Source organism: Tamandua tetradactyla, chromosome 3 (assembly GCF_023851605.1).
Source record: "Tamandua tetradactyla isolate mTamTet1 chromosome 3, mTamTet1.pri, whole genome shotgun sequence".
In the NCBI taxonomy this organism is placed as follows: Eukaryota; Metazoa; Chordata; class Mammalia; order Pilosa; family Myrmecophagidae; genus Tamandua; species Tamandua tetradactyla.
This window is the reverse complement of record NC_135329.1, coordinates 191,063,221-191,134,760: the sequence shown is the minus strand read 5'-3', so window position 1 is coordinate 191,134,760 and position 71,540 is coordinate 191,063,221. Positions and strand designations below refer to the sequence as shown.

General features: G+C 39.2%; 1 long non-coding RNA gene across 1 annotated transcript; it reads left to right on the top strand.

The window, feature by feature from the left end:
• Nucleotides 1–30,412: 30,412 nt before the first annotated feature.
• LOC143676539 (uncharacterized) lies at nucleotides 30,413–40,437 on the top strand. The gene is made up of 3 exons (XR_013172158.1): nucleotides 30,413–30,624; nucleotides 37,752–37,862; nucleotides 40,347–40,437. It is a non-coding gene; the product is annotated as an uncharacterized LOC143676539 (long non-coding RNA).
• Nucleotides 40,438–71,540: the final 31,103 nt, after the last annotated feature.

The following is a 71,540-nucleotide window of genomic DNA, read 5'->3' as shown; positions in this document are numbered from 1 at the left end:
TTAAATACTCTTCAAATTTTGAACAAAACAGCTTTGATTGTTGAATCTAGTTCCTTTATCAATTAATAATTGAAAAATCACTTTCCTTTTGTAGGTACACGCTAGTTTCTTCATCCCCTTCAGTTTGGCTGGTGTGTCTCTGCAGTTATTAGTTTTAGTCTTTGCTTTCACGTAGACAGTACATTCTGGACTTCTTCATTTATAAGTCTAGCCACTCAGAAAGTACCTCTGTTAAAATTTACAAAAATCATGAAAAGGTCAAAGGAAGTATTCAAGTTCTATCTCACCTCCAAACAGGGGTGGGAGGAAGAGCTTTTGTAATGATACTTGAGGTGTCCTCATGTGCTCCAGTAACCAGAAATAAATGACTGTCTGTTGTCCATGTGGTTGTACTGTTGGGATTGTTCCGTGAGTGGCCAGACATGGGTATGGTCCAAGAACCAGGGAAATCAAACTGCTGTGGCCCAGCTGGGACCCTTCTGTTTTCTGCAGTTATGTGACTGGGCAGCGTCATGGCAGAAGAGTGAAGGCTTATTTCAAGTCCCTGAAATGATATGAGGCTTTTTTCCTGTTTCCTAAGCCAATTTTTTGAAGATATTGGTAGCCGCCACTTACAGATGGGTTGGGTTCCAACAGTTTATTTCACAGTCAGTTGTTTTGAACTTGAAAATAACTTTGCTATCAAAGATAATAAAAGAAAAGTAACAAAAGGCCAGCACATAGACATCTACTTAGATTCAAATCTAGATGAAAGAATGTACATTTGCAATGAAAAGCAGCAGGCAAATCAAATAGTGTAGCTTAGAAATGAAGATGGTGTTTGCAAATCCATAAGTATAACTAGAAATACTCAAATTAATAAAAACAATTTTCTATTTATATTACATGGTTTTGACAATGGTATTTTTAATTGGATGAAGATAAGAGGAAAGTTGAAGGGTTGTGGAGATTATCAAGGGGAATTCTAAGGATTTTTTTGAGGCTTTAGAAGCTAAGGAGTAACTTCATTTCAAAACTTTACATTGATACCTGTCCCTTGAAGTTTCATTTTCTCACTCACAAAGAAGGACTGAGGAGAAAAATAAGGAGTGTCTTAGGTTGAGTTTCCTAGAATTCAGACTCTGAGAATCTTAACCCCTGTGAACAAGTGAAGGAAGCAGGGCTTGAGAAAGAGGGAAATTGGGCTGAGATGGCATCTTAGTTGGCCAAGGCTGCTGTGATGAATACTATACAATGGGTTGGCTTAAACAGTGAGCATTTATTGTCTTACAGTTTTGGAGACTAGAAGTCCAACATCAAGGCCATACATTGTAGCATTGTGGAGCTGGCTTGCATGTAACCCTGGGCATTCCTTGGCTTGCATCTCTGCCTTCATCACGTGGCTGTCTGTCTTATTCTCTGGCTTCTTCTAACTGACTGTGTCCAAATTTCCTCTGCTTCTAAGCACTCCAGACTCATGGATTATGGCCTTCCCTCTCAATTTGGCCTCATCTGATTAGGACTTCAACATGAGTTTGGGGAGACATGATTCAATGTACCCCAGAAGCAGTCATAACAAAAGATGGAACCGATGCCTTGGGAAACTCTGGAGCAGGCGTGGCCTTCACAGCTGAAGGCGTGGCCCTTCTGGCTTGAGCCAGGGGCTGAGAGTTTTATCTCCCCATGGACCATCCCCTGGACATAGACCACCACCAGGGAGAGAATGTGATTTTGGACAAGCCAGCTCTCCCGCTGAGAGGAATCTACATGACCATCACTGGCCACCAACACTCCCAGCCACTGGGAGGATTGGTCCTCAGTCCTGAAATCACAGAATTCACTCCAGAGTTTGCCAGAAAACTTAGCTGCTGATGGGAATATGCTGAATCAAGGGCGATAGGGAGGGATAGCAGCCTGTGCCCTGCTATTGAATATAGGGGACTATGGATAAAGTTAGATTCCTGACTTTTCTTGGATTGGGCAATACAGAGCAGATTTTTATTTTAAGAAGATTAGAAAGCCTGGAGTCTGAAGGAGTGGACAAGAAGAAGATTTTGCATCTTTCTACAAAATAGTGTTGTTTGGTAGGCAATTATTTTTGGTACTAAAATGAAATTAATTGTATTTTTATTTTTATAGTATATTATATATAACTTTATTTCAGGCATTTGTGATATGTTTGGAGGCAACTGGACCCATTGTGTGTTGAAAAACGGATTAGGAATTTTTGGATTCTCTTGTAGAGGGTACAAAAGAAGTAAAAAGAATGGCCCTTGCTTCTTTTGACAGGAAACAAAAAGAACAGAGGGCCGTGAACATTACATTTTTCCTTCTATAGCTAGAGGGACAAATAGCCCCAGCCTTCCACAGCGAGTTAGTGAGCTATTTCACACAAATCCCTAGAAATCTCAGGTTTTTAAGTATTGTGTTCCCGTTTACATAGTCCTTGAGGTATTTTGGAATGTGTGCATCACAGAGATTTTAGAGGCATTCTGTAGCCCATATTGTCCACGCTACGCTTGCTTATCTTTTGGGTTATCAATACGTAATCAACCAATGGCCTCTTCTGGAATCCAGGTTTATGTTTGTTTAAGAAATAATTGCTTGACCTGGTTGACTCTAGTTTTTATTTCTTTGTTCTAATAGGGGAGAAAAAAAAAAAGAAAAGAAAAACCCACTTGCATGTTTTGTTTAATTTTTGTCTTAGCTTTTATTCCTGACGAGTAGCATATTTGCTGCCTAGGAAATGACCTACCTCCTCTGCAAATCAGTGTTTGGTGGAAATGGTGAAGAGAAAACATGTCTGGGGCCCGGAAAGGGTCTGTTTCTTTTTATCTGTTCCACTCTTCATGCGCTCCACAGAATCACTAGAAGGAACCAGCACCAGCCTCTTTCCAATTTGCTGTACTGATTATGCTCTTAGCAGATGTTTATATTTTCATTCCTGGTGATATGGTTGGGTATTCTTGATAAACATAAGATGTGGGAAAAGTTTATCTCTGGGCCTTCCATCCCTCTTATATAAACCTTTCTCTTCTTCTTAGCCACCTCTTCAGACTCCAGGCTTGCTACTTTCTTAGAGCTATGACTTTCTCCTTTACCATTCCTTTTAGACCCAACCCCTAGAATTTGGCCCAGACTCTATTCTTGACTTTCCTTCACCTCTACCTGTAGAAACTTGCTCTGTTTGGGTTTCATTACCTTATGGCTTAGTTAGAAGACTGGGCAGTCTCATAAATCAATCCATGCCATGCTATTAATTGTTGATAAATATCAATAAAAAATAAGCATCCTTTTGCAAATATCCCATTTCCATTTTATCTGGATGGGATCTTTAATGCCTGAACTCTGCCTTCCCAATCTGACCTGTGCTAGGGAAAAATCCTCAGGATAAGCACAAAACATATACTTGAAACTTCAAATTTACTTGAAAATTTTGTGGGGAATTTCCCATGTTATTTTCCTTATTAAAGCAAAATCAGATATGTATTACAGTAAAAATCAAAATTCCCCATATCTTAAAACTAACATGAGACCACAAGAAATTTATAGCTTTGGTAAACTACCCTGGGCTTAGTCTCTAGATACCCTGGGATTTGTTTTCACTTCCTTCTCCCATCAGGGATTCTTGGATGAAAAGCTTTGAGAAGCAATAACTAAAGCCAAAGTAGTTTTCACCGGTTAGAATTCTAGGCATTTTAGGTCAGTGGGGAAGATTTTTTTTTTCTTGCTTTTCAGCACTTCTCTGATCACTTGCCCAGATATGGGATGTATTTTGTGGGTCATGTGGGCCGGAGCACATTTTTTCAGGCTTGAACATTTCTTGAATCTCTGTTCAAAGTTGTGCTTGGGTTTATCTGTGCTTTTGCCCAAGTGCCCTTGTTGGTGATCTAGAGATTTGAGTGACAGCATTTGGTTTGCAATTTGGAGTAAAATAAAACTCTTTAAGTGCTTCTTTATGAAGGATTAAAAACAATTGTCAAATTATTTACTTACTATAAACGAGTGAAGGTCAAACACAGTAACGGACCTTCAGGGATCTTTGGCATGGGTTTAAACTTTTAGATATGCACATTTGTTTTAGTTTATAATAATGTGTATTCTTTAAAGAGAAACAGCAATGAGGAACTCACAAATTAATAGAATTTTACTTTTTTTAAAGCAGAGAATTCCCCAGAGAGGAATTACTGCAGGCATGTACAATAGTTCAAATTATTCCTACTTTGTTGCTTTAATGCCCATTGTGCCCAGATATGACTTCATAAATCATGTGTTTTCTTTATAAAAGGGATCAAATTAATAGTGAAGTCAAAACATTACAAAGTCATTTCCTTTGGAGAAAAATTTCCATTTCTATATTGTTTTAAACAAATAACTAAATGCAAGTGTTGATTAAAATATGCTTATTGTCTTTTGCCAGAGTTGTTGGGGGGAAAAAAGTATATTTTGTCTCTCTGAAAAGCAGGACAGTAAACATTTTCCTAAAGATTAGATGGTTTTTGGAAAAACCCTTACCCCAGAGTGGTTTTCCCATTTTCATGTTATTTCATGAAGTGTATTTGGAGAGATTTATGATTCCAATTTAAAGGATATTCTGGGAGGGACAACAGCTAAAATCATTTATCACTTAAACTTTAGTGCTAACAAAGTTTAGCTTTTAGCCACCTCTGACAGTTAAAAGCTATTGTTAAGAATATCTATTGTCAAGTCAAAAGAACGATATTATCACAACATTAAAGAAATGAAAACAAAACTCTAATAAAGAACTTATGATTGTACTACTTTAATATTACATAATAACCTTTGTGTTTTCCATCCTGTCTTTGTCATTTCCGTACACACTTTAATTACTGATGTAATCATAGTGTTTGCTCAACTGTGTACCTAGCTGGGGAGTGGGGCGGGGGCAGTGTATGTATGGTGGAGGGCTGTGGGTGTCAGAGGGAAGACACAGTCCTAAAGGCAACAGCTGCAATTTTCTACCACAGCTCCTCTCCATCGTTCCTTGCGGTTCTCCTCTCTACTTTCAATCACCTCATCCTCCTCCCACCTACCCTGTATTTTTAGGTGAAAGAAAATTCAAGTAATTACAATGTTTTAATTTAAGTATGTTTGCAATTATTGGAGTTTTTGAACTAGGATTGCAAATCAACCACCAAATCTAACTGCTAGTTTTCATTTATTTCCTTCTCCCTACCCCCCTCCCTTCCCCCACCCAACCAAACAAATGAAATCACCTACCACTTACCAAACAACTTGTGGGACTGGGAGATGCTAAAATGAGTAACTCTTGGTCTTTGTCTTCATACACTGAGAATCTGGTGAAGAACTCAAACAAGGAAAGAGATCATTAGAATGCTACACAATGAGTGCTGTGTTAGAGGAGATCATAAAAAGGAGAACAGCTAGATTTGCCATAACAGTAAAGTATAATAAACATTCTAATAGTACAATACAGGGGGTCATGACAGCCTTCAGCCTTTACCTAACTCTGAGAGGCCCAGAGAAGGTAACAAACTGGCTCTGGAAGGTTGGGAAGGCTGTGTGGGGAAGGGTAAAGGACAGCCTAGGGACATACAAAGACCGTGAAGCATGAAGGGGTGAGAAGTTGGTTGGCTCTAGCTCAGACTTCAGGATGGGAGGAGAGGATGAGAATTGGGTTACATATTGTTAATAGCCTGATGTTTCATGTTAAGTCCTTTGGATTTTATACTTTGGGTAATGTACCAAATGGAAGTTTGTAAGCACAGAAATCATAATTGGCTGTTTCTTTGTTTTGTTTTAAAGGGAAGTAATTTTGATGCATTGGCAGGGTGAGGGGATGAGTGGGGATCCTAATGATCCTGTAGCCCTTTCCTTCATACCCAATTTCCTACTACCTGTCATGCTGCATGGACCGTGGAAGGTGCTTAGTAAAGACTTGTTGAATGAATGAATGGATTAGCATTGCATCAGAGCTTTAGGCTGTATGACCGTGTATCTGCTTTACCCCTGACCTTGAATCCACCAGCCACTTTGACTTAGGACAACCTGCTAAGGATGCAGATCAATCCTCCTAAGCTGTCTCCCTCCACGCATCATGTGACTGGTGGCCAGTAAATGCAAATTGGACATTTAGTCTCCATTTGAGGCACTCTCTAGAAAGCTCTTCAATTTTGGTGGAAACTCCTGGGCTTCAGCTTCCATTTTCAGTCCTAATTCAGTCCCATGAACCTGATGACTGAAGCTGGCCTCCCTGAGGTGCTGCTCTCTGATAATGTTGGCTCACACTCACTCTTGAGCTCCTATAGCCCAAACCCCAGATAAGCCTCCTCACTCTTGCTCTAGCCTCCAGGATCAAATCCGAACTCTAGGCTGCCCAAAGAGCACACAGGTCAGACCTGTCCTATTCCTGTCTCCTTACAAGGGGTCATCTACAGCCAGTCAATCCTGAGTACTTTGTTCCTTAAGAATTTATTCCACATTGTACAGAATCAAAACTATCCCAAAGCTTTCTTTCAATCAATCCCTCCTTTTCAATATCCCTGCTGAGTCACTGTCACATTAATTCCTTTTCTTCTCTAATAGTCAGCTTAAGTCCATTTCTTTAAACCATTTTTTTTTCCTGCTGGAAAATTTAATGTATACATAAACTATTTGAAATAACTGTGCAGAAATGAAAAAGAAGTTTGGCAATTAACTGTGATAAGGTATTCTTTTTTGTTCACTCTAAATTTCTGTATATCTTGTCAAAGAAACTAGCTTTTCACTATGAATATTTAAACAGGCAAATTAGAGAAAATAATTTCAGAGCCCTGTGTCCTCATCATCAACTTCAAGCAGTTATTGACAAGTGGCCAAGCTTGTTTCGTCTATATCCTAACCACTACTTCCCCAGCCCCAATCATTTTCAAGTATGAGCTAGAGCTCCTATCATTTTTATCTCTAAATATCTAAAGTTACGGACTCCTTTCTCAAGCCTACATATTAGAGATATCAACAATAATTTCTTAATATAATCAAACATTTAGTCTATTTTCAAATTTCTCTCACTGTCTCAGATTTTTATAAATGTGATTTTTTCAAATCAAGGTCTAAATAAGGGCCATACATGACATTGGTTATGTTTCTAATCTCTTTCAAGCCAAAAGTTTCACTTTCATCTTTCTTTTCTTTTTTCTTTATGTATTTGTTGAAGAAACTGGGTAATTTATCCTATAGGACTCTCCATAGTCTGGATTTTGCTGATTCTATCACTGATGGGGTGCTTAACACATTCTTTTACCCTTGTATTTCCTATAAATTAGTAGATAGATCTAAAGGCTAAATCAGATACAGGTTTAAATTTTTTTAAGTAAGAATACAGCTTGAGTGTATGCACTCCACCAAGAAATATATAATGCCAAATTGTCTTCTTTTTGTAAAACTGGCAGCCACTGATTATCATCACCAAGATCCCTTAATTCATTTAGCGTCGCAAAATGATGATATTCAAATTCTATCATTCTATCTTCATTTAATAGCCTCATCAGCTTTTTAGTTACTCTAGGATAGGCTGAATAGGAAAGGCCTAATAAAGGCTTATATCTTCCCCTTTATTAATTAGTTTTCAAAAACATTAGTTGGCTTCTAGCATCTTTCAAAGATGACCCATCAGTTTTTAAAATTAGTATTCTGAAATAAACATTTTATAGTGTTTCAGTTCATCATACTTATCCTTATTGATGATTAAATTTGTCCAGATTTGGTCAGTGAGACCTATTCAAATTTGCCTCATGAGTCTTTTGAATAATCTCAGTAATCTTTTACAGTGACCTTGCTTTGTAATTTGACAAGACGTTCTAGGCTTATCATGTACATTTCCTTTCTCAGACTTGAAATCAGCCATTTTTCCAAGGAGTCATGGTTCCTTTTAATTAGGAATGGTTTATAGAAGCATCAATATGAGACCTGGGGGCGCTTATTGCTTCTGGGTTTGTCATTGTTTCTAAACCTTTTCAGAAGACATAGCTAGGAAATACGTATTTAAAATATATACTCCATATGAATATATATACAGACATAAATCAAATATATAAATATATATTCCATGATTTCATCCCGGTAGTTCTGTTTCAAATTTTGAACAAGGTTTTTATTCAACTTCATGGATCTTACTTTTACATCTCATTTTTCCCACGTCAGAAATTCTGGTTATTGATAATTCTCATTTGTTTTATCCCACAAAACGCTCATATCAGTCTCAGAATTATAACACCCATGACAAGCACCAGTGATTTGATAACTGAAAACAGCTTGTGATTTGTTTGCAGTTCTTTTGTCTTCAGGGAATCTCCTAATAGGGATATTTATCGGTTTGCCGTGTCTCAAAGTCATTTGGAAAAGTTCCTTTCTGTGTTACTTACCTGAAACAGAATTTCACTCTATTAATTTTGCTCTCAGTTTCTAGTGATTATATTTTGTTATGCTTAGTTTTATAATTATGTAAAATATTTACATTGTACATTGAAAGCAAGGTGATTTTAAAAGTCTTGCTTCTATCCCTGTTCCCTCTGTCATTTCTTTTCTTTTCATAGTAACCATTTAAAAACTTATGTTTTGATATTTTCAATAGATTTTTTCTCATGAGCAAAATACTTATATTCATATTCTCTTGCCTTCTTCTTGTCAATAATACACACCTTTCCACAATTGTTTTTTTACTTAAAGATTTATCCTAAAGATCACTCCTTAGTAGTATAGGGATAATCTCATTCCTTTTTACAGCTTCCTTTTATTGCATTGTGTGGTTGTACCTTGGTATATTCAATCAGTCCTCTAGTATGGACATATGGGTTGTTTCCAATTCCTTTATTATTACCAATGGTGTTGCAATGAAGAGCCTTGTGCATGTATCTTTTTGTATTTTTGCTTATGGTTTTAGTTTCCTAGGCTACTCAAAGCAGATGCTTTGAAATGAGTGGGCTTGAACAATGGGAATTTATTACCTTACTGTTTGGAGCTGAAAAATGTCCAAATAGAGGAGATGTTTTCTTCTCAAAGACTGGCTGCCAGCAATCCTTGTTTCCTCTGCCTGATGGCAAGGAACATGGTGGTGATTTCTGGTCTCTCCCTTCTCTTCTGGGTTTCACTAATATCAGCTTCTTGCTTACATGGTTTTCTCTCTTTCATGTCTGAATTCATTCCATTTATAAAGGACTCCAATAAAAAGGTTATGCTCCAACCTGAATGAGGTGGGTCATACCTTAACTGAAGCAGCCTCATCAAAAGATCCTACTTACAGTGGCTTTACACCCACAGGAATAGATTAAATATTCAAATAGATTAATAAATAGATTATATTTAAGAACATGTTCTTTGGGGGGGTACATAGAACTTCAAACCACACTTATGTATCTTTGGGTTAGATGAATAGAAATGGGGTTGCTGGGTCAACATTTAGCAAACGTACAACCCCAGATCTCTGTAGAAGGACTGCACAGTTTTGCATTTCCATCAGCAAGCATCTCTACTACTCCCAAACATAGAATTCAGTATTAATCACATTCATGATGTTGTGCTGCCATCACCATCCCCTGTTACCAAAACTTTCTATCACCTTATACCATTTTGTATTCATTCTACATTTCCCCACCCACGTGGCCTGGGTAACTTATATTCTACTTTCTATCTTTATGAATTTGCATATTCTAGTTATTTCATAGAAGTGAAATCATACCATATCTGTCCTTTGTGTCTGGTTTATTTCACTCAGCATGATGTCTTCAGAGTTCATCCATATTGTAACATATATCAGAAGTTTAATCCTTTTTTATGGCTATGTAGGATCCATTGTACATGAATATACCATGTTTTGCTTATCCATTCATCTGTTAATGGAAATTTAGGTTGTTTCCACTTTCTGGTTAATGTGAATAATACTGTTGTGAGCGTTGGTGTACAAATACCTGTTTGAGTGTTTGTTTTCAGTTCCTTTGGGCATATACCTAGGAATTACCAGGTCATATGATAACTCTATATTTAAGATTTTTAGGAATTTCCATATTGCTATCCACAGTATCTATACTATTTTACATGCTCACCAACATTGTGCTAGAGGTCCAGTTTCTCTGTCTTCTCCCCATCACTTATTTTCCATTTTAAAAATAACAGCCATCCTTGTGGTTATAAATGGGTATCTCATCATGGTTTTGATTTGTATTTCCCTAAATGGTTAATGATGTTGAACATCTTTTCATGTGCTTATTGGCCATATAGATATCTTTGGAAAAATATCTATTCAAGTCCTTTGTGCATTTTTAAATTGGGTGGTTTGTCTATTTGTTGTTTACTTGTAGAAGTTCTTTATATATTCTTGGTTTCTGAATATTTCCCCCCATTTTATAGATTGTCTTTTGACCTTTTGATACTGTCCTTTAATGCACATTTTTAATTTTGATTAAGTTGAATGTATTTATTTTTTCTTTTGTTGCACGTGTTTTAGGGGAAAGTCTATAAATCTGTTTCCTAATACAAGGCCCTGGAGATATTTCCTTCTATTTTCTTCTAAGAGTTTTATAGTTTTAGCACTTATATTTAGGTCATTGTTCTCTTTTGAGTTAATTCTTTCATCAACTCACTTCATTCTTTTACACGTGGATATCCAGTTTTCCCAGTATCATTTGGTGAAGAAGATTCTTCTACTTAATGGGAGAGAAGAATCTCTAGTTCCAATAGAGTAGAAAATCCAGAAATGAACACATTTGTATGGTGGAAACATAATAAATGATAACGAGAGCATCTTAAATTGGTTGTAGAAAAAATATACTTTTAAGTAAGTGGTTAAGTATGTGGAATTATAATGAAATGAAAAAGAATTAATCTAGGGTTTTATTATATCAGGAAGACAATTCCACTGCATAGCTAAATAAAAAAGGAAAAATGAGTCCACTTCTCATACTAAACAAGATAAATTTCAAATGGATCAAGAATTTAGTAAAATAAAATAATAACAATTACTAGAAGAACACATGATTGATCGCTTTATTACATGACACTGGAAAAATTTTTCCTAGCCATGACTCAAAAAACCAAGGCAAAAAGAAAAAAGATTGATAAAGTTAATTTAAAAGGTAAAACAAAACAAAGCAAAACCAAAAAGAAAACCTATGCATGTAAAAGCATAATAAGGAATGTAAAAAGAAGACAAATGCTATAAACCAGCAATGAACAATCCAAAAGAGAAATTAAAAAACAAAAACAAAAACAATTCCATTTACAAAAGTAGCTAAAAGAGTAAAATATCTAGGGATAAATTTAACTAAATTTTAAAGGACTTGTACATGAAAAACTACAGATCATTACTGAAAGAAATTAGATATAATTGAAATAAATGGAAAGATATCCTGTGTTCATGGAATAGAAGAATTAATATTTTCAAGATGTCAATACTACACAAAATGATTTACAGATTCAGTGCATTCCCAGTCAAAAGTCTAACAGCCTTCTTTGAAGAAATGGGAAAGCTAATCATAAAATTCATATGGAAGGGCAAGGGGTCCCAAATAGCCAAAAACATCCTGAAAAAGCATAAAGTTTTAGTATCCATATTTCCTGATGTCAAAACTTACTACAAACCTACAGTAATCAAAACAGCATGGCACTGACTCAAAGACAGACATATAGTCCAATGGAATAGAATTAAGAGTTTCGTAGTAACCCCACATATCTGAGGTCAATTGATTTTCAATAAGGGTGCCAATCTACATTGACTAATGTTTGTATTCTAGTTAGATGAGTAAACAGGTCATTTTTTGCCTGAAACTGTAGTAGGGGAGGTATAAAGAGGTATTCAAAATATTGTGAATGTATAATGAATTTTTATTTGTATGTATTACTCAATAAAAAAATATAATAAATAACTGAAGAAATACATTTTCAAAATATGTTTGATCAGAGCAAGGCTTCTGTGAAATACCAACTAGTACAATGCAGTGGTAGACAGTATAGTGGGAAGAAAACTAATAGTGGGATTCTTAATCTGTCTACTTAGAAAAATAACACATTTGTTATACATTTTAAAATCAAACCCTGAGAATACTTATGTGTAAATCTTTAAAAAAAAAAAAAAAGCAGATGATTTTCACTGCACTGGAAAGGCTCACTACTCTATTTAAAAGAACGATGAATCCTTTTGGAAGAGAATAATCCTTTTGAATTGTGAATAATTGTACTTAAATAACTTCTTGGTTCAGACTTTGGTGTGTGAGTCTTTTTATAAGGAGGTACACAGGGCATATTTTCAAAACAGAAGATTTTAAAAATGTGACCATTTCCCTTTTGAGAATGAAATTAAAAGTAATTAATCTAGGATTTTCTTATACCAGGAAGACAATTCTCCAAATACCATTGCCCAGAAGGTCTTCAACATAAAGACTAATTGATGTTTTCAGTCTAGTTCAGAATTAAGAGCAACCACTCTGAAGGTGTCACCCTAACTCCTTGAAAGATTTTCATATACAATTCAACACCAGTCCCCCCACCGTCCCCATGCCCCATTCCTTTCTTTTGTAGACCAAAATAAGTATTGCAAAGGAAATTAGTTAATAGTTTTGTAGATGAAATATTTTAGGAAGTACAGAGGAAATTAGAGAATGGAAAGGAAGGAGAAACATTAAGTGAGAAGCAAAGCTGACAATGCTGAGAAAAGACTTCTCCATCTGACCAAAGTCTGGGGGCCCAGAATTCTCTTTCCAGTCGTGGCTGAAGTATGTGAAGGAAATGACAAATCCAGTTCTAACTAAGCACTTGGAGAAGAGAATGACTCCTCATATAGTCATTCTTTGCTTTGCATTTGGCCACTGATTTTTTTGTGCTGTGGGTTGTTTAATCAAGAAACATTTAAAGTGTAGTTTCTCTTTTTATAATCCTGCAATCCTGAGAACCAGCAGTAAGGAGTGCAGAGAGCAGCAAAATGAAAAATAGCTTGCAAAGAGTAGTCTACTTAATTTCTCCGAAATCTAGAAAACACATATGTTTTAATGAAGGGCCAAAGTTTGAATTGGTTTAGTTAACATTCATATGATTTTGCCGTCCTAAGTGTTTTCCATCTCTTTTGTTTCTTTTCTTTGGATTTAGGACATTAGCTACACTACCCGGGGACATGAAAGTAACTTGAATTAAGTTTAATTCTAGAACATAACATACAGAAGACCTTTCAAATTTGGCCCCATTTGCCTCTGGGACACTTAATTTGACTAAACTTATGCCAAAAATATTCTGAAGAGTGTATTTTCCCCATCCTTTTCATCCCCTTGTATCAAAAGGTTAAGTGAATTTGTACAGAGCATCATCTGCCAAACCTATTTTTTTCTTCCTAAAGTTTGAACCGTGATCCCAGCTCTCGAAAATGGAAAATGTCCTGAAACTTCTTTGTGGATTATTTCTCCTATCTACGAAAAATATTTTGGCAAATCATGGGGGAATTAAATGACTTAAGGATTGGATGAAGCTTTATGCCTTGAGCCTAAGCTGGGATACATGGCAGTGGGATCATATAGAGGACAACACAAGAGGTAGGGAAAATAGAAAATCTTTTGAGTAGTCTTTAGCACATCTAAACAGGGGTAATTGCTTTGTAAGACTCTGTTACTTTCTTTTCCAATGGGAAGATTTTCTGATAACTCATTTTCTACACTTGAATTTTACCTTGAGTTTCACGTTTGAACTAGAAGAAATCTTTACTCAGCTCGGTGCCTTGAACTTTTCAGGTCTTGAGTCTACTTGAGGACAAGAGAATAGAATACCTCCATTCATTGGTTCCCAGAGGAGCAAACAGCTATTTTTAAGGGAATTGGGTTATGGGACCATCTTATCATGTGCCTGCCTGTCCAATATATTTTTATTCATTGTGAAATCAGCTTATAAACAGTTTTAATAGATGATATTAAATGAAGGAAAACTTGGGGCTAGGATTGGGTGTGGGAAGAATTTTAAAAATTTATTTTATTCATTCATCATTCATTCATTCTGCATTGAGTCATTAAACACCTACATTAATAGGTGTTGGGAATCAAACAGTGGCCAATTTAGGCATAATCCCTGCAAAGGTTTGCATTTTAAAGGTTTTCTAATAAGGAATTCAGACAAAAAAAATGACACCATAAAGTATAAAAGTTTTTTTAATAATAGGATGATTTTCTAACTTATCACCCAGACTGGAGACTCTGGAGGGTAAAAGTGGGGCTCTTAATCATTATTCTGGGCCAAAGATTAATTTATCTGGGTATAAATTGATATCATTCTAGACAAACTGGGATGTTACAGGGTTGAAGGTTAGAGGACCTAGAGGGTGTTATAGGATTGTATAGTAAGAGCACTTAGACCAGTCTGGGTGTGGTGCTGATGGGAAATAGATTTCCAGGATAATTTTTGTTTCCGCTGTCCCTGTATGACTCTGACTTCACGTGGGTTCTTCTCTGTGGCCCCCAAGGACCTCAGGCACTCTGGGAGCTAAAGGCTTCCTAGTTTGCTACCAGTAGAATCAGAGCTACTCCACCAGCTCAGCCAAAATCTGAGACTTGTATCTCATTGGCCCTGACTGGTGCATTGGACTTGTTTGCCCAACTCTGAACCAAAATTACTGTGAATGAGAGGATGGAATACAATGATTGGCATATCCTTGTGTTGGGAGATGCAGGGTAGTTAGCAAAGGGAAATGGTGAGGTAATAATAAAGCACAATTTATAAAGCACCTATGTGCTAGGTACTGCTCTAAGAGTTTTATATGCATTACTTTTTAATTCTCATAAACGCTTTGAGCTAGATATTATTAATCTCATTATATAGCTAATAGAACTGAGAAACAGAGAGGTTAAGATTTGCCCAAGATCCGACAGCTGGTAAGTGAAAAGCCAGAATTCCAACACAGGCATCTGGCTCTTTGCCATTATACTATATTACCTGGACACTGTGTTGCAGAAATTCAGTATGAGTGGAGCGCAGAGATGAAGGTGAATGCTGAGAAAACCTGTTAAATATTATGGTTTGTTTGCTTTCTTGAGACAGAATAAGCAAACATAACCACTTTTAAAAAACAGCTTTATCGAGAGATAATTCACATACCATACAATTCACTTATCTAAAGCATAAAATTCAGTGGTTTTTAGTATATCCACAAAGTTGTGCAACCATATCCACAGTCATTTTAGAACATTTTTGTCTACTCCAAAAGAAACTCTACCCAGTAACAGTCACTTCCCATTTCTCTTTAATCCTCCCAGCCCTAGGCAACCACTAATATACTTTCTGTCTCTATAGATTTGCCTATTTTGGACATTTTATATAAATGCAATCATGCAATATTTTAGTTTCCTAGGCTACTTGAGCAAATAGCATGAAGTGGTTTGACTTAAAACAATGGGAATTTATTTGCTCATGGTTTTGAGGCCAGGAAAATGTTCAACTTCAAGGCATCATCAAGATGATACTTTCTTCCTGAAGTTTGGCATGCTGGGGCTAACTACCGATCATCCATGGTTCCTCTGTCTCATGGCAACGCATATGATGACATTTCCAGGTCCTTTCCTTCTCTTCTGGGTTCCATTTCAGCTTCTTGCTTCCATGGCTTTCTTTCTCTTTGTCTGAATTTCGTTTTCTTATAAAGGACTCCAGTAAGTGGATTAAGGCCCATAATGATTGAAGTAGGTCATGTCTTAACTGAAGTGGCCTCATCAAAAATGTCCTATTTACAATGGGTTCCCAACCACAGAAATGGATTGAATTTAAGAACATATTTTTCTGGGTACACACAGCTTCAAACCACCATATAAAATATGTGATCTTTTGTGAATGGATTGTTTTAGCTCTTTTCAAAGAATTTCTGGGTTTCTTGAAATTCTGTAGAAGTTTTAGGATCAGCTTGTCAATTTCTGCAAAGAAACCAGCTGGAATTTTGATAAGTATTACACTGCATTTGTAGATCAATTTGGGAAATATTACCATCTTAAAAATATTAAGACTTCCAATTCATGAATGTGGAATGTCTTTCTATTTGCTTGGTCATTCTTTAATTTTCTTCAAGAATATCTTGTGGCTTTCAGCATACAAATCTTGTACTTTCTTGGTTGAATTTATTCCCAAGTATTTTAGATTTCCTGATGCTATTGTAAATGGAATTGTCTTCTTAGTTCATTTTCATTGCTAGTATATACACAGTTGATTTTTGTATATTGATCTTGAATTCTGCAATTATGTTAACTTTTTTTTTATATATTAATGGTTCTTCAGTAGATTCTTAGGATTTATGTCATCTACAAATAGAAATAGTTTTACTTCTTACTTTCCAATCTGGATGACTTCTGTTCTTTTTCTTTCTTAATTGTCCTGGCAAGAATGTACAGTACAATGTTGAATGCAAGTGGCAAGAATTCCATTCCCTGTTTGTTGGATGTTTTTATCATTAAGAACTATTGGATTTTGTCAAATATGTTGTCTGCATCTATTGAGATGATCATCCGGTTTTAATTTCTTTATTCTATTAATATGGTATATACATTAATTGATTTTTGGATCTTAAATGAATTTTGCATTCCTAGGATAAATTTCATCTGATCATGATATATTATAATACTTTAATATCTGGATCTGGTTTGCTATTATTTTGTTGGAGATTTTTTCATCTATATCAAAAAAAAATAGTGGTCTGTAGTTCTTTTTTTCTTATGATGTCTTTGGTTTTGGTATTAGGAAAATACTAGCCTCATACAAAGAGTTGGGAAGCACACCTTCCTCTAATATTTTTTTGAAGGGTTTGTGAAGAACTGGTACTAACTTTTCTTTACAGGTTTGGTAGAATTAATTAGTGAAGGCATCTGGGCCTTGGTTTTTCTTTCTAGGTAGTTTTTCCAATTACTAATTCAATACCTTTACTTTTTATAGTTCTGCTACAATGCTCTATTTCTTCTTGAGTCAGTTGGTAGTTTGTGTTTTTCTAAAAATTTTCCCATTTCCTCTAAATTATCTAACCTATTGGCATACAATTATTTACAGTATACTCTTTGTTTTATTTTCCTGGTTCCTATGACAAATGCCACACAATGGGTTGTCTTAACAACAGGGATTTATTGGCTCAAGGTTTTAGAGGCTAGATGGCTTGCTTCCTTCTGGGGTCAGTAGAGTTCTGGCTAGCCAGCAATCCTTGAGTTCCCAGTTTCCCCATCACATAGTGGTATCCTGTCTTTCCTCTTCTTGGTTCTCTTGACTTCCAGCTTCCAATCCTTCATGTGGCTTTTTCTTCATAAGACCTCTAATAATAGTACTAAAGCCCAACCTTATTCAGTTGGCCACAACTTAACTAAAAATACCATCTTCAAAATTTGCTATTTATAGTGGGCTTACACCCACAGGAATGGATTAAGAATCCGTTTTCTTCTGGGGTATATAATTCAATCTACTACACACTTATAACTCTTTTTTACTTCTGTAAGGTTATAAGTGATATATCTGCTTTCCTTTCTGATTTTAGTAATTTGATTCTTGTCTCTTTTTTTGCTTGTTCTGTGTAGCTAAAGATTTGTCGCTTTTGTTGCTCTTCCAGTGCACCAACTCTAGGTTTTGTTGATTTTCTCCTTTGTTTTTCTTTTCTCTGTTTCATTAAGTTTTGCTCTAATCTTTATTTTTTCTTTTCCTTTGCTTGCTTTAGGTTTAGTGTACTCTTCTTTATCTAGCGTCTGAAGAAGGAAGTTTAGGGTATTGATTTAGTGTATTTTTTCTTTTAAATATAAACATTAAAACTATAAATTTTCCTATGCTTACTTGAGTGTGCTGCTTACTTTCTACATATTTGTAAATTTTCCAGATTTTCTTGTATTATTGATTTCTAATTTTACTCTATTGTAGTCAGAGAAAATACTTTGTATCACTTCAAGTTGATTGAGACTTGTTTCATAGAGTAGCATATAGTTTTTCCTGGAAAATGTCTCTTACACTTGAGAAGAATGTACATTCTGTTGTTGGGTAGAATATTCTATAAATGTCTGTTAGGTCTGGTTGGTTTATAATGTTTTTCAAGTCATCTTTCCTTATTCATCTTTTGTCTAGTTCTGTTCATTATTGAAAATTGGGTATTGAAGTTTCCAATTATTATTATTGAATTGCCTGTTTCTTCCTTCAATTTTGGCAGTTTTTGCTTCATTTGAGGGATCTGTTGTTAGGTGTATATATGTTTATAATTGTTATATCTTCTTGATCAGTTTCCCCTTTTATCATTCTAAAATGTCTGTTCTAGTTTGCTAGCTGCGGGAATGTAACACACCAGAGACGGATTGGCTTTTAATAAAAGGGGATTTATTTTGTTGGTTCTTCAGAGGAAAGGCAGCTGACTTTCCACTGAGGTTCTTTCTTACATGGAAGGCACAGGATGGTCTCTGCTCGTCTTCTCTCCAGGCCCCTGGGTTCCGACAACTTTCCCTGGGGTGACTTCTTTCTGTATCTCCAAAGGCCTGGGCTGAGCTGCAAGTGCTGAGATGAGGAATGCCGAGCTGCTTGGCTGTGCTACATTGCGTTCTCTCATTTAAGCACCAGCCCATAAAGTCAAACATCACTCATTGCAGCAGACACGCCACCTAGCCGACTGCAGATGTAATTAGCAACAGATGAGGTTCACGTACCATTGGCTTGTGTCCGCAGCAACAGAACTAGGTATGCTCACCTGGCCAAGTTGACAACTGGATCTAACTAACACAATGCCCTTCATCATCTCTAGTAACTTACTATTTTTTTCTTTTTAAGTCCATTTTGGCTGATAATAGCATAGACACTCCAGTTTACTTATATTGTTATTCATATCACATATTTCTTTCTGTCCTTTTAAGTTCAACCTGTTTGTTTGCACCTTTGAGTCTGAAGTATGTCTCCTTTAGATAGCACACAGTTAGATTTTTTCCTTTTATCCATTCTGACAATCTCTACCTTTGATTGAAATGTTTAATTCATTCATATTTAATGTCGATATTGGTATATTGGAATTACATTTGGCATTTTGCTTCATATGTTCAATATCTCATATCTTTTCTGTTCCTCTATTCTTCCTTTACTGTTCCCTTTTGCATTAAGTATATGTTTCCTAGCATAGCATTTTAAATCCTTAATGATTTTTCATTATTTTTTTTGGAGTTATTTTCTTAGTGCTTGCTCTAAGGCTTATCATAGTCATCTGAACTTATGCAGAATCTACTTCAGACTTATATTATCTTAATTCCAATGGGATATATGTATGACTCCTATCTAGCTCTATTTCCTCTTCCTCTTTTGTGATACTGTTATTACTATAACATTATATCTATATGTTACAGACCCAAGACCTTATTATAATTACTACTTTATATAATTTTATGTTAATTAAAGAAGTTGAGAAAAGAAAGGAGATAAAATATACATTTATAGAATTTATTATATTAACCTTCTTTTTGCCATTTCTAGTTCTCTTTATTAGTTTGTGAATTTGAGTTACAACATGCTGTCATTTCATTACTCCACTGCAATTTTGTTCCCTTCCTCCTCTTTTGTGCTATATATTTCAGTATGTTATAGTCCTGACCATGCAATTATAAATATCTTGTGTATACAATTGCTTTTTAAATTAATTAAGAGACAAAAGAAGAAATATACCTTTATAATGTTTTATAGTTACATAATTTTCCTTATCTGTGATCTTTTTTTAATGTGGATTCAAATTACTATCTGGAGTGACCTGTTTTCAGCTTGAAGAACTTCCTTTAGTATTTCTTATAAGGCAGGTCTGTTAGCAACAAACTCTCAAAGTCTTGGTTTAATTGGGAATGCCTTTAGTTTGCCTTTATTTTTGAAAGATAGTTTTTTTTTAGTTTCCTAGCTGCTAAAACAAATATCATACAATGGGGTGGCTTAACAACAGGCATTTATTGGCTCTGTTTCAGAGGCTAGAAGGCTTGCTTCCTGCCTGGGTCAGAATCTTCTGGTTGACCCACATCTTTGAGGTTTCTTAACTTTTCCATTGTATGGCAATGGAAATGGAGTGACAATATCTTCTCCTTTTTCCTCCAAGTTCCTTTGATTTTCAACCTCTGGCTGTCTCCTCTGGCGTCTTTCTCCATCTAATTTTCACTCTACTTATAAAAACGCTAGTAATCTCAATTAAAGTCCAACCTGATTTAACTGAAGTAACAGCTTGAAGAGATTTGATTTACAATGGGTCCACACCCACCAGAAGGTGCACCAAGGCCAAGAACATGTCCCATCTGGGGTACACAGTTCAATCCCCAAAAGCCTGTACTCTGGACTGTAAAAAGAAATGTTCTTTCCACGTGCAACATATATTCATTCCATCACAGCATCTCAAAAGCCTTAAATCTTTTAATAACAATGCTAAGGACAAAGTGTTACCAAAATTACTTGTTGGTGTGGTCTCTACTGGGGTAAAATTTGTCTTCATCTGTGGACTTAGAAAACAAGTTATCTGCTTCCAACGTATAAAGTTATATAGACATAGGATGGCCATTGCTATAACAGAGGGAAGAAATTAAAAATAAAAGGTTTATGAGTCCCAAACAAGCCTGAAAGACAGCAGAACTAACTCTGTTCAATCTCAAGGTCTGAGAGCCATCTGTGGCTTGATTCTTTGATCTTTGGGCCTGCTGCCACCCCAGCTCTTTCAAGTGCTTGTGCAATGGCCATGCTCTCCCTGAATAGTAGATTACAAGTGTCCCTTCTCCAAACATCAGAACAGTGGACAGGATCTTTATGAATGCCCAGGCCACAGACCCCACCATTTCTGAGCATAGGGTTGGCAGCACTCTCCCTGAAAAATGGGCCACAAGGCTCACTCCTTCCAAGTGCTGGGGCAGATGGCCTGCCCCTTCCAAGTACAAGGGTAGACCTGCCCTTTCCACACACATAGGTGGGCCCACTCTCTTGGCCTGAGGAGATCTTTTTGTCCAGGCCTCTGCTCCTAAGATTCTGCACTTGAAGTCATTCTTTCAATTTGTCCCTTCTCTGTCCCTTTCAGTTCATGATGGTAGTGCTCATATTGATACAAATTTAACAAAAACCTTGTTGGCTTTTTGTGCAGTTCGCAAGGATCTAAGCTATCAGACAGAAGGACTTTCTATAGATCCTTCCTGAACAACTGCATTTTCAATCCTGACTCCCACTGAAATGGCTGATGAGATTCATGTTCAGCCACACTCACTTTAGGAAAGGGTTGTTCTGTTAAATCCTTGCATGGAGACTTGTTCATTGGAGACTCACTTTCTAAAAGCTGTTTGATGACTCAGCTATGCTATTTCAGTGAAGCCCATTCCCCATCACAGCCTGAAGCTTTTGGTGTTACTCCTTAGAAGGCGCAAACTTGGGTGTGTGTATGATCATCCTGGGATGACTGGTTTCAGCAGGGCTCTCTTCATTCTTCTCTTTCCCTGGTTTCTCTCTTAACCTGTCTGCTTAATTTGGAATCACACTAAGCTTCTAGGCCTTACTAATAGCCAATTGATTGTTCTATTGTTTCTGACAGTATCTTGGGCATAAATTGTTCCACTGTCTGAATATAATTAAATTCAGGCAAGAGTAACTTTTTGAGGCTATTTTGAGGTTTGTTCTGACTCCAACAAGGCTCTTTTTAACTCTCTCTCCCTAACTGTCTCTGGCAAACTAGCTGGCCTATGGCTAATTGACAGCTCTTGTAGAGGTACCAGCCTTCTCTTGATTACTTACAACCAAAATGCTCTTTGTTTTTGAGAGTGCCGATAGGCTTGAACTACTACCCACCCACCTACTGTTTCAAATGAAGTTATTTCCATTGGGGGAACTTTGGAGCTCTCTGCTATTATGGATTTTCTCTCTGTCTGAGCAAAATCTGTGAGCAACCAATCTGTGTGATGGGCCAAGGGCAGCAGCCTCTTATTGTCTTGGCTTGCCTTTCATGGCATGGAACCTCCTCACTACAAGTGAGGGTTATTGGGATCCCAGTATTCTTGGTCTGCCACATCTAGGGTAGAGCCTTTGCCCAATGAGTGGTGCCTGTGAAGGAAGGGAGCTCCCAGCCTCTCAACCACAGCCATCAGGAATTTAGCTTCTCCCACTTGGTGTTGGAGGAGATGAGAAACGTTGGTGTCTTGCTTCCCCCGGTAAGTGACAATAGCCCTTATATAGGAGCTAAAGGGAGAGGGAGTGCTACTTTTTCAGCTATGCCCACTCAGAGTGGTACTTGCCTCAAGCTGAATTGGAAAGCTGAGGAAGGGAGTAGATCATTTCCCAACTATTACAGATTCACTATTCTTACTAAGATTAAGTAGATTTTCTTGAATAAGTGTTTCTTCCTTCTCTGTATGCCTTTGAGACAATTTTCAGAGACTTTGAAATTTTTTTTTTTTTTTTTTTTTAATTTTTATAAGTTGAGTTGTCTTGCTGGGAAATTGAGCCACAGGTTCTTTACATTGCCATTCTGGAAGTGGAATCTATAATCACTTCCTTATAATGCAATCTGAAAATGCTTTCACGTATGAAAGAAGCATTTCAGATTGTTGGTATGCTTTGTGAAGTTGAGATAGATACAATATCCCAACATTCAATGAAGAGGTATTTATATTGGTCAGGATTCCAATAGAAAATAGCTAACTACTCAAAAGAACAACATTCGCTAATTGATGGTCACATTAACCAGGTTCAGCAAGAAGTGGTGCCACTCACAGGCCTGAAGGAAGGCAGGGAGTGATTCCCAGAAATTGGTACATGCTATAGTTCTCTGGTGAGGTAGGTCCTACCAGCCACAAGTTGTGGCTTTACGTGACAATTGCAGTTACTAACTATTTGAGCCTGGGAGAGAAGTAGAAAGGGGGTCAGGGTAGGGAGGAAATTTATCTCCAGTACTGTTCATTCCTCTTACTCTCTGATCTCCTATCAGTGTCTCTCTATGGCCATACCCAATATAAACCAAAAGGCACATGAGCTGGGGTGATGAGTACCATGGTGGGCAGCCTCCTGGATTTATAAGGGATCAGAGAAGGCTGGAGAGTGGATCTATAGAGACAAGCCGGATGCCTAGCTTAGTGGGCTCTCTTGTATGGGAATGGCAATACAGTGTTCATCAATGCTCTGATGGATATATTCTTTCAGAGAACAGTGGAAAGAAGGGACTATCTGAATGACATTGATCTGCTTATTTCTCACCTCTTCCAACTCAGATCTTTACCAGAATTCATAATGCTCACCTTATTTTTTTTTAAGAATCATATATGAACATATTATTGCATTAAGAATGTCAAAAGCAACTCTCAACAGCATTTTGAGCTGAATAATTGGATGCAGAGAAGTCAACCGGATCTGTAAAGCTCTAGAAAACTGAAATGGATGAATCTTTCTGTTCAAGGTATAGGATGATTGTAAGAGGAATGCCTTTGTTTTGTGGCTCATATTAACTGTCAAATGCATAGTTTGACAATTGCATGTACTTCAGAATATGGAGAAGAGAGTACATTTGCAAATGATCCCATTATATCTGTTGACAGTGGAATAATATTCTGCAGTAAATCACCCAATACCCTGCCACTGGTGGTACTCAAATACCCAAGGAACAGCCCAGAAAATAAGCTAGGATACCTAACTAGTGCTGATGTTTGATGTGCATATGCTGGTGAATAGGTAGGTGGCTGCCTTCAGGTCCCTTGTTTCATAATATTGGGGAACAGCCCTTTGCCTTCAGCAAAGCATGAGCAATTACAGCATTATCAGATTAACACCATTTTTGTGCAAGCATTTGCTATAGTTCTGCCAGAAATTACTCTGAGGTTCAATGCGCCCTCTTCACTTCCCAGTTTCTCTCCCTTGACTTTTATTTTTCTTATTGCCCTTCATTCTCCCTCAGGCCCTCTTCTACTCTCTGCCCCCAGAGCCTCAGTAAGGATGCAGTTAGTGCCTTTCTCTTGCTGATGGCCCATAAAACTTTAATCTAGTCTCTGGTGATACGTTCCTGGCATCCATGATTCACCAGTACTTCTTTCCACCTGGTGCAGGGAAGCCCTTCTTGGTAAAAAAAAAAAAAAAACACTTACTTTTTATGGTTCACCATGGAGCTGCTGCTTTCTCCTCTCCCGACTCAGGCTTCTAACCCCACTCCTCTGGAATGTTTCCTTGCTGACAGCAATTTTAAGTGAGACACAGCTTTTCACTTTCCAGAAGTAGGGGCTAAGTGCAACTGCAATATGGGCTCTGGAGCCTTTGGGATCCAGGCAGCAGATCAGATTTTAATATCCCATGGCTGAAACTGAACTATAAAACTTGAAGAAGATTGTAAATGCTTTATTTGACAATGCACAAATAACACAACCTGACTATCTACTTTGGTGTTCATTTGCCAAGCTTAACTTGGTCTTTGCAGCCCTGAAATTATGTCAGTGACTAATCTAACCCAACATATAAGGGCACACAGTCTTCATTAGAAAAATACAGCACAACAAAACACATACCCCTTACTGACTAAGCAAGCTAACTCATAGGAACTTCTAATTTCCACTAGCTTTATCCACCTGCTTTTCTCCTTGTTTTACTTGAAGAAAATGCACTATTGTGTAATAAGTTTGGGATTCTGATGTATGTACTGTGTGATATCAAAAAAATATTTGATGTAGGATTCTAAGGGTTGTAGTCAAATCTTGAAGATGTATGGTAGGTAGTACAGAAAGCAGACAGAAAATTTTCTTGCAAACTCCAATTGAATGGTACAGTGTGAGTTAAGTCTCCCTGCATGGTTTGGAGCTAAGCCAAATCTCAGTTGATGTGAAGAGAGAGAGCAACCATTCTGAGCTCAGTTGCTATTCAGCTAATACCTGAGTTGCTATTTAGTTAATACCCAAGTACCATCTCCACTAATCAAAGATTAGTTTCAGAAAGAAGAGGCAAGAATATACATGAAAATATATAACCAGTTTTCCCTCAGTTACCTTTCTAAAGTCATAATGCATATAGAGAAAATAATTTAAATAGCAAAAATTGTACTGATAATAAAGCAATTTTCATTTGAGGGTTTGACTTTTAGACCAGAAGATGTTATTTGGGAGAAATGAAAGTAAGAGAGAGGGAGAGATGGGGGCAGGGGTGGTAGGTATGTGCAGGGTGGGGTAGGGGAGTAGGAAAGAAAGGGAAGGAGGGAATAGAAAGGAGTTATGCAATTTCCATAAACCTTGCTTAAAATAGATAAGTACCAACTCTATTAGATTTGTGTTGGTAAATGAAACTATTTATCCTAAATCATTAAAAAATTAATTCTAAGGTACTGTACTGAGATTTTTAGGAGACTGTACAGCCATATATTTTATGTCATCAGTGTTAAAGGAAACTTTAAATATCATCCAGTCTGCTTCCCTCATTTTCAAATGAGCAACCAGAAAGTAAAAAAAAAAAAAAAAAAAAAAAAAAAAGATTCTAAGAGATCCCTAAACAAGAACAGCTTTGTAGGTATTTTTTTTTCCTGCTCTGTACGTGCCGATGCCAATATTGATGTTCAATATATCTTGTGTTTTACTGCAGTGATTCCTACCAACATAACTGAGAAGAGTTCTAGGCTAGAAAAAATGGCTGCCTATGGGGCAAAAAGAAAAGTAGTAGAGCAAAGGATAGATCTCTTGAGTTTAGGATTTAATTTATAAAAATAGCTCTTTATAAGCATAAGAAAGGAGGTACTACCTCATCCCATTTCACCTTTGATTAGCATATTAATAAGTGAGTCTTCTTTTTTGGAGTTGAAAGGAATATGAGGTATTGTAAAATAACCTGAGTTGGTAATTGCTTGTGGAAATATGGCATTTCAATCATGATTTATTTTTCATTTTTTTTATTTTAAAGAATGGTTTGAGGTGTCTCTTGGGACTTCATATTTTAAGGGTGAACACAAGCCCTCAACTACTGTTTTGTATACAACAAAGGAAGAGTCTGTTTAGCACAGTTCCCTGTAAACAGACTGTGCAAGTGACTTCTTTATGAATTGCTTTAGATTGTGAGAAACAAGAAAACTGTTGTGGTCTCAACCCTAATTCTTCTGCTTTGTTCTTCAGTGAATATAAACTTAACCCAAGGCAAGGAGCAGCAGACTGAGATAAAGCACCAAAGAAAACAGGAAGTCTGGAGAAGCTGGGAACCGATTAGCACCTGTTTGTCTTTCAGGAGAGTTTGGGGTAAATACGAAGTTCTCAGCTTCACGCATATCACCTCCTGGTCTGGTCTGCTTTGCGCTGCTGAACCAGGTGCAAACTGGCACAGCCCAGTGAGCCAGGGCCTTCGCTCATGTGTCTTGGAATTTTGTAGTCGGAAAAGGCCTTGGAAAGTGCCAGGACTCAGGACCGCTCTGAGTTATCTCACTTTACCCTGAGAACCTCTTGCAGGGTCTGCAGTGCAGTTGTCTGACAGTCAGCCAAACAGCAAAATTCCATTCACGATAGATTCAGTAACTCACTGTCGAGGGTGAAAAGTGACAGACAGAAGAGCAAGGGCTGCAGTCAGACCTCCTGGTCTGATGCCTCCTCTTGCTGGCTGAGAGAACGGGGCAAGTTGCTTAACCTCATTCAGCATGTTTCTTCATTCATATTCAAAATAGTATTATCTTATTATAAAGATTACCTGAGATTGTACATGTACAGTGCTTAGTGCAGCAGTGCCAAGGGACCTAGAGAGGCCTATGTTACTAATCTAGTGTCAAATAGAAAATAAATCAGGGTGGGCAATGGTGGCTCAGTGGCAGAATTTTCACCTGCCATGCTGGAGACCTGGGTTCGATTCCTGGAGTCTGACCATGCAAAAAAAAATAAAATAAATAAAAATCTGGACTTGGTAAGGAGAGACTTTCTTGGAAAGGATTATTGTAAGGAACTATTACAATAGGTAGAACACTTTGACCATAAGGGCTTTTCTTTTAGAGAGAGGAAAGATCTGGATGTAGAGAAGTGTAATGAAAGCTTGGCAGGATGAGACAGTAGATGAGAGAATATTTTGTGCTGAAGCAGCCTATTTTCTGGGAGGTGCCCATAAAGTTCAGGGGTGGGGGGCGGTAGGAGAGATCATTAACCACAGTTTGATTAACAAACATTTTGTTCCAGCTGATCAGTGGGGACAGGCAGGTCGGCTAATCATTTATGAGTCAAAGAATGGGAATTTGGAGGGTCTTTGTCTAACCTCGCCATGGGTAAGCAGGGGGCATCCATAAGTCTTATCCAATTTGATACAGGGAAGCGTGATTTTTTTTTTTTTTTTTTTTAGTTAGCTGTCTTCTGGACACAAAGGATGGAGGTATTTCTTAATCTTCAGTTTTTCTAGCAATACATGGTTTGGATCAACTTTAACACTGTCACCAGACACTGTCTCAATGTCCTCAACTTTTGAATGGCCAGACCCCCTGCCCTGGTATACAGTGAGGACTTGTGTTCATGTATTCACTTAACACAGCTGTGAAACATCTTCCTCATCCAAAGGCTATGGACTCCTTTGCCCAACACACTCAGTAACCAACTCCTGAGATACCCGGGGTGTTTCAAAGAGAGAAAGAGTTTATTACTGGTGCATAGCAGGAGAGCAGATGGCCTGTGGGCTCAAAATCTGTCTTTTCGAACTGCAGTAATTTTGATAGTTTTACTAGAGAAAAAGATGGGCAGAGTTTAGGATAATGAGGACAGTGGCCCCAGATGATGTAATTAGAGGTGATCTTATTATTGAGCATGTGTGGATTAATTCCATGCTTAGTCAGAGAATGTCTGTAAGAAAATGGCGGAATGAGGTACAGGTGATTTATACATTAAAGTTTAAGCTACCGCGCAGTCAAGCAGGCCTACTTTGGTTACATCCAGTCTCTGTTATCAAGATGGCTTTGGACTTGGGGTGTGTTAGTTCTGGGCTGACCCAAGCCCCTTCATTAACAAGCATTAGGGGCTGTTTTTAGTGACCACAAGACTCTAAAGTTGAAAAAACTGTATAACTGAGTACAAGTGAAAGTTAGTCACAAGGTTTTTACAATCACCAGGGCAGAAGATAAAGGCTATACAATTATTATCAGAGATCAAGGCAGCTGGATTACAATTTAGAGAGTTCAGGTATTTCGTTCAGCCTATTCCAATATACCAGAAAGCAAAAAAGAATATCTATATAATGATTCTGTAATCACAATTATCCCGTAAATCTTGATTTCTCTGTTACAGGTCTCCACTGTTTCATAATATCTTTGAATTGCCTGGAAGAACATCAGTGTAAAACAAGTCATTCCTGGCTAATGTTGGCATGTCAGCTAGTATTAAATGTAGAAATATCTCCATGAAAGATTTCTGACATTGCAGACATGCACTTAATTGGTTTCCAATCTGTGACAAAAACATTATTTGGAAGACAACTAAATGTCTCACTGTAGTTTTATACCCCTCAGAATAAAGAAAAAATAAAGGCCAGCAAACAAAAAACCTAAAAACAAAACAACAAAATCAGGTCTGGCCATCTTGTGGAGGCAGCTCCCCTCCCAGTTGCTGAAGAAGCTAGGCAAAGCAACAGTTGTGGAAATTCAAAACAGTAGGCTTCAACTACAGGACAATCTTCCTAGAAATGTGCAAATTTAGGGCACTTCGGCAGAACTGCCTTTAGCTGCAGGGCAGCCCAGAAAAGCTCTTTGGAATCTTAAAAATACCCTTTGCCTCCCTTTCCCATCAAGGAGCATGAGCTAGGGGTAGGGGGGCATTTTTGCTTCCTAGCTGATGAAACAAAAACCATACAATGGGTTGGCTTACCAACAGGATTTTATTGGCTCACAGTTTCAGAGCCAGAAGGCTTGCTTCCTCCCTGAGTCTGTCTTCTGGCCAACACTCTTTGGGCTCTCCCGGCTTTTCGGTCACATGACCGTGCCCATGGCAGTTTCTTCTCCCTTCTATTCTAGGTTCCATCTCCTTCCAGCTTCTGGCCGCCCCAAGAGGTTTCTTCTGTGGCCCAGATCCTTTGTGCGTAAAGACTTAAGCCATATTGAATTAAGGCCCACCCACATTCAATTTGCGTACAGCTTAACCAATAACGTCTTCAAAGGTCCTATGTATAGGTGGGTTCACACCCATAGGACCAGGGATTGGGACCTAAACAAGCATGCCTTTTGTGGGGGGCCTGATTCAATCTCAGCGGTCTGTCCTCTAAACCCCCAAAAGATATATTCCTTCCACATGCAAAATATATCCATTCCATCACATCCCTAAAGCCTTAATTCCTTTCGGTAGCAATGTAAAATAAAAAGTCTCATGAAAATCAGTTATGGATGTGGTCTGTCCCAGGGCAAAATCCCTCTGTATTATGGATGTATGAAACCAAGGAAAGTTATCTGCTTCCAATATACAGTGGAGGTGAGGCAGGTTAGGTGAGAAAGGAGGAAGGGGGAAGCGACCCTAAGACCCATAACAAAGTCCCCCACTCTACAAGTGAAAAGAAACAATGAAAAGTGCCCCTCATCAATCCCTTATTAACATAGCTGGGGGTGGGGTGGGGGGCGGGGGGTGGGTTTGGTGGGAGGAGGGCCCCTTCAAGTCCTTTTAATGCCAGAATCCCAACCTCAGAGCACTTTTCCTCTTTTGGAGAATGGCCTGCGCTCACCTCCTTCAAGCATGTACTTTTGCAACATGTTAAAGTTTTAGTCCTTGGATTTTTGGCGGTACACACTGACTAGACCTTGAATCCTTTTCTGTGGTTGAGTCAAGAGCCTTTGTGGTATCGGCCCCTGGTTGAAGTCTTGACTTCTCTGAGGACTCCTGCAGAGGGATAGTCAAATGATAAACATTCCCTTTCCAGGAGGGAGGAATTGCAAGAAAAACAGGGGTCAGGGGTGTCGAACAAGTGCAAAACCCAGCAGGGCAAGCACCATTAGATTTCAAGGTCTCAGAGTAATCTGTGGATCAGTGTGTTGTTCTCCAGGCCTGATGAAATGCCAGCTCCCCACTGGGAGATCTGTAGCAGCTATGCTTTTTCTGCACAGTGGGGTTTTGGCCCCTACTTTCCCAGTAACTCCCAGCTTGGAGTTATGCACCCCAGGAAAGCATATTCTTAATCTTGATCCATTCCTGTGTATGTGTGAACCCATTATAAATAGGACCTTTTGATGAAGTTATTTCAGTTAAGGTGTAGCCCAACTGAGTCAGGATGGGTCCTAATCCTAATACTGAATACTTTATAGGGAAAGCTAGAGAGAGAGAGCCGCAGGGAACAGCCAGAATCTGGAAGTTAATGGAGCCCAGAGAAGCCAGAGGGAGGTTGTCATGTGCACTGCAATGTGGCAGAAAAGCCAAAGACCAAGAATAGCAGGCGGCCAGCCCTAGAATGCAACAGCCTTTGAGAACAAAGCATTGCCTTGGTGATGCCTTGACTTTGGAATTCTCCTAGCCTCAAAACTGTGAGCCAATAAATTCCCATTGTTTAAGCCAACGCATTGAGGGCAATTTTTTTAAGCAGCTAGGAAACTAAAACAGTTTTTGGTACTAGAAAGTGGAGTGCTGCTATGACTAATACCTAAAAATGTAGAATCGGCTTTGGAATTGGGTAATGGGAAGAGGCTGGAAGAATTGTGAGGTGCTTGGTAGAAAAATCCGGGATTGCCTTGAAGAGACTTTGGTAGAAATATGGATGCTAAAATTACTTCCAGTGAGGCCTTATAAGGTAATAATAAATGTGTTACTAGAAACTGCAGGAAAGGCAGTCTTGTTATAAAGTGGCAGAGAACTTGGCAAAATTGTGTTCTGATGTCAGATTGAAAGTGGAACTTGAAAGCAATGAACTTGTATATTCAGCTTTGCAGCTTATTGCAAGATGCAAGGGAAGGGGATACTTTGAGGATTAAACTCTTAAACACAAAGGAAACAGCAACTGATGATTTTGAAAATTCTCAACACATCCAGATAGACTGCTCTGAGACAGGAGCCAGAAACAACTCTATCAGGGCCCTCCCTGAGCTTTCATGAAGTTATTCGCCAGAGAACAGGGTTCCGTGTGAGGATTTAACTGAACAACCATTTGCTAAAGAGGGTGTAGCTGAACACAGACCCAGTCAGTCATTTCAGTGCGAGTCAAGGAAGTATCTGTGCAAAGTTCTATTGTCTGATTTGGATACGCTTAAAATATACAAATCTGACAAGGTTTTTGCAAGATATTGAGAGTTAAGGGCAACCATGAGGGTTTCCTTGGCCATCCTAATAACTTCTTGAGCTTTGACATTTCCAAGGGGCTTTAGATTAAGACTCTAATGTTATTTTGTGACAAAGTAAAATATGGCCCAGAAATTCCAGATGGTGCCTCAAGAAAGGCCAAAGACCTGTTCAAATGAAAATCGATTTAGGATCCATTAACTCTGGCAAACAATGGGTGAAGAGCTCTTTGGATTCCTGGGAAGATTACAAGGGACTTCCAAATTTTATTCCCAGTTATCACCCCCAGGCCTTACCAGAAACCCGACTGAGAAGTAGAGGCCAGTTGGAGCAGTGGGGAGTAGCTCTTGAGAGGAGCTTTATGTCACTAGATGGAACCATTTATTTAATAGACTTCTGAGACGAACTAGTATCAGATTCTGTAAAACAAAGCTAAGACCATATCTCTGCCCTAAAAAAATTCCATTCTCTACCTTATTGGAGATACCACCACCCTTAAAACAGGCCCACAGTTCTCCTAATTCCAGTCTTAGACTGCAAACCCCATCTTGTTTTCTTTTTCTTCCTTGAAATATTTGATAATAACTTTCATGGGGAAGAGGGTATAGCATGAGAGTACTGGAAAAAGGAGCATTCAACCAAGTCCAGAGACCCAATTTCCAGTCCTGGTTTTCCACTAAGAAGTGTTTGTGGCTTTGACTAAATTATGTGTTTCTGAATTAATTTTCCTTAATTGGTAAACTGAATGAGTTGTTAGGGGTTCTCAGCTCTAGCTGCCTCTCAGTATCTCGGGAAAGTGCTGTTTAGAAACCTAGGTTTGTATCCCCAGATGCACTCTAGGACTATTTAAACTGACTCTCTGAGTGTGGGCCCAGGGCGGATACTAAAAATCCTCAGGCAGTGTTGCTGTACATTTGGGTTGAGAGCCACAAGACTGCATGATTTCTGAGCTCTGGATCCTTTAGAGAGCCCTACATTGAGATGGGGAAAAAAAACTTGCATTACAGCACAAAAAAAAACCTGATTTAGGTGGATAGGGTGGGTCTGGGGAAATTTACTCTGCTCCTCTCTAGAAGCCTTCAGATAGCTAAGAAGAAAGCAATGTTGTCAGAAATAAGAGCAGAGGGGTTTAACATGAAATACTTAGAGCAAGACCCTCAAAGAATTGGAGAAGGGCTTGTCCTCACATAGGCAAATTCCAACCTTGTCTTTGTTTCACGTTTCACGTTCTCTTCAACATTGAAGGTATGGGTGACTCATTAGTAGGGGATGCTCCAGTATCCTCATGCCAGCACCCCTTCTGCTGTCCTGTGGGCATGAAACATGTCATGAAGTGTCAGGAGTCATTGCCTTCTCTGTGGCCAGCTGGTGGGAAGCCCCTACCTACATTCTGCTCCTCACTAGTCCAGCTTTCAGTTGACCTCCAGCCAGAGAGAGGCTGATGTTGACTAAAGATCCATAACTGGAATTGACAGGTCAAGACCTTGACTTCATTATTTATTCAATGCATATTTATTGAATGAATAAGCTGGCCATTGGCAGGACAGCTGTCATGGGGAGTGCCTAAGAGAGGGATTACTATTAGGGTCTGAGAGAGTGGGTAAGTAACACAAGGATAAAAAAAGGGAGGGGGGAGGAGCTGCCTAGAATTGACACCTTAAAAATAGCAAAATTATTTTAATCCTAAACAAGTACCCAAACGATCCTGATAGATGCATACTTTATGCAAATCTATGCAAATGAAAGTACCAATTAAGCAATAGAAGATTGGGTGGCATTTGTAAAGACTCACTATGCTTTAAACTGTCACCTGTCAACCTTATTCTCCCTGGAGTCACATTCAGACCAGATGGCAGGAATTAGAAACAAAGAAACCTCCTTCCTTGAACCTTCACCTTTAATTTAAGCATCTATGAGCTTTGAAGTGGTAGGATTGCTTTCGTTAACATGCAAGAGCTCTTTTAGGGCTTGCAGCCTTAGGGCAATTCTGGAAACAATAATACCTGACCATTTAGACTGCTGGTCTCTTGTATGGCCTGCTAAGGTAATGTCTATAAGATGCTTTGGCTTTCCTAGAATAAAACAGGGCTATGTATTGCTAGAAAAACAACAAAACAGAATGCCTCACAAAATAAAATATTCCTTGTTTTCAAAGGGAAAAGTATGAAAATATGCACCTGCACACACATACAAGCACACACACTCGCAAACACCTCAGCACTTAAAATGGAGCTAGTCCAGTTTCTCCAGTGAACTCAGTTCTGCTCAGTTCAGGGCTAACAGTTGATCAAGTGCACAGTGTTGACTGAATTTCTTTCCTCTGTAAGAATATTCCCTTTAGACTACTGAGTCAGCATCATTATCCAAATAAACATCTGCTATATTTTGTGTTAGTAATGAGAATGACTAGCTGGGGACACTGAGGTTGGGCTTAATGCATACCATCCAAATGGAAAATTTGAGGAAATTGGAAGCTTTAAAAAAATGGCAATTGTGTTTGCCTATTTACTTTCAAAAATGAGACTCTGCCTTATATTAAGATTCTGTTTTGTCAGAATACTCTGGGCACTAGCCCTAGGATTTAGAGCCCAAAGTTTTACAGAGCATTGTTGGATAGAGGAGAGGGATTAGGAGCCTGAGTCAGGGACTTCTGAGGGCCTTTCAGGGCATGCAATGAGTACAAGAAACGAAAGATCCTAGCTGATAACCTTTGGGCTGACAAGGGACATTCAGATACAGAGCCCTTCCTTGGAGAACTTTCCCTTGGAGATTTAGGGAGAAGAGCTTCCCCAATGGATCAATGCCAGAGGTCTTCCAGGTACAAGGTGACTGTCACAGTGCATGCTGGGAGGCTCATGGAAAAGTCCGGGTGTTCAGGGCTGCATTTCAAAGTGGATCTTGCATAACCCGAAAGCTGGCCATATAAGAAACTCTCCCATAGGAGGACCCTGTGACCTAGAGTCTGAGTACTCTTTGAAATGTCCATGGGGATAATGAATTATATTATCTGATGGGAAGCGGAAGCTTCTCTGAGAACAATTACTGCATTTTCAATGAATGTGCTCACTAAGTTCAAAGCATTCCATATGTCTCAGAGGAAATGCCATTTATTGGCACTTTATTAAACTCTAGAGCAACTTTTAAAGTGAGTCTTCTTAAGTTCAGAAATCTAGAGCTGTGGAGCCCTGGGATAACTACTTTCTACAAGATGAGTTAATTTACATTGTTGAACTTCATTTCTGCATAAAGTGAGCATGCGTTATAAGAGGCAATGTGTTCAGTCCCGTGAGTTAACTAGACCCATGAGTTAACAGCATATTCACACTAGTGAGCTCAGGAATAATTCTTAAAGTGGACTGGGTACGGATGATGGGTTTTCATTCTTGTTTTCTCAACTGGATAACAGGGCAGTAAAGGGTCCAGCTATAAAAGGAATAGGTTGGTACCCATTGCCTTTGAGATTTTCCTCAAATTTCCACTTGGAGGAGTACTTGACTTCTCTTCATACTTCCTGAGTCCCTGCCACCTCTTCTGGGCTTTGTTTTAGAGAACAAAGAGTATAATTTATTGGAAGAGACAAATGTCTTCGTTTCCTTCATTGCTGGGGGTTGACCCTGAAGGGGAATAAATGTGTTTTAAGTCTGAAGACCATAAAGTGCTTTGTAATTATTAAGTATTCCACAAATATTTAAGGATAATGTGTTTTCATGTCAGTTTTATACATAAATGTTATGCCAATTAATTACAAATATGCGTCACTCTGAAATTCTCTGAGATTTAACTAGAATTAATAAAAACTCAAAAATAATAATGGAAAACCAGAGCATCTCCATATAGCGTTCTCAATTCTGTGTATTTCCTCTCAATCCAGGCTTGTTAATGCCATGCTGGGTCTGTCTTTTGAAGGAACAGTATATTGGTTTGGATGCTTTTGCCTGCAAGTAACAAAGTTAAAAATGACTTAAACAAATAGGAGTTAATTTTTCTTATATCATAAAAAATCTGAAGGTAGCAGTTTTCTGAGCAGTTTGTTGGCTCATTACCTTCAGAGCCAATGTCTTTTGATTTTTGTGGCTTTCCCCTCATGGTTGGAAGATGGCTGCTGCAGCTCCAGGCAACAGGCCCCCTTTTCAAATGGGGAAGTTGAGGAGTATGATACTTTAAAAATATGGTATCTAATTCTTTAACACCTCCCATTGAAAAGTGGAGTCTATGCTTCCTCTTGAAACTGGATGGGTTTGCGACTGCTTCAACCAATGTATGTTAAGTGACAATGGTTAAATGACACCATGTGACTTCTGAGGCTAGGTCACAGAAGTCTCTTCAGCTTCTGTTTATTTCTCTTGAAACATTGTTTTCTGGTTTCTCCCCTTGGAACTCTTCCTCTTCAGATACTTCCTCTGAAAACTCAGATGATATGCTATGAGAAGTCTATGTCATGTGGAAAATGCAAGGTAGGGGCTCTGGTAGACAATCCCAGCTGAGCCCAGCCTTTGAGTCATCCCAGCTCAGGCAGTAGATACTGGAGTAAAGAAAACTCCAGATGATTCCTGTCCCCAGCCCTTTGAGTCATCCCCAGACTTTGTGGTGCAAAGACAAGCCATCTGCCCTGTCCAAATTCCTAACCCACAGAATCTGTGAGCAAAGTAAAGTGGCTGTCGTTTTCCAACACATAGTTTAGGGTGGTTTGTTGTACAATCATGGAGATCTAGACTTCCCTTTGTAACTTTCTGGACAGAACATGGATGCCCCCATCAATGAAAGAAGCTGGAAAAGAGGAAGAAACACTTTTAATTAAAGATGATCTGTTACTGGGGTTGGTATGCCAAACCAATCAAAGCTGCTATTAGCCAGGAGGAATGGGGAGAATGGACATTGGATAAGCAAATAAAGGGGTCTGCCACAATAATATTATTTTATTTTTTGGCATGGGCAGGCTCCAGGAATCAAACCTGGGTTTCCAGCATGGCAAGCAAGAAAATAGCATATTTTTAAAACAATAATTTGAAATGTATCAAATATCTAAGTGAGTATATATAGTACATATGTACAAATTAAAGACAAATAAAATACTTGTGTACACACCACTTAGGTAAAAATATAGAAATCACCAACAAATGTGAAACCCCCTGAGAGCCCCTTCTGATTGATACTCTATAGAATCTCTGATTACTGGACATTCTGTAAGTAGATTCAGAGCAAATATCCATAAGGACTCCAGATAGCCTGTTAAAAGAGTGTTACAAAATGGAAGCCATTTGTGGCGTTTAGGAATATGAGTCAGCAACTACGGATAATAGTTTTATGTTAGAAGCAATACTCTGCTGACCACAAAGTACACAGCAAGACATTCTTCAGCTTTGCGTTTACTCCTGAACTGTGCATGTTTTATTAATCAGTCTGCAAGGCTCAGCTCTGCTCCTGAGGAAAGCATTTGGCTTTCCAGAGAATAGCTGAACTTTTTCAGAGAGTATCCAGATAAGTCAGACACCCTTTTGCTTTGCCCTGAGCATTATGAGAATGAGTTGGTACACTTGATTTTTCTCAGTGCTAAGGATCTACTTTATAGCTATCTGCTTTCTAGAATGCCTTTCTTGGGGCTTTGTCGCTTTGGCAGTGCCCTTCTTTTCCAATCACTTTTGAAAGACCTTTCTTTCTCCCTTGGACATATCTCCACTGTTCTCTCTGGCAGCTATTATTCACCACTTAACTTCTCTCTGTATTTTTTTCTCCTTTTCTTTTTCAACTTTGGGAAAAATATAGAGGGAAAGTTTGCTCAAGTGTGTCCTGCTTTTCTTACCTCTATTTCCCTAGTGCCTAGCACAGTGCCTTGCAAATGATGGGCACTAGGGAAACACTTTTTTGAATGAATGGATGGATGATTAAATATTCATATGGGAGGCATGGATTGAAACTAAAGTGCCCCATGGCAATTAAATGAACAACTCCATGCATGCAATGGGTCAGAAGTTTAAGTGAGATTTTGCTGCTCTTCTATTGTGATATGTTGTAAATTTGCAAATTCATTCATCCCTTCATTCACTACACAACATTTATTAAGTGTCTACTTTACATCAGCCCCTGGGAATGTATGGGTCTACATACATCCTGGGTCTATGACAGGATAGACCCAGCCCCAGCCTTGAGGCATTCAGAGTCTGAAGGGAAGATAGGCACCTAACACCCTGTAACTAGCCCTGTGATGGAGGCAACCAGGTTGGCTGTGGGACACAGAGATATAAACTGACTTTGGCATATAAGAATTTCCTCTCATCTTGTACACATCCTTTTAATGCCAGGGATATCTGTGAGGTAGTATGGCCAATGGTTTTGTTTTTTCTTCACATGGGCAGGCACTGGAAATTGAACCCAGATCTCTGGCATGACAGGTGAGAATTCTGCCACTGAGCCACCATGGCCCGCCCTTTTTTTTTTTTTTTTTTTTTTTTGGTTTTGTTTTTAATATGAATACCCATCTCTCTCTTATTCCTCCCAACACCCACCCACTCACTCCCCAGGAATGAAAACTTTTTTCCTTCCTTCTCAGGGAGGAGGGATAAGATTGTGTTTCTAAACACCAAGCCATCCCTATATTATAGGTTGGGTGTAGTCCCGGTTGTTAATGATATGACTTTCATATAGACAGATCCTGAACTCTTCCAAATGAAGCATTCCATCAGGGATTTGGTCCTCAGGGATAACGAGCATGTGAGAGGAGACCCTATGACAGCAGAGAAGGCACTGGATCTGAAGGTACTGCTTCCTAAAGTCTGAGCCTGATTCTGGAGAGTTGTCCAAAATTGGGTCTCTTTCCAGATTGGTGCTCTTGAACTGAGGGATAAAATGCTGGGAGGGGCACTGTTTGAGCAGCTGAAAAATCTACTTAAACTAAGACCTCCCCAGCTGACCTCTGGCCTACATGTGCATGAGAACTTGGCTGACCTGTACCTTTCACACTAACCATATGGCCACTTAAAGGCCAAAAGTGATCATAATACCATATCCGTCCTCAAGCCACATCAGCAGGGTCCCTCAGGGGACACTTCTCTGCAATACCCAGAACACTTATAAAACTAAGAAGATTCCTCTCCACCCTAGGAAGGAGCCTCCATACATGTACTTTGGGAACAAAATGAGCATGCCAGGTGTTCCAGCCCAGCTTAGCCCCAAGACCAAAGAACATGTCTGCATGGAGTTACCCATGAGTTTAGTTAGGGACTTGCAAACAGGAGAAGATTCTTTCCAATGGTGGCTGGTTGGGAAACAGAAGTCAGTATTCCACGCAAAAGAGAGAAAATGCCATGAGGACAGCTTTTAAAGATTTAGGTCCACAGGGTGAGACTAAGTAACCCCCTGTCTGGAACAGTGGAGGTGGAGGGCATCTCCATTTTAATTTAAGCATATTCTGAAATCCCAAAGCTTGTGTTTGAATCCTATCTTCACCACTTATCAGCTGTGAAATCAGTAGTCTTAGGCAAGTTACAAAGCCATTCTGAATCTCAATTCTCTCATCTGTCAAATGAGGTCCTAGAATCTAGTACCTAGTGCCTAGTACCTAGTACCTAGTACTTAGTGGTTGGGAAGATTCAATAAGCCTTGTTCCAACCAGCTCTTAGAGGGTATATTGGTTTGTTAATGCTGCTGGAATGCAATGTACCAGAAATGAAACAGCTTTTTTTTTTTCACATGGGCAGGGCACTGAGAATCGAACCCAGGTCTCTAACATGGCAGGCAAGAACTCTGCCACTGAGCCACTGTTGCCCACGCTGGAACAGCTTTTATAAAGGGAATTTATTAAGTTGCAGATTTACAGTTCTAAGGCCAAAGAAATGTCCAAACTAAAGCATCCAGGGAAAGATACATTGACTCATGAAAGGCAAGTGGGTCTAGAACACTTCTGTCAGCTGGGAAGGCACATGGCTGGCATCTGTTAGTATCTTTGGCTTCTTGTTTCAAACAGCTTTCCCAGGAGCATTTTTTTTAATGCATCTCTAAGTCTCTGGGTCTCATGTTGGCTCTGAAGCTTTCTCCGAAAAGCTTCCCTCTTGAAGAACTCCAGTCAGCAACCCTTCCTTGAATGGGTAGAGACACATCTCCACGGAAGCCACCTAATCAAAGATCCCACCCACAATTGGATGAGTAACATCTCCATAGAAACAACTTAATTGAAAAGATCCCACCCAACAATATTGAATCAGGATTAAAGAACATGACTTTTCTGGGGTATACAACAGCACAGAGGGTTCAGGTCAGGGCAACCGCAAGACCGAAGAACACACCAGACACAGATTCAGACATGAATTTTATTAGGACTTACAAACAGAAGAGTCTCTGGTGGTGCTCATCCAGAAAATGGAAATGGGGCTCTGCAAAGGCGGGAGTGCAAGGGACAGCCTATAAGGATTAAAGACCAAGACATCCTATAGGGTATAACAACAGAATTTCAGCAGGGTCTCATGACACAGGGGTCTGGAGATTTGTAAAGGAGTTTCAATGCTTTACAAGAATAGTGGCTTATATTAAGGGATTGAGAAACCCTAGAAAGAGCTGAGACTCAGCATCAAGGGATTGAGAAAAACTTCTCGACCAGAAAGGGGGAACAGTGAAAGAGACAAAGTGTCAATGGCTGATAGATTCCAAACAGAGTCGAGAGGTTATCCAGGAGGTTATTCTTACATATTAGGTAGATATCACCTTGTTATTCAAGATGTAATGGAGAGGCTGGAGGGAACTGGCTGAAAATGTAGAACTGTGTTCCATTAGCCATGTTTCTTGAAGATGATTGTATAATGATATAGCTTTCATAATGTGACTGTGTGATTGTGAAAACCTTGTGTCTGATGCTCCTTTTATCTACCTTGTCAACAGATGAGTAGAACATATGGAATAAAAATAAATAATAAGGGTAACAAATGTTAAAATAAATTTAGTTTAAACTGCTAGTGATCAGTGAAAGGGAGGGGTAAGGGGTATAGTATGTATAAATTTTTTTCTGTTTTCGTTTTATTTCTTTTTCTGAATAGATGCAAATGTTCCAAAAAATTATCATGATGATGAATATGCAACTATGTGATGTTATTGTGAATTACTGATTATATATGTAGAATGGAATGATCAAAACAAGAATGTTTGTGTTTGTTTGGGGTTTTTTTTGTATTAAAAAAATTTAAAAATTAATTAAAAAAAAAAGAATAGTGGCTTATGATACCATATGTATATTCTTTCTTCCCTGAGGAGGTCTGTTGACCTTTAACATCAGTCGTGGTCATGTAGGCAGCTACATGCATCAACTGCTTCGGTGTGTGGAAGGGGAGCCCGGGACTGTGAAGCAATCATCTCAGCATCAGGTATACAGTAGAAATTCAATGCATGTAATTGTTCTTGTTGTATTTTTGTTGTTGGTAGTGGTTTTATGATAACAAGCAGGAAGGACTCAAAAGTTCTCATAGGGGTCTGTAAGCCTCTTCTGAATCTGAAGAAAATATTTGGACTCCAACTTTCCCATTTCCAGCACTTATTTGGGGGCCTTAATTATTCTTCTCTGGGTCCCACTTCAGGATTTGTCTAGAATAAAAGAATGATGAAAAAGTCAGAGTTTCAGTTTATTTTTCATTTTTTCTTTTTTATAATGAGAGCTAAGTATCTCTATCCAACTGGACTTCTAGAGTATGTTTTTAAATGGAAACAAAAAGTCCTAGTCTCCTTTAATTTCTTCCATGCCCTGTTTTGGCCCAGTCTCCCACAAGTACATTATTGCCTTTCATTGGCCATCCTATTTCTCTGTGCCTTGCCAGTAGCTCCCAACTGTAGAGAGAAGAGATGGCAAACTAATCTGAGGACATGAAGTTCAGGCATTGAGCGTGTAAGAGTATATTCTGCCTGGAAACTTTTAAAGCCAGAATAAGAGGAAGGGAGTATTCTCTTATGCTCAATTAGGTGCTTATTCAGAAGTGCTTATTTTGTAATTTTTACTCAATTTGTCATATTGTTCCTTTCAATCTTTTTTGTCATTGTGCTAGATTCAGTAAACATTATTGATGGTGTACCTTGGGCCAAATCCTCTGCTTTCATGTACAGTTACACCCTCCTTCCACCTTCCCGCCCTAGAACTCAGCTATCTTATTTTTATTACTTGGGAAAATGCTCCAGATTTCCAGTTATTCAATTTACAGAGCAAAGAAAGAGATATTATACAGAATGTCACTGAAAGACTGAAGAAGTAAACTATTAAGAAATGACTTTATATTTTTTATTTTGCCTTAGAGAACTCTCTTGTTCAGATTCTAAAAGTTGTGTATTTTAATCTAACATGGCTTTAACTTCAGTTTTTGTAAACAATAGATATTATCTTAGAATATAGAAGATGACTGAGAATAAAAAGAAACTTTGATATTATTGAATTGACAGGCAATATGTGTTCAATTAAGTGACAATGGGCATCTTATTTTTACAGCAGCGACTGTGTACTGGGTGCCCTTGGCATGCTGGGGATGTTTCAACTTGATTTTTGGCTCTAATTTACTGTGTGCTAGGATTTGGGTGTTTAAGAAATGGCAGTAACTTTAACGTGGGATCATCCTGGTAGATTACCAAAATGCATTGTTCTTCTAAAAATAACTGGATAGCTTTCTTTCTAAGGGAACTGTGAGTTCTGTACCAGGCCAGAAAAGTAAAGACTTGGATAGAAGCAAACTTTATGCTGAGCACAAAACATCTTCAGAGACACCAACTACTTCATTTGGTTAAAATGAAACTTTAAAAAGCAAAGGGAAAAACAAAACAAAAGAAAATAAGACTGGATGTGTTTGAATAGCATTAAGCTTTGTGTCAATAAATTTTGATTTGTGGCTTTAAAACCCTCCTGAGTCTGTGGCAGTATTAGCCTTTAAAAACAGCTGGCAAAACAAGGGGATTTTCTAAGTGAAGAGAGAAAATAATGATATAGCTGTATGAATGAACTTTGACCTAAAGCCCTGCTTGTATATAAAGAAGCAAGTAACTTTACTAATACTGAAACAAAAGGCAAAGGGGTTGGAGTCCCATGAACCCAACTTTTAATGGAGTAAGATCTCTCAGTACCTGAAATAACTATAGTTACCTTTTTGTATAAGGAAAAGAGTGAGAAAAAAGACTCCTAACAGAGAGGGATGGCCAGGGCAGGAATTGGGAGGTGTTAATGAGTAACGTAGACTTTGCCAGGTTACATACCTTAAAGCAAATTATTTACAAATTCTTATCTTTCTTATATTTGTGTCTTCCCAAGTCTACTCTATCCTACCATAATAGTAAAGCAGTCTTCCCTTTCTTGCTAGAATGGCATCTTTCTCTTTCCACCCTGGTGTCTCATAGCTGTCCTTCAATCCTTAGCCACCTTCCTCCTTTTCTTCCCAAACCATTTAACTCTGTCCCAATTTTATCCTTCAAACAAGTAAGCTCCTATCTTTCACCATGTGCAGCAGACAGAAAGCCCTCAGTTATTGGTAAGCACTCCCCAAACCCTTCCCTTTTCTATAACTTAATGTATTAGGGGTTTCTGGGTGACATCTCTGAGTCACTGGAGCTGCTTCCTGCATACACCAGGGGTCTTTCCATGTTTAATTCTCTTTCTTGTGCCATTCCCCTATTGCAGTATCTACTCTGCAAAGTTAGCTTTGATTCCTTTGGAGCCAAAAGAGTACCTGCCACTCCCATAGTCCTCTTGTTTAGCTGAAGGATGCGGGGGTTGGCAAATTCCACCCTTGGTAAGATATCTTCTATATGTCCTGTTTTAACCATTTGTCTTTTTATCTGTCTCACACAATTTGAGGAAACAAAATTAAAACATGCACATGGAAAGTATTCCAATAAAAATGTAAAATGGTCTCCTTCTCACCTTAGTTTCCCATTTTCCTTCCTCAGAAACCATATTGTACATAGGTGCTTGCATACGCTTCCAGAGATATTCTGCCTAGATTTATAGATTCTTACATCTAGGAATATCTCTGTCTGTCTGTGCATCTATCTGTCTGTCTCTCTATCTCCAGTCCTCTTTTTTCCATACAAACATTACGCAGTGGTCTGTACCTTGTTTGTTGTGTGTTTGTTCTTTTAAAAAAACCCTAATCTATTTTGGAAATCATTTCACATTCTGGTCACAGTTTGTTACATTAAAACTGGGATGCAGGGTGTGCTGGTTTGAAACTGTAATGTTTCCCCATAAAGCCATGCTCTTTTAATCCAATCTTGTGGGTACAGACTCATTGTGAGTGGGATCTTTCAATTAGGTTGTTTCCATGGAGATGTGACTCCACCCATTCAAGGGGGGGTCTTATTTAGTTTACTGGAGTCCTTAGAAGAGCTCACAGTATGTGTGTGTGTGTGTGTGTGTGTGTGTGTGTGTGTGTGTGTAAGAGAGAGAGAGAGAGAGGGAGGGAGAGAGAACACGAGCATGCAGAAAACCTATGCAGAAAACAGACACCTAGACACAGACGTTTGAAGATACAGAAGGAGGGCACTCCAGGAGATGCCAGAAGGACGTCCAGGACCTGAGGGAACCCTTTGAAACCAGAAGCTGGGAGAGAAGGACAGCAGACCATGTTTCTTCCCAGGTGACAGAAAAACTCTGGATGCCATAGACCTTTCTTCAGAGTCAAGGTATCTCTCTCTGATTGCCTTAGTTTGGACATTTTTATGTCCTTAGAAATGTAAATTTGTAACTTTATAAATCCCCTTTGTAAAAGCCAACCATTTCAGGTATATTGTGTTCCAAGAGCTTTAGCAAGCCAAAACTCAGGATGTGATAAAGAATCCCTGCTCATTTGTAGATTCGTTTTCATGAAGAGTCTTATAAGATTAAAATGATCATACTGCATTGAGAAAAGTATTTAAGAGAATGGTTTACGGTTTTTCTCAGGATCAACCCTGCAGGTGTGTATAGGAGGGGTGGGAGGCAGGCAGGCCCGGAAGCTGAGAGGTCCTTTATAAAGGCTGCTGGAATAATGCAATGCAGCACCCCACACAGTAGACGCTGGTCTGGACCTGCTCCCCAGTGTCAGGGATACAAATGCTGCCCTCTCATTAGATGGTGTCACTGGAGGTGGAGGACATTTGAAAGCATGACAAACCATTCTTTACCGTTAGTATTTTTTTTACTTTTTTTCTTGTGGTAAAATATACATAACATATACTTTTCACCATTTTTAGTTGAACAGTTCAGTGCCATGAAGGACAATATTTTGAAACTGTCATCACTATATTTTTTCCAGAACAATGTCATCATCCCAAACAGAAACTTATACCCCTTAAGCAATAACTGTTCACTCCCTCTTCCCCTCAGCCCTGGAACCACTCTTCTGTCCTCTGTGCCTATGAATTTGCTTATTGTGAGCATTTCATATAAGATAAATCACACAATATTTGTCTTTTTGTGTCTGGCTGAATTCACAGACGAGGTCTTCATGGTCCATCCAGTGTATATCAGCATGGCATTCCTTTTTATGACTGAATAATATTCCATTGTATGGATAGACCACATTTTGTTTATCCATTCCTCTGGGGTGTACATTTAGGTTGCTTCCCCACTTTTGTTTTTGTTATTGTTTTTTGTATGCTGTATGGTGGGGATCACATTTCGTTATTTTTTCCATGTGAGTAGCCTGTTATTGCAGCACCATTTGTTGAATTTTTATTTGTTTGTTTGGGGAAGTGCATGGACCGGGAATTGAACCTGGACTTCCCACATGGCAGGCAAGAATTCTACACTGAATTACCTTTGCACCCCGCCCCCCACTCCCCCCCACCTTGTTTACAATTATGTCCACAATTTCTTCAGAAGACATTGGTGGATGCTGATGGAGCCTGGCCCATATCTGCTTGGAGCACGTTGATGGCAGCTTGCTGTAAACACTGTGGCCCTGGGAGGTGGGGGCTTACTCTTAGCCTGAGTGTGGGTAGGCCGGGATTTCCAGGAATAGGGAGGGATTCCCAGTAATAGCCCTCATTGATGATGAAAGGGAACTGAGGAATAAATGCCCTTGTTTCCTCACCATTCAGTGGGATAACTGAGACGTGATCTGTATATACCTGAGGGGTTGAGTTCTCATGGACCCACAGTGTCTGCACTGGGTTCTATGTATGTACTATATCCTGGCCTCCTTCCCTTCTCTACTCACTTCAACTGCCTTTTGGTGCTTCCTAGTATCTCCTCTCATTTAATTGCTTGCATTCAAATAATTATCTTAGAACCTGCTTCTGCATGAAACCAACCTTTTGATACTGGAATACCATCCTCCCCATCATTACCCAACTCCATAAAAGCAAATATCATTGTTATGTTTTGATTTGTCTCCCTCAAAATGATATGTCCAAGTCCTAGCCCTAATCCTGTAAATGTGTCCTTATTTGGAAATAGGCACTTTGAAGATGAGATGAGTTAAAATAAGGCCAAACTGGACTAGGGTGGGCCAGACCCTAGGGAGAAGGCCATTTGAAGATGAATATATTAGTTTCTAAAACTTCAGTAACTTAGAACACTTCCAACAGCAATGCAATTCAATACAATTCAATTCTGACACTATTCAGTGTTAGGCCAGACTCCATGGGCAGACTCCAGGGACCCAGGCCACTTATATTTCTGACCAGCTGACTATTAATTTTTGGGTTCCCACCTCAGGTTTGAAAATTTATTAGAATCACTCACAGAGCTCACTGAAAGCACTATACTTATGGTTATGGTTTTATCATAGTAAAAGGATACAAAAAACCAAAAGAAGAGACACATGGGGCAAGGTCTGAGAGGTTTTCATATGCAAGTTTCTGTGTCCCCTCCTGGTGGAGTCAGAACATGTCACTGTCCTAGCACAACAATGTAGCTTATTAATCATGAACCCTCATGGGAGCTTGCAGTATCCGGAGTTTAGATGGGATTTCATCAGAGTCAATGGCCACACGGTTGAACTCAATATCCACTCCCCCCACCCTCTCAGAGGTTGGAGAGGTGTAGCTGAGATGATGTGGTTCAAAGGGCCAGCTCCCTAATCATACAGTGTTGGCCTTTCTGGTGTGGCCGGCCCCTACCCTAAGACTGCAGGTGTGGTTGACCTCACCCTGCCATCTCTTTAGTACCTGGGCCCACCAGGAAAAACAAAAGGCATACCTATCATGGGAAATTCTAAGAATGTCATGTTTACCTCCCCAGGAGTTGGGACAAAGGTCAGACCTCTTTTGGGAGGTCTAATTCATTACTATACAATAAAGAGAAAGAGATTGCAGTGATGCATTTATAAGCCAAAGAAGGCCAAGAATATTGACAAACAGTAGAAAGTAGAAGAGGCAAAGAAAAGATTCTCCCCTACACATTTCAGATGGAGCATGGTTCAGGCGACACCTTGATTTTTGATTTTGGAGTATTAGCCTCCTGTCTTATTGTCAGTGTCTAAATTCATTGGCTCTCTTTCATCTGCAATCCCCAACCTGGCCATAGTTCTATTCTCATCTCTAGCAAGAGAACTGTGTGAAGCGGTACTGACTGTGGCCCATGCACTATCTGTTATCCATTTGAGCAGATTCCTATGGGAATTGACTCATGCAGTTGACATAAAGCAGCACCTTGTTGGGCTCATGTGAGAAAACAGCAAGCATGAAATGTCCTGCTCAGTACTCTGGCAGACTCATTCCATTCATATCCTGTAGATTCCCAGCCAAAGTCTCTGCCCTTTTCTAGTCTTTTTATGGCTTTCTTGATCTTAGATGTTTTCATCTCTTATTTGAGGGGTTTTTGATGGTGTAAATTGATGAGAAATTTTGGCAGGCTTTTGGATATAGAAATTAACTCCATATCAAGTGTTCTGTTTGTAGCCAGCCAACAAGTATGCATTGAGAGTCCACTAGGGAGAAAAGGGTGAACCCAGCAGAACAAATTTTGGTGATTTGACCAGAGCTTTTTTGGCAGAAAATTTATATCCTTTTAGTGAAATCACTACACATTTATGGTCATATTTTTACTAATAAACAAAGTAATGGGGACATTATAATTGAGATGCAGACATTTATTATGTGTTGAGTTTCAATTCACTTACATATCTATATAAAAACAAAATGTTATGACTTCACTATAATGGTTGGTTAATCTAGTAAATGTCTGTTGTACCTCACGAAGTTCCTCTTGCATTGGAAGGAAATGTAGCTGGTGGTCTCAGTCTAATGGTCATCAGTCACTCCATGTGGCCTGGCTATGGAGACCTGCCTTGGAAGCCTGCAATGTGGAGTGGAGATTGGATCTGTGCCTCAGGAGCGTGGTGGGGGTTTTTACATATGTATGGATTAGCTCAAAAAGAGATGTGGGCAGGACTAGAACCAGCCTATTCCAATGGCCAAGGATCTATCATTTGGTGCTCATTATGAGAATTACAGAAGTTAATGCCTGGAATGAGCTTCTTAAGTCATCATTTCTATTTTGAAGAAATTGAAACAACTTGCTTAAGGTCATTCAGCTGGAAAGTGGCAGAGGTAGGACAAGAACCCTGCACCCATGTCTCCTTGACCTTTGGACAAGTGTTTCTCACACATGTTTGAGAACAAGGGCTCCCTTTGAAATAAAAGTTTTGAACCTTTTAAGGATAGTGGTTGAACTTTTTTTATACTTTGCTCATGGATATACACATATGCACACGTTTATGTGGCTCCTTTGGAATAACTCTGTTCCACTGTGCATCATGGAACTGTGTTAAATGCCAGGATTGGGTGGTGAATAGAGGCAGGAAAGGAAGCTGAAAAGCTGGATTCTTCCCTCTCCTTTGCACCTACATTCAATCAGTTGCCAACTGTCCCTAATTCTTCCTTTGAAACAGCTTATAATCAGCCCCTCCTATGTCACTTCCACTGCCACCGTGCCAGTCCCAGTTTTCATCTCTTCATGTCACAATCATTGAAACAACCTTCAAATGCCATCCCAGATTCTGTTTCCTCCCTCCTTTAATCCACCCTGAACATCATTGTTGAGTTTATCTTCCTAAAAAACCAGGGTTTTAAAATTTTTTTTTTATCAATTTCTTTATGAGAAACCTCTGGTACTCAGAAACCTCTGTTGTCTCTAATGTAAAAATATCCCCCACCGTCAAATTAGCTTTTGAATTCCTACACAATCTATTTCCACTCTTCTTAGCAATCATATATTTACTCTTCTCTAGCGTGCATTTGTATTTGTGTGAACATTTTTTTTTCATTTGCTCTCATGAGAGAGATGCCTTAATATGGATTGTATGGCTCTAGAATCAGGGAGTCTTGGGTTCAAATCCCAGCTTGACTATTTGTTGGTTATGAGACCAACATATGGGCAAATTTCTTATTTCTACCAAATTTTAAAATGGCTACAGCAATGTCTGTCTTTCTGGGCTGTTAGGAGACTTAGAAAAAAAGATTCCATATCTGACTACTACCTTCAGCCTTTATAATTTTATGCTGCATTTTCCTTATATGAACCCTTCTTTCTAAGAAGACTCTTTTCTTTCCTGACTTCTAGATATGCCATGTTCATTCCTGATTTTAAATTTTGATGCATTCATGCCATCTCTCAAAACAAATATCTTTTTTTTCTTTCTTCTGGTTCTATCCAAATTCTGTTCTTGTCTCTGGGTCCAGCTCAGGACTGATTTTAAATTTAGTCTCCCTTGGAAGTCTTTCTTGAATCATTCCACCATTCTACAGGGAATGTTTTATTCTCAAATGAATAAAACAGATAAGAAACTGTTCATCACTTAACCCAGTGTTTCCCAAGGAGTGATTGGTTTCATAAGAAAAATTTTATGATCAAATTGCATAGATAACACTGTATCCTCTGTACTGTGTTTCAGCTTCATACTTCTCACTAGCACAGTAAAGATTCTGAGAGATCCTACAATACAGAACATTATTTAATTTTGGTCATCTTTTTTGCACATCTAATTGGCTGTGGAAATTTTTTTTTCATATAAAAATATTAAATAAAGGAGTATGTGTTCCTTGGAGCACACTCTGACAATGATTTCATGATTGTTCTTTCCATGGGATATTAGTTCCTGGAAACTGATTATTGACTTCTATTTTATGTTTCTATCAGCATTGAGCCCTACACTATGTATCTTCTAAAGGCTCAATAAATATTTGTTGAATGAAATGAAGTTTGGAATTTGGAGAAGTAGAGGTTTCTTTTTTTAAATTTACTTTTAATTTTTTGAAATCGTTTTAATTCTAATTGCGGCAATATATATGACACGAAATTTCCCATTTTCACCTTTTTTAACTACAACTCAGTGGTATGAATTACATTCCCAACATTGTACAACCATCACTACCATCTATTGCCAAAACTTTTTCAGCATCCCAGCCAGAAACTGGGTTGTTCCCATTAAGCAATGACTCTCTATCCCGCAACCCCTCTCACTACTCTCTGATACTGGAGTTTAACAAATTATTCTTATCATTAGGAGCTCTGGTCAAAGTAAGGAAAAAACAAAACAACAACTAGGGCTTGAAGTGAGGTTTGGGAACCTATGGGTTTCAATTAAATATGCCATCTTTTTATTCCATTTATTTAGAGAGGAGTGATTTGGTTAGATTATACCTATCTATTCCCATTTGTTTTTCTTTTTAAATGAACTTGGAATAAGCTGTTTAAATAGTTTCAGAAGTTCCTGAGATTAGCTATGGAAGGAAGCGTGTTTGTGTATTTTCAGATGTGCACATGTAGTATCTATTGCTATAGTCCATACTCATCATTTAAGCTGGATTTCTTTTAAAAGGAATTTGAATATTATTTTGATTTAGAAATGATAGTTTGGGGTAAAAGTTTAGAAATAATGAGACCAAAATGATATAATGCCATGAAGTTAGAACCTTGTAGTGGTGTTTTCTCTGGATCTGCTGAATGAAGTTTGATTTATCGGAATGACTCTTTAACCATACTTTTAATTCATTGCAGACTTTTGGGCCTAAAGTTTTTCTCCTTCCCTGTATTTGAGATAGACCTCAGATATCACATGTATATGCTAGCACATGTATATTATTTTATAGGAGAGACTTTCATTTAAAATTATGAATGGTATAAAGGAGAAGAAGATTTTTGAAGAAAAATAAAAATTGAGAGTCATAACATTACTGAGCAAAGGCTGGAATTTCTAAAGGAAGTTGGATCTGCTGAAAAGGGTCTCTGTGTTCCTGAGATGGATTGGTTGGGGGCAATAAAGGCATTTGGTTTTGTATTATTGAGTTATGTCTTTTAAAGATGAAATGCTGCTACTGTTAAGCCAGAAGCCAGCCATTGATAGGTTGGGGTTTATGCCGTGTCCAGCCTGTGGACCCCTGGCTGACCTTGCATTAGTCATGTCTCTCTGGGCTGGCCCCTTGTCTCATCCCTTGTGGGAGGGTGGTGCTCCTCTGAGGTTCATGTTTGGATGAGTTACCAACCGCAGTGAAGTACCCCTCTTGAATCAGTCCTTTGGATAGTGGAGCAAAATAAGAAAAGTGTCATTCATTCACATGTTTTTCCATCAGTCTTGCTTGCCTGGGTGTGGTGGTTTCATTTCCTCAGATGAGGAACAGGGTATCTGTCACTCTTCTTCAATATTTAAAAATAGAAGGCACGGGGGCGGGGGGTGTTAAACTCTCCAGAATATAAACTCTTAAAGGGCATTTCCATACATGTGGTACTTAATATGCAATTTGCAATGTGCCCATCTTTATTCGGCACCTTTCACATTCATAATCATTGTGCACAATGGGTTTGTAAGTTACTTAGTTGAACTGTGAAGGTCTTGTTTCTTGTTATAGGCTGAACCATAGGACACTACTGAAATGTGACCACTTTTGACCTATCAAAATAGCAGTTTCATGTGGTTCAATCTAGTGTGAATGAAGAACAAATTCTGCCAGAGTCTTCTTTCCCTTTGATGAATCTTTATCTTTCTGCTGGTGCAGATTGCCTTAATCTTGAGCTATAAATCATGAGAGAAGAGGACTCAGCCTCGGGGGTGTTATAGCTAGCCTGGGCTCTTGGGTAAGAATGGCCAATCTTAGGCACAATTAATTCATCCGTAGAAGGAAGACATTGAGCAAAATATCTCAGTGAAGTAATGGATTTAGTTGGTGTCAGGATCATCTAAACATGAAAGTGACATTTGGCACTGAGGGCAAGTTTATGGAGCCAAAGCTAATCTCAGGTCAGGACATGACTCTCAGTTAAGCCATTTTGACATTTGGCTTCATTTTTTATAATATTAGCCACATGTGACACTTTAACATTAGGAGAATGAAAATATAAGAGAAACACAGATCCCTATAGGAAAAGGTAAAAGTAGAATTATTTTATTGCATAGGAAGATGGAGATGGGGCTTGGGAAATATTGCAGTTTTGGAGATAGGAAAAATAATGAAGGAATTAAAGAGAGGGGTGGGGATAATTGCCAGGCACGTAGCACCATGCAAAGTCAGTGGGTTCTTAGACAACACTAATGGCTACAGCAGAAGGGTAGAATGATTTGAGGAGTTTGTTCAAACTCCTTCAAGTCTTGAGAAGTTTAATCAAACTCCTGGCCTGCCAGAAGTTAGAAATTGGGTGATATTGAGTCAGAAAAATATTTTGTGGTTGTGCAACAAATTTTATGTCTTCTGAATCCAATTCATAGGTGATACACAATCTGACACAAAGTCCATTTGAAAAAGCATCCCCCTACACATATACCTTTCTTTTAATCAGGGCTCAGTTTTTTTTTTAATCCTTCAATCAATTTACAGTTTTGATGTTAAGCAGGAAATTTTACTAAATGTTTAGTAATTGTTTATTAGAGTGTTTTTTTTTTTCCTTTTTTTTTTTTTTTTTTACATGGGCAGGCACTGGGAATCAAGCCTGGGTCCTTGGGCATGGCAGGCAAGCACTCTTACCTGCTGAGCCACCATAGCCCACCCTAGAGTGTTTTTTAAGGGAAAAGGAGATGCAGCTCTATGTTTATTTGGTACTTTTCTACTGTTTATATTATTTTTTTTTTTTTTTTTTTTTTTTTTTAAAGGAAAGACAGAGAGAAGGAAGGAAGGATAGAAGGAAGGAAAGGAGGAAGAAAGGGAAACATCTTTTAAACATTTTCTTGTTTTTTATTGTATTTTGTTTCTCCGTTTTTGTTACATGGGCTGGGGCCGGGAATCGAACCGAGGTCCTCCGGCATAGCAGGCAAGCACTTTGCCCGCTGAGCCACCGCGGCCCGCCCCTATATTATTTTTTATAAACAGTATTAGATGTTCAGAAATTATATTTCTACTGAATATTCTTCCTGCAGGAATATTACCAGAAACCAGCTGACACATACTGATTGTTGAATAAAAGTGTGAATGTCATGAACACATAGTTAAGTCATAATGGTTAAGCAGTTCTTTTAGCTTCTTAAAGCTGCCGAAATGCAATATACCAGAAATGGGTTCATTTTTACAAATAAGGATTCATTAACTTACAAGTTTACAATTCTGAGACTGTGAAAATATCTATATCAAGGCATTAAAATGACAATACTAGACTCTGAAGACAGGCTGCTGGCATCCCCAGCTCTCCTGTCACGTGGAAATGCACATGGCACTTCTGCTGGTCTCTTCCTCCTCTTATGGTTTTCTTTGTTTCTAGCTTCTTGCTTCAGTGGCTTCATCTCTGAGCTTCTGCATGTTAGCTTCTATGTGTCCTTCTCTCTAAGCTTTTCTGGCTTTTCTCTCTGAGCTTCTCTGGGACATTTTTCTGTCTTTTATCCTCTTATAAAGGACTACAGTAAGAGAATTAAGACGCACCCTGAATGAGGTGGGGTCACAGCTCAAGATTTCTAAGAAAGCCTACTTAACATGGATCCACACCCATGGGAACGGATTAGCTTTAAGAACAGGCTAATCCTTTCAGGGGTACATGCAACTTGAAACCATCACAGCGGCTGTGCTGTTCTCCCTTCAGAACTGAAAGTGCTCGGCAAGCCTGTGAACATCAACTGTTGGGGGGCCCTGGATTCTTGCTGGGTCTGCCACGTCCTGCTCGCCTTCATTGGTCTCTGTCTATGTGGGGGCTGTTGCTCCCCACATGCTGCCTTATCCTTAGGCTGTTTCTTGCCCACCTCACTGAGGAATGCTGGTCAGGCTTTTTTAGGACAGAATTTCCAGGATCTGGAGTCTCCTCTTCTCCCAGGCCAACCATCAAATATTTCCTTCTGAATATGTCCTATTTTGCAGCAAGTCTACCTGGTCTTGTTACGAGTTCTGATAGATAAGTTCATAATTAAGTGTCCAAGATAGAGCCTAGAGGACTTGTCTTTTGTAATCCTGGACAAAATCTGAATTCAGAGGAAAATAAAGATTAAAGTTGGGGAGACTGTTTTTGGTCAGGAGGCTAAATCAGATTCCTCAGCGCTCACTATAGGAGGGAGCAAATGTCCATTTCTTCTTAAGGCTACAGAGTAAATCTTACTGTGCTCAATATGGACAACTGTTGAAGGGACTGATGTGGTTTAAAGTCCCATCCACTCAGCTCTTTTCATTCTTCCTGCTTTCCTGAGAACCTTTGAATGATTTCACAGAGTCTTGGATAAAAACTTATGGAATAGGTAGCCAAGATTCCTGATGACGTTAAAGATTTAAGATCTACACTATAAATGTAGAATTGCTGAGAAATAAGATAATAAGGTAAGTTAAGATAAATAAGATAAGAAGTATGTGGTAACAGGTCTGATTTAATTCAGTACACCCCTGAGTGGACCAGAAAGTTTTTCAACTCCTTAGCCATATTGAACCCATTTTACAAATGGTTTGTGAATATAGGCTTGGAGAGAGAAATAAATACATAAGATAGGAGACAGTGCCAGGCTTGGGTCAGTCTATCTCTGGAGGACGAGACTATTTGCTCTCCTCTAAAAAGTTGGTCAACTTTCAGAGTTCTCTCTCCTCTAAAAGTTCATAATCAATTTGGGAGACAAGACATAGACATATGAAACAGTTAGCTATCAATACAAGGCAGCACATGGTAGACATTTATGAAAGGGCAGAGATGCTCACTGCTGGAGTGTTATTTGGGGGCTGAAATAGTCAAGGAAAATTTTCTGATAAAAACTCTTATGAAAAGAAAAGAAGACTGTAAGAAAGAGTTTTTGTGCTATGTTCTTCTCTTTGCAGGAATAGGCCTAGATGGTTAGAGGATACACATTGAAATAAGAAATCTTAGTCCTATGGTGAGGCCTCTGCTATGCAGGGAAAGTTGAGCAATTAGGGTTCCTGGGAAGACCATAAACCATGGAACAGCCAAGTCTCAGGGTGATGAGGAAGCTCAAAAGATTGTTATCTTACTGCCCTGCCAGCAGCAGAAGGTTGAGGGTGATTCTTCTCAGGCTCCTCATTAACATAACTTGGCCGTGTGGTGTTTATATTTGTGATTCCTATGCTAAATGCCCTTTTCCATCTGCAGGCTGCATTCAGAGCTCACCTGTCATCTTCCAGATGGCTGATCTTGGTTAGGGGCCCGTCTGGACCCAGCCAGGTGTGGTTAAGGGAGCAAATTCAGAGTACAAATATGGAATTTTTTCCATCAGCAACTCTTAAGGCATCTCTCTTCCTTGGGGGCTGTGACAGAGACCCTGTTTGCAGGTCCTGAGGTTGTGGCACTGCCTCCCCCCGCACCCCCCACCAAGGTCAGGCTGTGTATATCCAGCTTCTTTGGCAAGTCAGCTTATGAGCATCCTGCCTTTACTGAGCAAACCTGGGGTGAAGTGTGAGATATGCTATCCCTTCTACACATTTGAATCAGGGAGCAAAACTAATTAATTCTGCTTTATCTTCATATTTGTTTTTGAGGGAATTATATATGCAAATTTGTCAATGCCATTTTGTCAAGATAATCACTGTTTATTAAAAAAAGGATACATTTTATTGATATGCTAATACAATAAAACTGCCTATCTTGCATTCTAAAAGTAGCCCAAAAAGAGGAAGCCAACAGTTTCTTTCCAAAATGATGGCTCATTATAAAATTAATATGAAACATTCTCTGAAGGTGCCAGCAAGGCCTTGAAAAGAAATACACATTATCATACTAATAAGAGAATTTTAAGTTCTTAAAAATTGTCATAACCCCTCAAAGCCATCTTGCCCCAACCTGCAGAGAGTTTATAAAAGTCATCAAATGCCACTCTGACGCTTTGATAAGGAGGCTGTGATGGCTGAGTCTTTTCATTAGAAATTAAACAAGATGAGTTGAAACAAAAATTAAACTTTTGTTGGGAAGACAGAGAACGAGAAGAGGATTTTTCTAAAGAGAATCTCATGGTGGAAGATACCTGATAGGACATTGTTGCTAAGTAGAGGTGGTTTTTCCCCCTCTGTATTAAATTTAAGGGAGAGGTTATTTTTATTACATGAGAATGACCAGGAGAGTTAGGGGAATTTGATGGATATAATTCTGTGCTTTTGACCCTACGGCATCAGCCACTCTGTGAATCTTTTTCCCTTCTTGTCAACATTTTCTACCCAGCAACTCTAAAACTGCTTCCCTCTTTTGTTACTTCATACTTTTAACTTCTCTGTTGTTGTCTTTGCCGCCTCTAAATTTTCTAATAGAAGTGTTCTATTTACTTTGAAGCAATTCTAAGATGAAGGCATTTAAGAATCAAAGTATATATTTTTTGTCAACTTTTTACCTTCCTCCCCAACATCCAACGTGCAATGGTGTCCCTACTGTATACTTTTATTGCAAGTGCCCTCTTTTCATGATATTATGGAGTTAGCACACACAAATAATGAGAAATTTCACATGCCTAAATAGTGAATTTTACTCTCAGCTAGTCCTGCCCTTATTCTTCCTTCATTCTCTTTGCTATGGAATTTTTTTTCCCCCAAGAGTTTTTAATCATTACCTCATTCTATCATCATGTAAATTGTCTCGTTTAAATTTCACATTTCTCAGTTAGAAGGCTAGTGAGGTGCAGCGGTGAATTTGAATCATGTTCTATGTGCTTTATATATTTTTTCATCTAGTCATCATATGGTGTAGATATTCTTGAGAAACTCAGCCCCAGAAAGATTTAGTGACATTCTCAATTTCACACAGCTGATAAGTGATGGAGCTGGAAACAAACTCAGAACCTGTGGATTTAATGACTGTGCTCTTTCCCCCATTGGATAACTACTATTTATGGAGTATTTACTGCATACCACGCAGTTTTAAATCCACTGTCTTGTAAATTGTCCTACAACTCTATGAGGATTTCAATGACTGCATAACTTACTAGCTATGTGATTACCTGGTTAAATGTGTCTGAGCCATAATGACTTCATCTGTAAAATAAAAATAGTAATAATACTTGTTCAACTGTAGAGAGCCGCTTTCCGGGTTTGGCCTAGTGGACACGCTGCAGCCTGCTCTAGAGTTCCCCCCGCCCATCGAGTGAGCTAAGATGGCGCTCACATCCTGCTTTTGCAAATGACGCACACGCCCACCAACCCTATCTTCCAATCACCTCTGTATACGTGGCACTAACCTATTGGGTTTGGGCACAGTATATAAGAGGTTACCCGGACGGGGTGGGCGGAGACGACCCACAGGGAGCCGTGCCTGACGGCCGCATAGAGGTTGCTCCCCCGCGGGGCATCTTGTCCCGCGCGGAACCTGTAACAGAGAATGCAAGCTTAACTCCAGTAAAGGTCTGTGCTTACAACTGCTACGTGTCTTGGATCTGTGTTTCTCACCAGCGCGGATTTGTCTGCGTCTGTCTCTCCTCATTGTCTCACCCGCCGGCCGGGGGCTTGACGCTGAGCGAGAAGTCGCGGACAAGTGGTGGCCCGTACGGGGAACCCTTCTGCTGCCTTTCCCCGAGCTGGTGAGGACGCGCATCCTGAGTTCGCGGCGGACTTTCCACGCCTGATCACCGTGGGAAGGTAAGTGCTTCTTATTACGTGAGAGTTAAGGGCTGTGGGCGTTCAGGTAGCCCCAGTGACTCGGGAGAGCTCCCCGAGTGGTTAAGGTACAGTGCCGACTGCAAGCATGGGGCAGTCAGGAAGTTCACCTTTATTACCCCCTTTAAAAACCCTTTTGAAGCAGCGGGGCATCTCAGTTAAGAAGAGTTCCCTCCTGCGGTTCCTTGACGATGTTGTTACCTTTGCCCTTTGGTTCGCCCACTCCGGGAGCCTCAGCCTGCCTTCTCGGCTGAAACTTGGTAATGACATAGAACGGGCGCGCCGGACGGGCCTTTGTATGGACCCGATCCTGGTCCCTATCTGGGAAACCGTCCGTGCTTGCCCTGAGGCGGAGAATGCTGCAGGCCTAAGTCCGTCTTCCGCCCTGCTGCAGGCACGGCACGCGCTCCAAGAAACTCAGTCAGTTTCGTCTGCGGACGGCTCCTGTAAGGGCAAGCCGCCGGAGTCAAACGCCAGTTCAGACAGCTCTGACTCGGAGTCAGATAGTAATGAGACCGAGGGTGCAGACGCGCCTCCGCTGATCGATTGGGGGAGGCCCCCTGTCTCACCCACGCAGCCTTCCGCTCCGCCAGCGCCTGCTGCAGGGGCGCGGTGGCTTCCGGTGAATGGTTTTGGTGATCTCGCCAAAAACCCTCACCACGGGCTCCCTCTGGTGGCCGAATCAGGTAATTACAGTGGCTGCTCTCCAACTTCTAAGTGCTTGTTAAAAGGAATGGGATATGTCCCCGGCAAAGGCTTAGGAGCCTCATTGCACGGGCGCGCAAGGCCTATACAAGCTGTCTCCAATTCTGACAGACGAGGCCGGGGTTTTTCCTAGGGGCCACTGAGGGGAGACTCCCACCCACACCTATAAAACTAAAATGGAAGACCAGTACCCCGGTGTGGGTGCCTCAGTGGCCATTATCACAGGAAAAACTGTTAGCATTGCATACTCTAGTGTCTATACAGCTAAAAGAGAGCCATATCATTCCCTCCACATCGCCTTGGAACACACCCGTATTCGTCATAAAAAAAAAATCAGGCAGATGGAGATTGTTACATGATTTAAGAACCATCAATAACTGTATGGAGCCTTTAGGACCTGTTCAAATGGGGTTACCCCTCCTCTCAGCTTTGCCAGAACACTGGCCCATTATCATCCTAGATCTTAAGGATTGCTTCTTTTCCATCCCACTTCACCCTGAAGATACTCCAAAATTTGCTTTTACTGTGCCCTCTCTTAACCAAGAGGAGCCCTGTCAACGCTTCGAGTGGACGGTCCTGCCCCAGGGCATGACTAATAGTCCTACCATGTGCCAGCTGTATGTTGCTACAAAGCTAGCTAGCACTCGGCAGCAGTTCCCCCAAGTGAAAATCATCCATTATATGGATGACATTCTCTTAGCCCATAAAGACACAGATCTTCTTAAAACAGCTTTATCACATTTAGTCCTTAGTCTTAGAGAAGCCAACCTGGAAGTGGCCCCTGAAAAAATCCAGATGACAGAAATTACCACCTTCCTGGGGGCAAAAATCATGCCTCAGCATGTTTCCCCCCAAAAAGTGTCTCTCAAGAGTAGATGACATACATACCCTTAATGATCTGCAAAAACTTATGGGAGATATCAATTGGGTTCGTCCGTACTTAAAGATCACCAATGCCAAATTAACACCTTTGTTTGATTTGCTAAAAGGAGATTCAGACCTACACTCGCCCCGGTGTCTCACCCCAGAGGCGAGACAAGCACTACGTCAGGTAGAACAGGCGCTCAGTAGTGCTGCTTTAAAAAGAATAGACCCCCAAAAGCCATTCGAAGCCTGCTTACTGCCAACAAAACTACAGCCCACGGCAGTGCTATGGCAACAGGGACCATTACTCTGGGTCCATCCTGGAATTTCCCCTAAGAAAAGTTTAGAGCATTTTCCTACAGCAATTGCAGAGTTGGCATTGGAGGCCATCAAGAAGGCCATACAGCATTTTGGCCAACAGCCTAAGTACCTCAGAGTACCTTACTCTTCTCAGCAACTTGAGATACTTACTGGATGTATAGATCAGTGGGCCATCCTCCGATGTACCTTTTCGGGAGAAATTGATAACCAATACCCAAAAGATCCCCTCTTACAATTCGTCACCCGTCACCCAGTAATCTTTCCTAAGGTAACTTCATCTAAGCCACTAGTGAACGCCCTCACCGTGTACACGGACGGTTCCAGCTCCGGTTCAGGAGCATATTGCGTAGAAGGAGGTTCTCCTAAAACTGTGTTCTTCCAACCACAGAGACCTCAATGGGTAGAATTACAGGTCATTATTACAGTCCTGAAAGAAATTACCGATCCCCTAAATATTATATCTGATTCGATTTATGTCGTAAATTCTGTAAATATTTTAGAGACGGTGGGCATTATAAAATATTCCTCCTCAGTAAGACCATTCTTTATCAAACTTCAAGAGACAATATGTGCCAGACAACATCCTTTCTACATAACTCACATTAGAGTGCACACAGGCCTGCCAGGCCCCATGGCACAGGGAAATCACGTAGTGGATGTGGCCACTCGACAGCCACATATCTTCCCTGCGCTGACACCGTGTCAACAGGCCCAAGAGTTTCATACTAAATTTCATGTCAATGCAAGCACCTTAGTCAGACAGTTTCACATACCGCGTGCAGCTGCCAGAGATATAGTCAGAGCCTGCAATAATTGTGCAGAACAGAGGGTAGTCCCTTCAGTTGGAGTTAACCCTAAAGGTCTCATCCCGGGAGACATTTGGCAAATGGATGTCACTCATCACTCAGAGTATGGTAAAGTTAAATACCTGCATGTGTCAGTGGATACTTGTTCTCAAGTTTTATTTGCCTCTGCCGAATCAGGAGAAAGAGTCCACCAAGTAATTGCACACTGCCTTGCCGCTTGGGCAGCTTGGGGTAAGCCGAAAATATTAAAAACAGATAACGGACCTGCTTACACCAGCAAAGCCTTCCAAAGATTTTGTGCAAATATGGAAGTGCAATTAAAACATGGTATCCCTTACAACCCTCAAGGGCAAGGAATCATTGAAAGAGCACACAGGTCTCTTAAAGACTTGCTCAAAAAACAGAAAGGGGGAATAGGCCACGGCCTGTCCCTGAAGGCTCAACTGTCCGTAGCCTTGTTTACGTATAATTTTTTAAATGAAAATTCACAAGGAATGACACCTGCCCTACAACACACCACTCCAGGTCCTCCACATAGAGGTCTGGTCCGATGGAAGGATGTCCTGTCGGGACAATGGCAAGGCCCTGACCCAGTGCTCAGCTGGGCCAGAGGCTCTGTTTGTGTTTTTCCCCAGGAGCCAGGACGTCAACCAGTGTGGGTTCCGGAAAGACTGGTGAGAACCGTGACATCGCCCGAGGAGGCCACGGAGCTGTTGCCTAAAAAACCAACAAGCCTTCAACCTGAACCATCAGATCAGGCCTCCAACTCTGCTGATGACGGCGGCGACTGACGAGATAGCAACAAAAGCGCCGGTCACCCTTCGATTGTTTAGAAGGGGGACCAGTTTTAATAACCCCCGTTGCCTTCGACCTTTCCAAACTGGGCGAGACTGTACAAAGTCTGTGGAACCGAGTCACCTCATGGTTCTCTTGGCCCAATTTGACTACTTGGATTCTCGTGGCAGTGGGACTATTAGTGGGCTTAGTCACTGTTAAATGTTTGTTAGAACGCTTGTTCCAGACACAGCAGCAACTACGTGTTTCTACCATGTTAGCTATGTCTTCCCAGTCAAATGTGGGTGTGCGTCCCTCCTCGATAGATAGCCCGTCTGAATCACCTGGGGCAAAGCTCTTGTCAGCAAGGTTTGTTGCAGGCTCCCTGGCCACTACCCGTGTTTAGCTAGGCACCAGAGGCTGTTAATTTTGCGCGCCTAGCCGCCTCGACGGTGGAGCTGCGGCCGCAGTCCTGGCCAGACTGGGCTTGGCTCTAGCCATTGCACCGAGGCCTCCGCAGCGTTTCCTATGCCCTGGCTGTCGCTCTCATAATCCCCGCTTGACCCAGTTGCGAGGCGAAGCACTGCAGGGAGGAGTCACGTGGTATCCAGTTCACGGACTCTCCGGTCTCTATATGAGGTGAGCATTCTGGTCGGTGCCAGAGGCTCCGTCGTGTGATGACGCGAGCCTAGTCCAGACTCCCCAAAGCACCAAACTATGTTGTGAGCCACTCAGGCCCACGGGAGCACCATCATCAATAGAGACACTGGGTACAAGAATACGGTCTACGGACCATGCCTCTTATAAAAACAAAAAGGGGGAGATGTAGAGAGCCGCTTTCCGGGTTTGGCCTAGTGGACACGCTGCAGCCTGCTCTAGAGTTCCCCCCGCCCATCGAGTGAGCTAAGATGGCGCTCACATCCTGCTTTTGCAAATGACGCACACGCCCACACGCCCACCAACCCTATCTTCCAATCACCTCTGTATACGTGGCACTAACCTATTGGGTTTGGGCACAGTATATAAGAGGTTACCCGGACGGGGTGGGCGGAGACGACCCACAGGGAGCCGTGCCTGACGGCCGCATAGAGGTTGCTCCCCCGCGGGGCATCTTGTCCCGCGCGGAACCTGTAACAGAGAATGCAAGCTTAACTCCAGTAAAGGTCTGTGCTTACAACTGCTACGTGTCTTGGATCTGTGTTTCTCACCAGCGCGGATTTGTCTGCGTCTGTCTCTCCTCATTGTCTCACCCGCCGGCCGGGGGCTTGACGCTGAGCGAGAAGTCGCGGACATTCAACCTCTGTCCCACAGTTGCTGTGAAGATTTCATGGGAGCATGTATAGGAAAATAATTCTGAAACCGTGGAGGATGAGCTATTCACATATGTTGCAAACATGGAAGCGTCATTTATTTCGCTAGAGAATTTTCTGGATCAGAAACCCCAGGAACAGAGAAGTAGATGTAAATTTAGCCAGTATTTATCAAGTGCCTGATTATGTACCAGGTAGTTCTCAGCACTTGTTGGAGTGATTTGCTAATGGTTTTGGGCTCCTGGGCATATTGACACTAGATGAATAGAAGACTTTCTAAGACATTGCCTATCCCGCAGGTGATAGAGAATGTATCTGAAGCTGAAGAATGTTTGCAGTCAGAAGATGGTCTGAATTTAAGGATGGAATTTCTTTCTTGCTGACTTTGCCTCCCGAAGTTCTGCACTAGACTCATTGCCTTTGCTGGGTGTTTCCTGATCCTGAGTTTCATATGCTCTTTCCACTGTAAAAGATGATATCCAGATTCCTTTAGCTGTGTTAGGAAAATCTTGCTGTAAAGCACTGGGCCTGAGGTTTTATTGTTCTTTATTGATTGATTTAATTTTTAGGCAAATTGAAAATAGAAGCAAACTGTTTGGTTTGAAAGCATTTGTGGTTTGAATGTGGCTTGCTCTGCAGGCGCCCAAGCGCCACATGTTTTTTGGGAACACAGCCTCACCCAAAGCAAGGCTCAGGCCACCAGTTTAGATTTTTATCTGCTGTGGTTACTCTGTAGGCAGAAGGATGGGGCCCAGCCTGTTTTCCCAGATAATGAGACAGAATGCTCTAGGGCAGTAGTCAGGGACAAGAAGCCACTGGATTTATCTTCCCTATTCTGTTGCTGACTCTCACTGTGTCCTCAGATGGGGAAGGTCATCACTCTGTGTCACTAGACTAGAGGATGTTTGAAAGAACGTGGCTGCAGTTTCTATGTAGGGGTGTATTTGAGATAATGAGGAACAGGCTCCTACCCAAGAAAGAAACTTTTCATAGCCGGCCTCTGAGGCTCCTGCTGGAACAATTTCAATGCCAATATTTAAAAGTGTTGCTCAAGTAATAATCTAAGCAAAAAGAAAGATTATTTATCATAAAACACATATATAAACACACACACATCAAAAAACAAACAAACAAAAACCAGCTAACAATATTTGGAATATAGGTGAATTATTTTATGGGTAATTGCAAAACTATTAACTTACAGCTTGGACACAAATTTCTATTAAAGGGATCTACTGCCAAGTTATAGAAAATTTGTGATTTCCCTAGGGAAAAAAAATGGCAACTATCTTATTTATATTAAAAATGATCACATTTAAGATGCCTTTTCAAGTGTGTGTGTGTGTGTGTGTGTGTGTGTGTGTGCATGTGCATAAAAGAGACAGAGAGAAAGACGGAGAGAAAAAGAGGGCTTAATTTATTCATTCATCTCGGATTATTAAGAGGCCTATAGTTTGACTGGACTATGGTTTCAATCAGTCTTGATCTGCTTTCCAGACGTCTTATTATTTGGAATGGTCAAGAGAAGAGATAGCAATAATATTTAAAAATACAGTGATGATAATAGTAATAAATAAATAAATTAATTAATAATAATTAATAATTAAAAATTAAATAATTAATAATTAAATTAAAGCACTAATTTGTAAATAATTAGTGCTTTACAAAGTTCATTTGCAAAATTGATCTCTTTTAACCTTTAAAACTCTCAAAAGGGATTTTTTTACTTGTGGCCTTGGTAGGATAGGGGTTATTATGTTATTTCTTATGGTAAATGAGCTATGATTCACCATAAGTTAGTTAAGGAAAATTAATTTTTTTATCACAGCTATATAAAAGTCTTTCAAATATATATATAATTTTTTTTTGGCATAGGAAGCCCCCAAGATTGCAAATTTTTTTTGATTAATAAAGTAAATAGAATTTTATTTCCAGAACCTAGTGCATTTCCAGTAAAAACCATCCCAGTAAACAACAAGTATTGCGCTGAGAAAGGCACTTAAACACCTAAAGCTATGAAGAGTCTAGCACGTGGTCAGTGCTCAAAACTCATTTAATCCCTTCCTCACCTGAGCACGGCTATGTCCTTAGTGCCCAAGACTGTGCTAGGTCTTCTGGAGGCTACAAGTGCATTTAGGACAGACTCCTGCCCCCATGTTGCATATACTTTAACTGGGGGAGACACAGCATGGCCATCCCTGAGCCAGTCACTGTGGCCAGGACTGCCTTATGTCATGTCCCCTCACAGGAGTCAACCAACTACATACACTGAAACTGGGTTGGGAGTAATTCCCCAAAATAAAATTAAAGTACTGTTATTAGATGGGTGAAAGGATGATGGGCCAAAAAGACAACAGAAGTCCATTGCGTATGTTTCTTTTAATGTCTATAGAGTAGGAAGTCCTAGGTACCCCTGCCTTCCAAACCCCTCCCTTTTACCTTCACCTCTTGTCTCTCCCAGTGCAATCCTGGCAACTTTAGTTGCAAAATGGAATGCACATCCCACATAAACAGGGTTATAAATGTGGGTTAAGCAGAGTTAGTATGATATCATTTGTAATATATATTTCAAATACATGAACTTTAAAGAGCCGTTTGTGGACAATTTTGAGGATTTAACCACAATTTATAATACAATGTCTATGGGAAAATGTGTGCTGAGAAACCAAACAAATCAACAGACAAACTGTTGGAAAATAAACAGGGATTGTGCGAGTGTAAATTGAGTGCTAAATTATGCGGTAGAATTTGGAAGAGCTGAGATTATCCAGAGAGAAGGGGAGTTCCAGAAGAGCTCCCTGGGTCTGAGAAAGGATTCGCATGGTGCTATCAAGCCATCGGTTTGCTGATGGCATCATCACCTAATCTGTGTCACCCACATATTATCTCATGGATGTGAGGGTGACCTGGGTCTCATCTCGTGGTAACTGATCTGAGACTGAATGGACGGCATCATTTTCCTCCCTCATTGCCCTAAATGTGTCCCTCTTAAAATTATATCCTTGCTTGAGAAGAAGGGAACTTTCAGAGAAAGGAGGAACCTATTTTGCTTCAGTCTTGTTTTTTTTTCTGTTTGTTTGAAAATGTTTGAAACACAAAAATACAAGAACATAGGAAAAATATTTTATGTAGGGCATAAAAGTGAAAGCTGTCCTGCCTTCTAAATCCCATTCCTTCTACCGGAGATATCCCCATTTGGTATAATCAAGGGTGTATTTTATAAAATGAATTTCTTCATATGGAAATTAATTATATCTCTTAGTTTTATGAAAACTGATATTGTTGGGAGAAAGTGTCAATAAAGGTTCAAGTCTTTTTCTGTCCCAGCCCGGTGGTTTATTACAGTCTCAATTTGAGTGGATAGTATAGTTTGAAAAGTTCTACATATTATTTAATAGAGCCATATCCCCCTGCTTTCAAAATCTTGCTTTGTATTTCAAAGCATATGTTCTTGTTTGGTAGCTGCCGGAAGGCTATATACCAGAAACAGAATGGCTTTTAAAAAGGAGAATTTAATAAGTTGCTAGTTTACAGTTCTAAGGCTGAGAAAATGTCCCAATTAAAACAAGTCTATAGAAATGTCCAATCAAAGGCATCCAGGGAAAGATATCTTGGTTCAAGAAGGCTGACGATGAAGTTCAAGGTTTCTCTCTCAAATGAGAAGGCACATGGCAAACACAGTCAGGGCCTCTCTCTCAGCTGAAAGGGCACGTGGCGAATATGTGTCATCTGCTAGTTTTCTCTCCTGGCTTCCAGTTTCATGAAGCTCCCTGGGAGGCATTTTTCCTACTTCTCTCCAAAGGTCTCTGGCTCATGGACTCTCTGCTTCGTGGTGCTGCAGCATTCTTTGCTCTCTCTGAATCTCTCATTCTCTAAAATGTTTCCTCTTTTATAGGACTTCAGAAACTAATCAAGACCCACCCAAATGGGTGGAGACATGTCGTCACCTAATCCAATTTAACAACCATTCTCGATTACATCACATCTCCAGGGAGAAGATCTAACTATAGTTTCAAACATACAATGCTGAATAAGGATTAGAAGAAATGGCCACCTTTACAAAATGGAATTAGGATTAAAACGTGGCTTTTTTAGGGTACATACATCATTTCAAATCAGCACAGCGTATAAGAGCTAATCTCTCTGCTGCCTACACATGTTCATCTATTTTTTTTTTTTAGTTTAAATTAGATAAAATTCACAAAACATAAAAGTCACCATTTTAAAGTGTAAAATTCAGTGCTTGCTAATATAGTCACAATGCTGTGCAACCATCACCAAAACCACTATCTAATTCCAGAACATTTCTATCTCCCCCCCCAAAGAAACTTGTCTGTTCATCAGTTTACCCCTTTCCCCATGTCCTGGCAACAAAAGATCTATTCCTGTCTCTATGGATTTGCCTATTCTAGACTTTTTATATAAATGAAATCATACAATATGTGGCCTTTTGCATCTGTCTTAACATAATATCTTTTTTTATTAACATAATATCTTAACATAATGTTTCCAAGGTTTCTCCATGTTTTAGCATGTATCGATATTTTAGTCCTTTGTCTGTCTGAATAATATTTCATTGCATAGATAAACTTCATCTTGTTTACCCATTCATTAGTTGATCCCCTGTTGTGTTGTTTCCGCTTTTTGGCTATTATTAGTAAGGCTGCTAAGAATATCCTTGTACAAAGTTCTGTGTGAACATGTTTTAAATTTTCCTGGCTAAAGTCCTAGCAGTGGAACTGCTGGGTCATATGGTAACTAAATCTTTAATTTTTCGAGGAGTTGCCATATTGTTTTCCACAGAAGTTTTACCATTTTACATTCCCACCAGCCATGGAATATGAGGCTTCCAATTTCTTCACATCCTCAACAACTCTTGTTAGTTTCTTTTTTTTTTTTTTTTGATTATAGCAGAGTTATCTTAGTTTGCCAGGCCGCTATGACAAATACCACACAATGGATTGGCTTAGTCACAGGTATTAATTAACTCATGGTTTTGAAGCTAGATGTTCCAAACCAAGTTATTGGTATGGCTTGCTTTTTCCTGGAGTCTGCAATATTCCTTGAGGTTCTTTGGCTTGTCTCTCTACTCCTGTCATGGCAATCTTTCCCCACTTCTGTCTCTTCTCTGCATTCCACTGACTTCCTGCTTCTTTTGTGTGGCCTTTACTCTTTCTGGCTTCTGGTTTCTACTCTTACAAGGCCTCCAGTAAAATGGAGTAACCAACCCTCCTCATTCGGTTGGGTCACATCTTAATCCAAAAAAATAACACCTTCAAGAAATCTTATTTACAATGGGTTCATAACCACAGGAATGCAGGTTAACATTAAGAACATGTCTAAATTGGGTTACATAATTCAGTCTGCCATAGCCATGTAGTGGGTGTAAGGAGTCATGTCATTGTGGTTTTAATTTGCATATCTTCATTTACTAAATGAAGTTAAGCACATCTTTTTATGTTTTTGTTGGCCATTCATGTATCTTCTTTGGAGAAATTTCTATCCAAGTCCTTTGCCCATTTTTAATTGGGTTATTTGTCTTTTTGTTGTTGAGTTCTAAGAGTCTTTTATATATTCCTAGGTGCAAATCCCTTGTCAGATATATGATTTGCAAATATTTTCTCTCATTCTGTGGTTTGACTTTTCCCTTTTCTAGATGGTGTCCTTCGATGTAGAAAAGTTTTTAATTTTGATGAAGTCCAACTTATCTATTTTTTCTTTTGTTGCTGTGCTTTTGGCATCATATCTAAAAAAGCCATTGCCTTATTAAATGTCATAAAGATTTATACTTATGTTTCTTTCTATGAGGGTTTTCTTACATTAGGTTTTTGATCCTTTTTGAGTTAATTTTTTATACACTGTCAGATAGAGGTCTAACATCATTCTTTTGCATGTGGATATCCAGTTTTCCCCGTATTATTTGTTGGGAGACCATTCTTTCCCTATTGAATGGTCTTAGCACCCTTGTTGAAAATCAATTAGTCATTGATGTATGGGTTTATTTATGTATTCCCAATCCTATTCCATTGGTTTATACATCTGTCACTATGCCAGTACTATACTTTTTGATTACTCTAGCTTTGCAATAAGCTTTGAAATCAGCAAGTGTGAGTCCTCTAAATTTGTTTTACTTTTTCAAGATTGTTTTGCCTATTCAGGGTCTCTTGTGTTTCTATATGAATTTTTAACAACTTACCCATTTTTTCAAAAAAGGCCATTGGAATTTTGATAGGGATTGCATTGAATCTGTAGATCACTTTGAGTAGTATTGGCATTTTAACAATATTGTCTTCCAATCCATGAACACAGGAGATATTTCCATTTACTTAGATCTTTAAATTTTTTAAATACTGTTTTGTGGTTTTCCACATACAGATTGTAAACTTGCATGGTAAAAGTTTTTCCTTGGTATGTTATTCTTTTTATGCTGTTATACATGCAGTTGTTTTCTTAATTTCAGATTGTTCATTGTAAATGTATAGAAATACAACTGATTCTTGTATGTTGATCTTGCATTTTATAATCTTGTTGAACTTGTTTATTAGCACTAATAGTTTTTTGGTGGATTCCTTGAGATTTTCTATATACAAGAATATGTCACCTGCAGATAGAGTTTTACTTCTTATTTTTCAATTTTGGTACATTCTATTTCTTTTTCTTGCCAAATTGCCCTGGCTGGAACTTCCAGTACAATGTTGACTAGAAGTGGCAAGAGTGGATATCCTTATCTTGTACCTGATCTTAGGGGGAACAGTCTTTCACCATGAAATATAGTGTTAGCTTTGGATTTTTCATAAATGCTTGTCATCCTTTGAAGAAATTCCCTTCTATTCCTGGTTCATTGACTTTTATTCCTTTTAAAATTCATTTTTATTATGAAAGGTATTAAAATTTGTCAGATTTTTATGCATCTCTTGATCTCTTGAGATGACCTTTTTTTTTTTTTTTTTTTTACTTTATTCCATTAATATCATATTCCACTGATTGAATTTTGTATATTGAACCATCCTTGCATTCCTGGGATAAATTCTACTTAGTCATGGTGTATAATTTTTTTAATGGTCTGCTGAATTTGGTTTGCTGGTATTTTATTGAGGATTTTTGCAGCTATATTCACAAGGGTATTGGTCTATAGTTTAGGATATTATTTCAAGACTGTTTTTGAGCAGTGATTTAAACTATTTTGTCTATTTTTTTCCTTTTTAAAAAATTAAGCATGATTTACATGCAAGGAAATGCACAAACTTTAAGGGTTTAGTTTGATTATTTTGAGAAATGCACACACCTGGGGGACCAACACTTAATCTGGGTACAGACCACTTCATCATCACATGAGAAAGTGCCATCATGGCTCTTCCCAGTTGGTACCTCCTGGTCACCCCATAAACTACTTTTCTCCTCTTTCACTGCATATTACTATTGTGTATTCTAGATTTTCATTTAAATGAAATTATATGTTATGCATTGTTCTGTCTATGGCTTCTTTTATTTATCTTAATTATTTGAGGTTCATCCATGTTTTTATATCCATATTATTACATGTAACAGTATTCATTTCTTCTTTTATTACAGAAATATGTACAATATATTTGTACTTCTGTTGAAATAGATTTGGATTTTTTTCCAGGTTTTGACTGTAACGAATAAGCTGCCATGAATATTCTTATACAAGTCTTTTTGGGTACATATGTTTTCATTTTTCTTGGACAATTACTCAAAAGTGGAACTGTTAGGCTGTAGTGTTGGTACACATTTACATTTATGAGAAACTGTCAGACCCATTTCACATGAGCAATGTATAAGAGTCCCAGTTGTTTCAGGATCTCTCAATCATTTAGTGTTGTCACTCTTTTAAATTTTAGCCCCCAACAATGAAATTATTAAATACTTTTTCGTGTGCTTTTTAGCCATTTATATATTCTTTTGCTCAATTATATTAAATTGTTTGCCTGTTTATTAAGTTGTAGGGATATTAGTACTTGTCAGTTATATACCTTGTGAAAAAAATTCTCTCAATTGTTTGTTCACTTATACTTTGTAGTAAGGTGTCTTTTGATGAGCAGAAGTTTTAATGTTGATAATTTTCCTGCTCCCAAGTCATAATGTTATTCTATGTTTTCCTCTAATAATTTTATAATTATCTTTTATGCTTTGGTCACTGGTCAATCTTAAATTAATTTTTGTGTATAATGTAAAATAGTGGGTTAAAATGAATTTTTTTCCTTAAGGATGTAGAATATCCTTAAGTGTATTGTTTAGTTTCTAAATATTTGGAAATTTGCCAGATATATTTTTGCTGTTGACTTCTGTTTTAAAACCCTTGTCGTCAGAGAATACAGTTTATTTCAATTCAGTCCTTTTAAACTTACTTAAGACATGTTTTAATCTATTAGTGTATTTTCTATTTTTATGAGTGTTATAAATTGTACTGATTTGAAACTATTATGTACCCCCCAAAGCTATGTTTTAATCTTGACCCAATCTTGTGGGGCCAGACTTATTGTTTAGGGTTGGAAACTTTGGATTGTTTTTGTGGAGATGTGGCGCACTGGTGTGGGTGTGACCTTTTGATGAAATTACTTCCATAGAGATGTGTCACACCCAATTGTGGATGTGTCCTTTTGATTAGATGTAGATGTGACTCCACCTATTTAAGGTGGGTCTTGATTAGTTTACCAGAGTCCTTTAAAAGGGGAAGCATTTTGCAGAAACTTGGAGAGCAGAAGTGACAAAGTCGACAGAGTCAACATGAGACCCAGATGTTTGGAGATGCAGGGGCAAGTAGACATCACCATGTGCTTTCCCATGAGATGCTAAGCAAGCCAGAACCTGGAGAGTCAAGGGAAGCCAAGAGATGAAACCTAGCTCTGGAGAAGCCAAGTGTGGAATCCCCACATTGCAAGCTGAAAGCAATGGGGCACAGGAGCAAGGGACCAGCAGATGTCAGTCATGTGCCTTCCCAGCTGACAGAAGTATTCTGGATGACATGGGCCTTTCTTGAGCAAAGGTAGCCTCTTGTTGGTGACTTAATTTGGCACCTTAGAACTGTAAACTTGTAATGTAATAAATTCCCTTTATAAATCCATTCTATTTCTGGTAAATTGCATTCCAGCAGCTTTAACAAACCAAAACACATGTGTACTTGAAAAAAAATGTGAATTCTGTAGCTCTTGGGTGTAGTATTCTTTAAATGCCTGTTAGGTCATGTTGGTTGGGGTGTTATTCAAATCTTTTATGTCCTTACTGATATTATGTCTATTTGTTCTGTAAATTATGGTGAGAAGGATGTTGAAATATGCAAATGTAATGTGGCTGCATCTATATTTATTATCAGCTCTTTTAATTTTTATTGCATGTATTGTGAAGCATTGTACAAGTATTGTGATGTAATAACTTATATGGTACTACTTTGGTCTACCATGTTGCGATTTGTTTTCTATAGTCTCATTTGTTCTTTGTTCCCTATTCATTCTCTTTTTGCCTTCTTTTGAACTAATTCCATATTTTATTCCATTGTTTCTATTGGCTTTTTAGTAAACCTTTTCTTTCATTTTTTTCCCAGTGGTTTACAACATACATCTTTCACTTATCACAGCTTACTTTCAAATCACATTATGTAAGAACTTTACAGTAATACAATGTTTCCTTCTAAGCTTTCTGCTGTTGTTTTCATATATTTTTCTTTTACATATATTAGAAACCCATAATACATGTTTCTTTGCTTTAAGCAGCCACTT